Genomic DNA, 72,089 nt, shown 5'->3' with positions numbered 1-72,089 from the left:
AACGTAAGCTGTACTCCCGCAGGAGAACAATACAAAGTCGCATACAAACGTTTAAGCAAATCCAGGCCCAAAAGATTTTCGCCACAACCAGTAGTCAAAATTAACGGAGCCTGAAGCTCACGTGGCCCAATTGTAAGGGGCAATGGGCGCGAAACTGGATTGCTAACGGGGGCGCCAGAGAATCCAACGGAAACATTTGTTAAGCCAGACAAAGGTGCGCCAGGGAGATTCGAATGCTGAATGGAACTTTTCGCTGCACCAGTGTCCAACAGAAAAGGCTCAACGACGCCCGATGTAGCAACTGCGACGTAAGGCCCTCTCTGATCAACCGGAACTGATACCACTCCCTCTCCTTGTCTTTGGCTGTCCTAGTAATTACTGTCGTCAGTTCCCTGATCGACGTAATAATCATCTACATTATACTGCGCAGATCGTCCTTGCGACGATCCACGTTGATCAAAACAATTATCGGAATTTGATGAGTTGTCCGAGCGATCGTTCTGAGCACCACGACCTCTACCACGTGATGCCTGCTGCGAACCACCACTACCACCTCTTGATGAGTTACCACTGTTACGCTCATTTAGGACAGGACAATTGAATTTAATATGACCCTCTTGTCTGCAATAAGCACATTGATTGTACCCTAACGACGATCTTTGGGAAGAGGAATCATTACGTGTTTGAGATCGGTTTGATTGCGATTGTGATCTATTTGGTTGCGAATTAGTCTGATTTGAACGCGGGGGATACGCTTGCTGAAGCAGCACTTTAGTTTTTAACTCTTTCGTCTTTTTATCAGCACGGTCATTCTCTTCTTTCTCTCTGTTCTCATAATATTGTGCTGTAGCCAGTATCTGCGCTGAAGTAGAAACAGCCCATGCACTTTCCGAATTCTTTAATTTGTTGCTCAAATCGGGCAATAAGTTTGAAACAAATTTATCCACGAATAATCTTTGACCACCCTCAGTGCCCATATCCTGACCACTATGGTCAATGAATGCTTCCTTGAACCTCGTAAAGAAGTCAGAAACACTTTCGTCCTTCTTTTGCTTACAAGCTGATAGTTTGTCCCAATTGACCCTCATAGCTGGCATAAGAGTTTTCATTAACGTTATTATTCTTTGAGGAAGAGCAGTAATCATCTGCTCAGGTTTAGCCCCACCAGTTTGTAACCCATCCGCCGCCACAATGGCAGCCCAATCACCACCTAACTCATTCGGATGATTTTCCTGCCGAATCTTAGCCCATACAGGTTGCGGTACAACATTGCCGAACAACATATCAATATCGGCAAGATTCATTATCGTAGCATCTACCAGCTGCGACAATTCCTTGTAATACCCTGTAGGATTTTTGCGAGGGTCAGGCAAAGATTGCTTCACCTGTAACACTTCTGAGCGTTTCCATGGGAGATGTATCCACACTCTCTGGAAATGCGCCAATGTCGCAGGGTTAGCATTAGGATCAGCTGGCATCCATACCGGTGGAACTTCGCGCATAGGAAATTGACCAGATTCATCTGGCAGTCTTTCAATATCCTCGATAAACAATGCATGAGGGATCGGAGCGGGGCGAAAAGATAGCAACCGCTCAACAGCACGTCGAACATTGGTATCCACTATCAGTCCATTTGAGAACTGAAGCTGAAGATCAGACAAAGCGGTCAGCACCTCGTCAGGTGCGTCGGCCGATATCTGATCACGAAGAAACTTACACATTTCATCAAACACGTATCTTTGGGTTGGTATATTGAATTGACAAAATGTTTCGAGTACAACTCGTGGCGGATTTCTAAGAGGGTTTACCATCCAACCCATCGCCATATTATATAGCGCAACACGTTCTCTGTTTCCAGGAAGCTGACTACGTCTCTGAGGACCATCGGAGCTAGCGGACCCATGAACAGGCCCGAGCGAATGAAAGAAACTAGCCGCAAGAGGAGAATTACGAGAACGAGTCAAAGGAGAAGTATAGGACACAGGACTAACAAGTGAAGGGGTAGAAACAGTAGCAACAGCAGGAGTTAACAAAACAGGAGCAGCAGCGGGAGCAGGAGTATGTGGAAGCGGAGGAGCAGTAGGGATAGAAACAGGCAAAGGAGCAGGAACAGTCAGAAGAGCGGGTGCAGGTTGAGGAACAGGCGGGGGAAGAATAGGCAGAAGAATAGGTACGGCGGGAACCACAGGAGCTGCAGCTGCGGTACCCTGTACGTACGGAGGTGGCGACTTCATGAGATAAGACATTAAAGGATCCTCAACTGGCTCTTCCTTCTTTTCCGACTCCGTAGGCAAAGCGGGATAACATTTATCTACGGTCATACACTGTAGTCTGTCAAACACTTCCTTATCCTTATCCTCCTTATCACGCTGAAACTGCTCTGCTTTCTTCACTATGGTAGCAACATTATCTCGCTGATTTCGTTTATTCTGTCTAATTTCCTTCTGTCGGGCTTCTTTGCGCCACAACCGAAAGGCATCAAACATGGCCGGCCTTGACTTTTTCGCGAACAATTTAACCTCCAAGTTATCTAAGATCGGGGCCTCGAAGCTACCATGTGGTGGCCAGCGAAGGTCACCATCCTTCTTTGTATATTTGATCCAGTATTCATTAAAAGTAATCGGGCCTAGCCCATGTTTGCTATATAGTTCATAAGTGGGAGTTCCAACCGGAGGTATCGGACACGAGTCCTCCAGTCGGGAATCCGTACCACAAGGTCTGAAACAACTAAACAAAGTACTGCGACCAGGCATCTTGCACACTAGCCGAGTTTCACAAACTTCAAGGGTTACGGGATTGACCAAGTCCCAGCAAAGAACAAAACCCTCGGTTTTTGGCGGCTGCAGTCGTCAAACAACACAACAAAGTACGCTAGCAAAGTGTCACCGACAAAAACACTCACACAGCGTTAACAACAAAAACACTCGCTAAAGTGTCAACGACCAAGAACTCTGGGAGCGACCCACAAATACTTAACTCAAAGATCAATGGCGTCACCAGGAAGGCCCGTCAATCGTCTCGCTATACCAAGGTCTACGCCAGGCGCCAAAACAGGTCTACAGTCAGGGCAGCAGTCCGTCGCAGCCGTCAGGAGGCGGGAATCTTCGCGGGAAAAAGTCTTCGGGCCACTTATTTCGACAACAGGATCGATGAAGCGGGGTGCACCTTCCCTCGGAGATTTCACACGAAGTTCCTCACGATCGTCGGGCTTGGACCGGTACCACTGATGCAGCCCCACGTTGGGTGCCAACTGAAGGACTGGGTTCTTTAAGACCCAGCGGTGCCAGGGCACAACACCTGAAACCTTCGTGGGTAACCTGCTCCGGCGTACGAATGACAGAGACACGGCACACTTCCTTCGGCGTCAAAGATTCAAGGTTTATTTGCTGCAGGGAACACAGATATCACAGGAAGTACATCGAGTGTAGTTCGGGGAGACTGCTTCAAATTGGTTCTGTAGATCGCTCCTTTTATACAGTTTTTACCCATAAGACAACATGGTACACAAAAGTTTACAACCCGGTTCCCACCATTATCCCCCAGAGGGGTCGCTTTGGTCACTTTGAAACACATGAGGTCCGGAACATAAGTGCGGAAACATTTGGCGGTTCCCAACTGTAAAAACCCATCTTCCCAACATTAGTACATTCCAATCGGCAGTAAAACAGATCGAAATAGGAACAAAGACAGGTGCAAAGGAAGACGGAGACAGTGGGGAGATCGGAAAGGGTGTAAAAGGGGAGGTATCAGGGAAACACGAGATACAGGCATCAAAGAGACGTGCCTAATGAGATGCACGGCTGAGACAATAAGTCCGCGCGGCAAGATGAGCCTTGAACGGCGCCATCTGCTTTACAGTAGCATCCCCCTCATCATAAAGGCACTTACAAAGGACATGTGTCTTCTGCAAATATCTTGGGAGTCCCAGGGTCGCGAAGCGGACATCGTCCGTCCGCTGGCTACTTTGAGGGCAAGAGACAAAATGGATGCCGTATCTAAGATGGAACCCGTGGGTGCAGATAGAAATACCCACGTAACAGACGAACGGTTTAGGTTAGCGCAGCGAAACTGCGCACACTCATTAAACTCGTTGTTTGCGGTTCATAGATACCAGACTCGACCATATTCGTGCGAGTCGAAAACACCACTTACAATTGTCACGGAACCTCACATGGGTGTAGTGTATTTCACTGCTGGATCAATACATTCTAAAGGCGAATTCCTAGCACAAAGGTCTCTGGGCTCCAGGGGTGTAGCCAGAAAATTAAAATATCCCTCCCTTGATCAGTATCACTAATGCTCACGGGTGAGGGAAGCGAGTAATCCTTACTCACTATATATTTGGCCCTGTCATCCCACCTCCGATTCATCTATCATGCTTCCTTCCTTCCTTCCTTTATCATTCCGTCTATCCACCCTTTCATCATTACTCCTCCACCCATCCTTCAATCCTTCCACTCACTTCAACCATTCATTCATTATTTTCCCATCCATTTTGCCCTTCTTTTTCATCCATCCATCATTTCAACCTCCATTTATCAATACACCTGTCTATTAACACCTCCATTCATCCATCAACCCATTTATTCAGCCTTTCATTATTTTAACTGTTCTTTTTTTAACCACCAATGCAATGTGTTTTTCCATTTCATCCCTCAATTCTTTCAACCTTGCATCCATCTTTTCATGTTTTTTGTTCGTTCTTCTCACAGTTTATTTCTTCTTTTCATTCTTCTTTCTAGCCATCTCTGACACACTCTTAGTACTGTAGCCAGTGTATTGTGGTCCACACTGTAAGGAAGTAAATGGGCCCTACAGCAGATTTTTGATTGCTAAAATACAGCAATAAACAGATTTCAGTGCACCGCTTCAGCCTCTGGCCCTGGAGCCACTGCACCTGCCTCACCAATTGAAGCTACATCCCTGCACATCCTCTTTCTCTCATCATTTCTCCTTTTCATGCCTTCTTTACTGTTATTGGCTTCCCAACCCTGACCTTTGTTATAGTATTCGCTTTCTTTTTTATGAGCGTTTTTCTGCAGACATAACAAGGTAATAAATAATTATATGTCTCAACAACACTCCGCTTAAGCTGTGAAAGCGTGGCAATCAGGATGCCACTGCTGGACTCCACTCCAAAGACACTCCTTAAGATCACCCATAGATGAACCCAAGACTTTGCTTACTCCCTTGGAAAACTACATATCAATACTTGCCAGCACTGGGATGAATATATTACTTGGTATATGTTCTTCTGAAATAGAGAATGCACAGGAATCATCCTGGATGTCTAGTAGTACAAACGTTACTAAATTCATTGTGAGAAAAATAACACAAACTTATAACAATAATTACTTCTTCTGGTGATTGGAACAGCTGTGGGAAAGATCACAACACTGATGTTGGCAAACTCTGACACAAAAGACCCCATGCAAACAGCATATGATGAGTGATTGGTAAGTTTCTGTGCAGCATGAATAGTTGTGTAGAAAAACAATGGGACAATGATGTTTGCCAATGGGTTTAGAACCTATTTTCTTCTTTGTATTAGTGACTTTTCCAATACTGATATTTAGGGGCATATTTGCAAGGAAGTGGCGGAGCACTGCGATAGCCTCCTTGGCTTAATGCAGCGCTCCACCACTTCTGAAATGCAGGGATGCACCGTATTTACAAGCATACTGTGCAGCCTTGCATTTCTCCCTGCACTGGCACTAATTTAGCTGCCTAGTGACAATGCAGGTACCCTTGCATCATAGTCTAAGGGTGCCTGCATTGGGGGGGATGATTGTTTATGTGCAGGAAGGTACCCCTTCCTGCACATAAACAATCTGATATGGTGTTTTGAAACTTCTATACGTGCATTGTTTTTTAATAATTTTTTATATGCACGAAGGAACACCGTTCTGCACATAAACAATAAATGGTGTTTTGCTGTTTCTATGTGTGCTGCACAATGCAGCACACATGGAAACAGCAAAACCGAGGAGCCATTAAACATTTCTCCTTGAAGCGCCAGGGTAAGACCAGTTTTTCCCTGGTCTTAATTTTGGTGCTGCCCCACATTTACGCAACCCTTGTAAAATGGGGCAGCATCAAAATCAATGGGTGCTTCAGTGGAATGCCCACCACAACACCCCTCGCATTAAGTATAGCGTGAAACTGTGCCTTATTCATGAGGCAGCACTAAGCCATGTAAAATGTCATAACACCGTCTTGTGAATAAGGCGAAGCTCCTATCGCTTCGACAACGTCAAGAAAAGTGATGCTGTGGTGGCAGTAGGGGCTTGTATATATGCCCCTTAGTTTTTACACCAATATATAGTTTGTGTTAAAACTAAGCACTAAAGCAGAGTGAGCACGAATAGCTCCAATCTAAAAAAAGGGGACAAAAAACGTGAGCCCATTTATACCCTTATGCAGACCTTAGAAGCAGGTCTACATTAAAATAACAAAACATTGCTGCAGACAAGTTTTATTTGTATTTCCACAATAAATGTCCATACCTAAACTGCACAAGCAGACACCTAACCTGGATTTATCTGTGTTCATACATCAATAAGCAAATAAAGAACCTTTCTTATACGAGAATGCCTAATTTCAGGAACCAGAGCAATTTCAGTGCTGGAGAAAAGTAAAAGTTTTGAAGAGATGTGCTTCCTCTCCCTTAATAGGCCATTTCCTTGGACCTTGTTTACAATACCACACCTTTAGGCTACTGCCTCACCTCATCATAAGTCCCAGCTAGGTGCAAATAATGAACTTCTATGGGTAAAAATATGCAATGAGCATGACAAATTAAAATCTTTCCTTCTTTCAAAAATTGTTAGCCAACATTGTGGTTAATTTTAAAGAGCAGAAAGAGAATATAAATGTTCTTGAATACACAGAGGTGATCTAGGAAAGAAAGCTATTTCCCAGGTGCCTCTGGTTTTTATATAATAGACAATATAGGATCCATGGTACTTCATAATCAATGATCTTCAGCTTGACACAGCCCAACTCACCTAGAATAATCTTTAAAGCAGCCATCAATTACAGTCTACAAACTTTTCCATAGTCATTCATACAATTTCATGCCACGAAAAACATGACAAAGTTCACTACAAGCATGGAAAGGTGACACACCCACTGATGACATTCGGTACAATCTCATTCTGAATGGCATCCAATTGGTGTTCTAGTCTTTTTCGTAAAAATAATTCTTAAGCTAATGATTAGAAGGTGATTGCCATTAAAGTGGCCACAACACACAATTGTCCTCAATAAGCAGCTGACACTCAAGGAATGAGTTATATAGTCATAAAGCCTCCGCAATGGCAACTCGTTCCTTGGCTTCCTTAGTTTCATTGAGTGTTTCTTCATGCGACTTCTGAGGCACATCAAAATGTTAGAAAAGGAGGAGCTGTAATGATCAATTGTGTCTACCTTCACCTTTAACGTGACGCGTGGCAGACGTAAAATGCCAGAAGTGTCTGCAAGTAGTAGAAAATGTGTTGGAAGGCTACACAGCAAAGTCCACTAATAGCAATGCACACAAAACAACCCACTGAGACTTCCTCTGCTGAGTTTGAGCCCTTTCTTGTGATATTTTGACTATTTTTCACAAACGCACCTTCCCAAAATGTCCCATCTTTTTGCCAACATGATTGAGATTATAAACATACCCAGAATTTGTTGATTCCTTTGAGGGCCTTAGAGAAAATAGACAAAATATATCAAATTTATTTTTTTGTTTCTTTCGGAAAAATAGGTATCACGTGCTCTGCAAGAAAGGGTATTTTTTCTACAGATAGCATCAACAAAATGTTTGTTGTGCTAAGATCACAATCCTCCCAGTTTTCAGAAACAATCAGAGTTATAAAGAAAACTACAATTTTTAAAACGGCTTTTGTATTTTTCTAACTGGAAATCTATTTTCATTTTTATTGTTTCAAACTAAGAGCAGTTTGAGGTGGGAACATGTGTTAAACCCCTTAGGAGACATTGGAAAACTGTAAAACTATACATTTTGAAAACTAGACAATAGTCTAGTGGGTGCTTGTGTAGATTCACTGCTCATGGTTTCCTCAAAATAACTCATTTATCAAAGTAAAAAATAATGAAAATAGCTACTAAAATATAGCAATTAGTGACAATGTTTTCATCTGTGAATTTTAGTGTAAATGGTCCATTAACAAAATTCTGGCAGTCTGTTTTGGATACAGGAATGTATACTGGTTACAGGTTGTCAAAAACACATGGTATGCCAACTCAGCAACAATGTCCTGCAAACCTCAAACTTTGGTTAAACTCTTGCATTTGCATACAATTTCTGTCAGGTAATCATCCATCTGCTAGGATTCACAAATTCCTACCAACCAGCATACTACACATCTCTCAATTACAAAAATGGTACCCTATTTGACTGATTGACCCAATCACCCTCGGTACAAGATGCCCTAAAGAGGGAGGCGTAGACACAATTCTTGGCATAAAAAGGCAACCCTTTTCTGTTATGAGGGTGGCTACGGAATTTGAGTCCAGGTTCACCTGCCACCCGGGGACACCTACCAAACCCAGACATTTCTGAAAATAAGACACCCAGGAATGTCCAGGGTGGTGTCTTCTGTGTGAACCCCACTACCTTTTCTTACCTTCACATCCTGAAACCCTCAGAACTTTCGCTGAAATCTTATATTTTCCTCCTATGTCTTTTGGGCAATATTCTGTAAACTAGCAGAAGCCTCACAATTCATACCAAATAGCATTAACACAATTCTCCAAATAAAAATATTACCACACATGTGTGGCTGGGTAAAATGCCTGTGACAGGTGCAGATAAAAACTGTGACCATATGAACTCAAGGTGGTCATCACCTTTCCTGCTTTGGTCTGGTCCTACCTTAGTATTCTAGGTTTCCATTGGTGACGACTGAGCCAGGGCTCAAAGTCTTTAGCAACCCACATCAGCAAAAGAGTAATTTTCTTGCCTAAAGTGTAATGACTCCACATTGGCTCAGTCTTAACAAGTGAGAGCAGTTGTATCTGAAAAAATGTAGGAAAGCTGGCTGACAGAAATTTTGTGGCTCTTTGTAAAGTTACCTCTCAGAAATGTAAGGGAAATGGGAATGTTTGAGGGTTGAAGAGTAATAAAATTGAATGGGGTCCACTCAAGTCACACCATTGTAGACATCTCTGGGTCTTTGGTTTTCAAATATGTCGGCTGTTATTGATCTGAGCCTGCAGTCTTGGGTAGGTGTTTTTAGTGTGCTGGTCTGCAGGATTTTCATGCAAATAAGTGTGCCACCAAGCATGACTCAATGAGTCTTGAGCAATGCCAAAATTGGGTAATCGCCAAAATAGATTTTTAGGTTGATACCCAAAGAGGTACGTGTGATTGGAATTAGACATAGCAATATACACATTAAAACTCCAGTCACTATGCAAATTAAGTGACACTGGTCCTGAAGGAAAGCTGCTAGCTCATCTACATGACTACACTGTGTACGAAACATGGCAACCTATAGCTATCTTAGATAATAAATTCTAGTTGATAGCACCACATATCTTAACATAGACAGGAGGAATTGGTCATTAACATTTTCCAGTGGAGTATTCCCAGTCCTATTGTTTTTTTTTTAAAGACCTTTATTTAGCACACATGGGAAGACACAGCACAAGGCCTACAACCACCTGGGCTGGTCGCAGCATACATACGTTGTCATCAGTGGTGTGAAAAAATAAGACACAGCCATGTAACCGGCAACCCTGGGGTCCGGTGGCGTAATACTATGTAGCGTGCATAATGCCAATCAATTCACGTTGCCAGGAAATCTGAGGTCTAGGTTTTTCAAAGTTTTCTTATTTATGTAACTTCAACAAACAATTCGCAAGAAAGTCTCCAGATGGCAATCATCACAGTGGTCCACAATGTCGGATACATGTGACATCACACAACAGCCGGATACTTGCGTAAATGAGCTTGACAAATAGGGACAATGGGAAAGGCAAGGTAGTCAGGGCGACTGGGCGCAATCAACGGCCACTGTCACAAATCAGTAGTGGTGGGTCCTAGGAGTATGTTCAAAAAAGGAGAGAGTTTTCCCTATCAACCCAGAAAGGACTGGGAAATATAGCTACACAAAGGGTGGTTCCTTTCTGTGGTTACTAAATTGAAGCGCAGAACGCTTTTACACATGAGACACCAAAAACATTTCTATTCACAATGATATGTATCTTAACATGTTCCTCAATTATTTCAAAAAAACATAATTTTCATTAAAATCAGATTTATTAAAATTTAGTCAGAAACCAGCATGGTATATATTTCACAGTTTTACATTTAAAAACAGTTACAGTACATTAACATCAAGCACATATACACATTTTACAAAAATTAAAAATAACCAGGTTGTCGACGCGTTTCGGTGTTTGAGATTGATGGTACACCTTCCTCAGGACTATAATTCAACTTCTTCAATCTAAAAATGTACGGAACAGTCAATTATTATACATTCATTGTGAGATCTCATTTACAGAAAGTTTTTTTACACTTCTAACGGTGTCTAGAGTGTGCACAAGTTAATTTCTTACTTAATTTGCAGTATTCAATTTGCGGTGTCAGTCTAAATCCTGGGGATAGATAAATCTTATCCACTCATATGGTTCTGTTTTCTTCCTTTAGAAGACCTGTATGCACACAATATTATTTTCTAAATCATTAATGTGTTCAATTAAATCTACAAATGTATAAATGTAAAACTGTGAAATATATACCATGCTGGTTTCTGACTAAATTTTAATAAATCTGATTTTAATGAAAATTATGTTTTTTTGAAATAATTGAGGAACATGTTAAGATACATATCATTGTGAATAGAAATGTTTTTGGTGTCTCATGTGTAAAAGCGTTCTGCGCTTCAATTTAGTAACCACAGAAAGGAACCACCCTTTGTGTGGGTCCTAGGAGTAGCCATACCTAAGCGCATAACATAGTGCCCAGATATCAAGTGTGAGACGCCCACCATTACATGTCCCCAAAGCAAGTCAATGCAAGTAGAATAACAGTGTATGTACAGTCAGCCCTTTGTTTGAGAGAAGGAGCTGCGAATAACAACTCGTGGAATGCAAAGGTAATACACAAAAATGAAAAGAACAGAAAGAAAACAAGGCTAGGTGATGGCATAGTACATGCGCGTCCGTGCGTGTGGAATCTGCGAGGGAAGGTGGGGATGGCCATGTGTGGTGTCGTAGCAATAGTCTAGGCCGCTCATTGTGACTAGTTGAGCACCCTACAGGGCATAAGGGGCAGGGGGGAAATGGGGGGGGTGGGGGAGAACGGGGGCGGTAACACGAATGGGGACAGGGAGGGGAAAAGGGGGGAGAAGAAAAGGAGAGAGGGGGAATAGGTGGAACTGTACTGCGTGTGGGACAGAGGCCTAAGCAATACCACGCTGGAGGCACACCCTATGGTAAGTGGCCAAGGCTTTGTCCCAGTCCTGCACGATGGGATACAAGCGGAGACCCGCGCCACACTCTCTGCCCTCACCCAACTGTCAAAGGAGGTGCGCCAGTGTGTCGCCTGGCGGGGAGCGCCATTCTTCCACCGCTTGGTAATGAGGCGTTTTGCAGTGATCAGTCCCAAATCCCAGAATCGCGCCTGTACCTTCGTCTGTTTCGATCTCCTAAAGAGACCCAACAAGCAGGCTTCCCATGTGTGAGGCAGGCTACCTCCTGTCGCTGCCGACAGCGTGTCAGTCACCGAGGTCCAATAAGGCTGCAGGGGAGGGCACTCCCATAGCACGTGTAGCAGGTGTGCGTCCACTAGTCCGCATCTATGGCATGCTGACGTGTCGAGACCAAAGTAGCGATTAAACTTGTCAGGAGATAGGTACGCACGGTCCAAAATATAGCACTGTATGATCCTAAACCGGGAGTTACGTGGAATGTTGTTCGCTCCCGCTAGTACTAGTTCCCACTCCTTGTCGGTCCAGTCCCTGTCTCTATCCACTGTCCATTTATCCCATAGGCGCTGTGACGAGAACTGCGTGTGCGTGTGCAATGCATGGGTGAGCCAGTGCACGATGTGAGAGCCATTGCCCATCACATGCAAATACTGGATCAGCAGGTGCGTTGGCAATTCCTCCACCAGGTCACCCCAGGAGCGCGTCAACACATGGTCAAGGGTCGCGTGTGTCAGGAACTGCCCCGCTGGCAGTCCTGTCTGGGCCGCTAGGGTCGCAAAGTCGAGAAGCACACCCTCCGCAAACAGGTCCCCCAAGCTGTCCAGATCAGCCGCCGACCAACTGCGCAGCGCAGGCTCCATGAGCACCCCACCTTCCCAGGGTGTCCCCAACAGGGAAAGATTCGGGGCATAGGGCATAGTAGTGCTCGTGAGCTTTAGGCTTCGCACATAACATTTCCTTGCCACCGCCAGGTGCAATTGGGCAGGGCAGCAGGGCCTAGCCAAGGGGTGAAACAGTGCATGTATCTGGGCGACCGTCATGACCGAGTCTGCCGATGTGGTATCGGTCAAATTCTTCCCGCTTAGCCACTAAGTAACCATTGCAGCTGCGCCACCAGGTAATAGAGTTCCTGGTTTGGAACAGCCAACCCTCCAGACTGTGTTGCAGCGTATAGCATCTTCAACGCAATCCTGGGCCTCCCCGCATTCCATATCAGGCGTCTGGTCAGAGTGTCCAATTCCCTAAAATTCCGTGTCGGGACTTACACCGGGAGATTTGAGTAATAATACAGCAATCTGGGGAGTACAATCATCTTCGCGAGTGTGATGCGACTCGGGATGTTCACCGGGAGAGAATTCCAGGTCACCTGAGCCGCAAGAGATGAAATCGCTCTCGTGAGATTACCCTCCAGTAGATCAGCTGGTTCACGATAGACCTGTATCCCCAGGTCTCGGAAGACTGTCGGGTACCAAAGGAGCCGCTCTCCCATTACGACTATGTCGCACTCCGGGGTGTCCGCAGTGAAAGCATACACGTCAGATTAGGCCCAATTGACTCGGAGTCCCGATACGCTACTGAAGGTGCGGAATATGTCAGTGAGCGCGCAGGGGAAAGAGGTCAGATCACGGATGTAAATCAACAGGTCATCGGCATAGAGCGACACCGAATGTGTCCCATCCCCCAACGGGATACCCCAGTCCACGTCGGAGATACGCAGGCACGCCGCTAAAGGTTCCATCACGAGCGCAAAGATCAGGGGGGATAGGGGGCATCCTTGTCTTGTGCCCCTGCGGACAGCTATTGGCTCCGAATAGTGCCCACCCGTGCATACACTCGCCGTCGGGAAATGATAGATTAGCTCCACCATCTGGAGGTAAGCATCACCTAGGCTAAACTTCTCCAGCACTCGCTTCAGGTAAGGCCGTTCCACTGAATCGAATGCCTTCTCGAGGTCAAGAATCATGCACCCCGAGCGAGGCCACTGAGCCATCGCCAAACTCTGCAACGGAAAAGGCGCCTGATGTTGTAGGACGTACTGCAGGTCGGCACAAAGCCGTTCTGGTCAGCATGTACCAATGTGGGGACCAGGGGTGCCAATCTCTGGGCCAGAGTGGAAGCTAAAATCTTATAGTCCGTATTGAGGAGCACAAGCGGTCTGTATGACCCCAGATTAAGCTCATCCCTGCCTGGCTTCAAGAGGGATATCACTGTCACTTCATTCAGAGAGGGTGGGAGTGCAGCATCTTCAAGTGCCGCTCCATATACACGCAAGAGCTCAAGTATGATGATGGTGGAGTAAGCCTTATAAAATTCCGCCGGTAACCCGTCGGACCCGGGGCTTTACCGTTGGAAAGGGAGAATATAGCCGTACGGAGCTCGTCCTCCGCCAGAGGTGCGTCCTTTGTGTATTGGTAGCTGCCGGCAAGGGCAACTCCGACAGGAATGTTGAGGTTTCGTCTTCAGTGACCCGAAGGTGGGAACTATAGAGGTCTATATAATGAGTCATGAAAGCTGTGTGGATAGCTTTTTGCGTGTAAACAGTGCTGCCCTGAGTGTCTCGAACTGACATTACCGGTGTCGTTTGGGTGTCATGTCGTACCAGCCAGGATAGGAGTTTCCCCGGCTTGTCACCAAGATGATGCGTTCAGGCTGAGTGCGCAGCATAGTTCAGGTTTTTTAACCTTACCAGGAGCTGAGCGTGTTGTTCCCGTGCCACCACTAGTCGCTCGTCGTCTCCCTCGTCCGCCTCCCGCTCACTAGCTAGCAAATTGGATTCCACGAGCCTCAATTCCCTTTCCACCTGGCGTCGCAGCCCTGCTTGTGTTCTCAGGCAGTGACCATGAGTGACTACCTTAAAGGCATCCCACTCAACCTGTAGGGTGGAGGCAGTGTCAGTATTGTTCTCGAAATATTGCAAGATGCTGACCGAGAGCACCTCTCTATAGGTGGCGTCCAGTAGGACATCCGGTTGGAGTCTCCACGTGGGTACCGGCAGATGCGGGTGCTCCCACGCGAAATCCAGTGTGTAGGGTTGTGATCGGAGTGAGTACGACCCAGGTAACAGGTGTCTGTGACATGAGGCAAGAAGTCACCCATTAACATGAATCGGTCCAGTCTGACGTGTAATGCATTGGCACCAGAGTAATAGGAATAAATCTCCGTTGTGGGATTGTGGGTGCACCAAGCATCATGGAGGTCCCATTGCACTGCCCAGTCTCTAAGTGCCCTCGAAGCCCCGCTCGCCGGGGCACTGTCCAGGGGGGGAGTTAACGATCTAATCCTACATCTAGAACACAGTTGTAATCACCTCCTAGCAGGAGTGGCGTTCCCGGCCAAGGTGCCAGCTCCGACGATAGACACGCCAGAAACCTCCCTTGCTCAGTGTCAGGGGCATATACGGAAGCAATGACTACCTGTGGACCATCCAACTTACCCTGAAGTATGACATATCTACCCTCAGTGTCTATAGTGCTGTGTGTGAGGGCGAAGGGGACCCCGGGGCATATCCAAATTAAAGCCCCACGTGCAAATGCGGAAAAACCTGTGGCATACGTTGCCCCCTCCACCTGCGACGGAGACTGAGTGCCTCAGTAGCAGTCAAATGGGTCGTTTGTAACAACGCAACTTGAACCTGGTGCCGTTTAAGATAGGAATACACCTGATAACGGCGTGAGGGCGTATGCATGCCACGCACATTCCAGGTACAAAACGTAACCATGGTCATCGCACTTTTGTTTCACAGCGTCCCCCTCCCGTCCACCCGCCCCCAGCACCCAGCACATCCCACCAACAGCATCGACACCCACTGTGAATGCCACCAACCACACACATTCGCACAACGTGTCTTCCGCACTCTGCAGGGAAACAAGAAAAGGAATAAAGGGCCATCAGTCTTAAATACAAAGAAAAATTAACCAGAATGCCAAAAGGGCGGCAGCGGAAAATGATGTCGCCCAAACGTTCTAATAATATCTAAGAAGACGTAAGTTCAGGGGGGTTCACTGAGTCTGTTCTTGTAGTAACACAACGATGCATTCGGGGCGAGAGTGCCATCCCCCACCACAGGCAGGTGACCACATGCAGCCTAAGGACAGCGAGTGTTCCCAATTCGTGGCACGCCTGATCTCTCCAGGCCAGTGAGCAGATCATTTGGGAGCAACCCGGAGCAAGTCTCAGCCAGATCACTCACCTCCTGGGGGCTCGTTCACCCCTCCAGTAACTCAGCCCTACAGCTCACCAGCAAGAGGTGCACCCACGCCGCAGCGCAGACAGGAAGTTTTGCGCCAGCACCTCCAGTCCGCAGACCCAGAGGCCGCCCCAGGGCCGATGTCTTAGCATCAGGCATGCGCTGCGGGCCAGGCGCCCAGAAGACCAGCAGTCTCCTCTGTCCTCAGTAGGGAGCAGGGGAGTAGATAGGGCCATGTCATGGTCATTGGATTTCATCAGCTCTCTGCGGCATGACATCCGGGAGGTCCACTGAGACCTGTGAGTCCGGCAGGCTGTACAGGTATTCGTCGTCACTCACCAGGGTGCGGGGCTGGCTCCCGGGACTGGGTCATCCACCTGTGATCCGCTGATTTCCGCTACCATACGGAGGGCCTCCTGTTGCTCACTTTGTATAAGTTCGGGTGAGGGCCCCATCTCCGTCTCACCGTGCGTCAAATCCGTCGGCAATGGTCCTTTGCGACGACATCTTCGCGTGCCTCTGGTACCACGTCTCCCCTGCGGGGGCTCCCTAGGTTCTTTATCGATGCCCGAGTCTAGCCAGGTCTCCACCTCCTCAGATGTGTTGAAGAAGTGTGTTTTATCCTGGGCCACTACCCGCAGCCGGGCTGGGAAAAGTAAGGAGTATTTAGGTGCCAGGCGGCGGAGCCGTTGTTTCACTGGCAGATAAGAGTGGCGTTGGCGCTGCACCTGCACTGTGTAGTCCGGGAAAAACATGATCTTTGCATTATCCACTTTGATGTCGGGCAGTTTCCGAGCCTCACTGAGTATGGCATCGCGGTCACGGTAGTTCAAGACACGGAGGAGCATGGGTCTCGGATTTGAGCCTGCAGGAGGAGGTCGGGACGGTACCCGGTGAGCTCGTTCCACCACAAAATGTCATGAGAGGGTGCCCTCTGGCAGCAGTCCTGTCAGCCAGCGTTCCATGTGTTCCGCCACTTCTCTGGGTTCCCATCTCTCTGGCAGACCCATACAAATGTTGTTTCGTCTCGCCCGCCTTTCCGCGTCCTCCGCACGATCCTCCAGGAATTCCACCCTGTTAAGGAGATCCTGTACATGCTTGTCCATTTGCGTGACCTTGGGCGTCAAATCCGTGATCGAGGTTTCCAGCATGGACGTTCGCTCGGATAGCTTTTTGTGGTCCGCGCGCAGGTGCATCAGATCTATGGCCACACTGTCAATCTTCGTCTCCAACGAGGTACGGGTCAGCTGGATCGACTCCTCCAGTCTTTCCATGGCCGCCAGCATTGTGTCTAGCTTGGAGGCAGTGAGATCCAACTCAGCCTGTTTTACCATCTTTCCCTTCATTTGTGTGCCAATGGCACCTGCCCTCGTCTTGGCGCTTCCTGACATGAAGGGTGCAGAAGCGTCCAGGCGGGTGGAAGGCCGGCTGATCGCTCTAGTAGATTAGCCGGGAGTGAGCCGGGAGGACCTGCGAGTCTGTCTCTCTCTCAAGGTCCCCAGCCGGGGCCCCCCTCGGCAGGACCAGCTCCCCATCGAAGGCAGAGAGGAGCAGGTCGGCTTGCACCCCCCTCAGGCACGGCAAGTGGTATGCACCATCGGAGAGCACGGCAGGCCACCTCAGGCGGGGCAGGTCAGGAGACAGTAACACTCACCCACGGGTGCGCAATGGGTGTACCCAGGTAGCTCCGACTTCATATAGGCCACAGCGGGCAAACAGTAGAGCCCATGCTCCGCAACACCATCCACACGGCGACCCCCCCGTGGGAACCGCGGAAACCACTGCGACAGGGCGCCCACAGCGGCAGTCGGCAACGCAGCAGGCGGGGGGTCCCCGCGCTCAACAATGTCCCCCAGAAATCAGTTTGCCACAAGGCAGAAGTCGGACCTTTGCTACATTCCCAGTCCTATTGTTAACCTCACTTTTGCACCAATACACCAATCTACATTTAGACCAACACACCCACACTTCAAAAAATTGCTTATGAAAATATCTCAAGTAATGCGCACCCATTGAGGGTGCCCGTCGGGTATTGCAGTGCCGGCCTGACTTGGAGCAAAAGCCCAATGATAAAGCATGACACCTGTCACTCAGCCATTCAAGGGTCTGTCACATTCATGCACCTACAGTACTGAAACACCAGTCACACAGCCACTCACTTTTCGTGTGGTTGCATAAGCCCTGGGCAAAAACATTTCCATTTGACATATTCACATTTAAAGTTGACATCTTTTTAAACAGTGACCTTTGTAACACATTTTGCATATCAGTGTTCTAAGAAAATAATTGCTTACATGTATATCTCTTCATAGGCTCGTTAGAACACACTATACAAGATCCCTAGTACGCTGTGCAAACTAGGGTATCAATTGTTGTCTGTTAGGCGACAGCCCTGGATGGGTAGAATAAAGGAGATGTGCCTGGTCATCTATGGGTTTAGTTTGATATGTAAACTGCATGCCCCCTTGCTTAGACAGAGGAGCATTTCAACAGGATTGTTGTCAGTACTCTAGGCCAGAATTTTAGCCCAGCTGGATTCATACATATCCTGAAAGGTACAACGGTCTGCTCTACATCACACCTTGCTGACATGTAAAGGCGAAGTTAGGCCACTCTATTAGATCTGGAAGATTAGCACACCTATGCGCATCACAATAGGCAGAGCTAGATAGGAGTACTATTATATGCATCCATATAATCTAATACAATTGTTCAATGGTTGAATCATTTATCCTGTTTGCCATTCTTGTTATGCTATGCTCGTGACATTGGTTTGCTTCATTGTATTAATCATTGCAGCGCATATATTTTACATCCTGATGGTATGTGTGGAGTGAGTCCTCATACATTTGACCCTTACATTGCCCATACTCACAGACTCAGCAAGAACCACAAGCCTTGGAGTCACCAACATTCTAGTTTGGTTACTTATTTAATGGGTCTCCTGAATATTTGGTCCAAAAACCATTCTCACCAATTAACTGGAGACATCCATTGTGTTAGGGATACACCCCCCTCAGCCAAATAGGAAACCTCAATTTTTTCCTGTATGTTTTTCATGCTTGAACTTTTAAAAGAATCACCCCACTATAGCTCTGAATTCTGTGAATCTACATGGCTAGCACACGACCAATAAACATACTACTAAATATTAGACATGTGGGAATACAAAAATCTTCCAACAAAACACTGGGATCATAAGAAAGATAAAATAAAATGTAAACCACAGGGTGGATCTCCTCCTCTGGAGTCCTCTGAAAAGCGCTATAATCTGCACACATGTGAAAAAGTTAAACAGGCTGATAGTTATCAGTATACAGATACATGTCCTTCTTGTTCCTTACAGGAGTCATCCGAAAAACAGTCAAAGAGAGGAGAAAGACATGCCATGAATACTAAGAACTCTGCTTCTGCACATGTAGTGGGCTCTGACTCTGCTAGTCAATGTGGCAAAGGTGTTGATAGTCCATCAGAACCTTCAAAAGGTTCTGGTGGCGAGAGCAACTGATGATTTTGTTCAGGTGGAAACATCAGATCAGAGACAGCTCTCCAAGCAGATTTTATGATTTGCAACTCCAAATTGAGGGTGGTAAAGAATGAACTATTAAGGTTCTTTTTTGGGAGAATGTGACATTTGGCTATGATGTTCTCTTGGCTGAAAAAGTTTGGCTGCCTTAGTTTGTAATAGACGCCCCATGTGGGGAAATAGTGACACATTCAGCTTTTTCCTGATTTGTCCCAGAAATAGTTAAACAAGCATACATCAAGAATTGGGCTCTTGCACAAGCCCTGGCATTATATCACAATCATGTTGTCTGGATGAGGATTTGCCTTATCGAATAATACTTTTTGCCACCTATCTTTCTGACCCTCTTTTTGTTGGCTATGCAACCTCAGAACATGAAAAACCTGTTAGAAATGTAGGTTTATGGGTCCAGATGGTGCACTTTGAGCCAGCCATGAATCAGGTCAACAAATTCTGGTAGTATGTGTGGAGTCAGTCCTCATACGTTTGACACTTATTTTGCTAAATGCACAGTCTTTCTGAGAGTACTTGATGAAATGCTAAAGGGCTAACTTACCAGATGTCCTATTTACATATATGTTCAGCACATTCACTGTAATCCACTTGTAACTTAGCAGATGAAGCATTTACTAAGTTTTGACACATGATAAAAATGGCAAGCAGGCCACAGATATAACATTTGATTTGATTTGAAGAGTTGTATATAGTGTTGGCTAGACCCGGAGGTATCAGAGCACTTTACATAAGGAACAGCGAGTTGCAAGTTACACAAAAATTAAACATTTGTTAAACAGTGTTACACAGCAAAACATGGCAAATATAGTATAGCAAATAAAGATAAATAAGGAAGCAACGTTACACAGTAGTATGAAATTATTAAAGCATAGCGTAACAGAGACAAAACATCCTAAGGGGCAAAGAAGGTAAGGGGAAAAGTAAAAAGGGCTAAGGAAAGCAGATCAGGACAGGAAAGTGAAAGATAAACAGACCGGTATTCGGACCAGAAATCATAACAACCCAGGAAAAGGAGACAGTAATAGGTGAGAGCAGTGTTGGAGACTTGGCGGGGTAGAGGTAAATGTCAGTCAGACGAAAACGTGGAGCAGTCCAGGGGAAAAGAGAAACGTTTAAAGGTCACCCAGGGGAGTCCATCTGGAAAGAGGAATGGAAAAGGGCACTAAGATGGCGGATCCAGGTCATGGGCACCGATAGAAAATAATCCCAAATGGGGGGGTACACATAAATCCAAGTCTAAAACCAAGAGAGCTGATTCCACAGACTGGAGCTGGATGGGGGATGCAGCCAGAGTATCAAGTGAGGTAGGAGGGCTGGAAATTACCAAAACACAAACGGGCAGTCTGTGAGCACAGGTACTGGGCAGCGGGGGCAGAAGTGTTGTCGATCCGTAAGCCGCAGGTCAGCAGAAGTCTGTTCAGGCGCCAAGGCAGCAATCCCAGAGAAAGGGAGGCAGCAGCTTGAACCAGGAGGGCGTGCCTCACCAGGCTCGGACGAAAGAAAATATACGCTCAAAGGCACTGTGCAGAAGAGCCGTAATTCTCACTGCCTTTACAACCCCGAATTTGGAAATAAACAAGACTTATACATATTTTTTACAGTTATAAGTTGTGGGGATGCAATTATTGATAGGTAACTCCACCCTTGACAATATGACTTCTTCCTACAGGACATCCCTATGAAAAAATCCTCGGCGAAACTCTGACTACTGCTTCCTGTCTCTTTCTCACTTATGGTGTGATTCACAAAGGTAAACAACAACTTTTGTGTAAGTATATGATTGTTTGATATTCATAAAGATATTTTACTAGTAGTATCTATACGACTTTGAGCTTCGGCACATAAAGATAGGACTGTCCTATAATAATATGAAGGTGATATGGGATATGGGTAGGAAAAGGAGTTAACCCTGTGAGGATGGAAAGGTGACAGTTTTCTCCACCTGCTACCTCCCACCTTTTACGGCCGTATTACAAGTTTGGTGGTCTGACCACTGTAGAACCACGTACACCCTTGCCAGCAGCCCACGGTGCCGGCGATCCAAAGACCACTGTATTACGAGGTGACAAGGGGGCTAGCAGTGTTAAGACAGGGATCTTGTGTCAATGGTGGGTAACTTTTCCAAATATATCAATGCTTGTGTGTGCATTTCGACTGCATATGTGTTGGATGCACACATATGCATGATATATGGTGAAAAATACCATATACCCATTACCAGGGTTCTGTGGGCAGTCCTGGCAATAGGTATGTGGTACGCAAAAGACTCACCTGTATATTGCCCCACACAGCATTGTAAACCTTGAGGTGAAGATCCTGCTGTGAAGCAGGGCACTGGAGACAGGGGACCCCATTGCTTTCTGCCTGGAGGAAGTGGAAAGGGATGAGTACACCCCCCCAAATCCTTCATCACTGCCTATTTGAAGCACTCATTCGGACTGCTGCGTGGATCAGGCAACTGGGGCAGCTCCCCCATACTGCCCTATGGTAGCTGCCCTTCCCTGATCATGATTTGCCGTCTGCTGGCGGTTCCAACGTTCCAGTGGCAGTCTTCTCAAAGCCAATCGGCCCAACTCTCAACACCCCAGTCAAAGCTTTGAGCTCTCCACGCTCTGGCCGCCATCTCCGATACGGCGGTCTATGGGTACACAAAACCCATAATAAGGCCTTTGGAGTATTGATGGCCATTTAGTGACAATGAATGGCTTCTGGAAAATTCCTTACCTTCTACTCTATCTGGCTTAAATGTTAACCATTCATGTTGCTCCTGGTACTCTGTACATCCCTTAATGTGAATATTCCAAGTGACTAAGTGGATTTTTTCTTGTCAGCCACTGCAATGCCATTGAAAAGCCCAAAGCTAGTAGAGTAACAGAAGGTTATTTGATAGCCTTTGCAGTATGACCCCTCATGACGTGTATTAATACTCAGGTTTGACGTATTTGACCCCTGCAAACATGTGTATTCAATGGTCAGTTGCAAAATGCAAATATCGTTAGATCTGCGGCGAAAAAATTGAAATTTAATTTGGAATGCAATTGCTGACATTTGCTGCTTATAACCGGAAAAAAACATAAATGTAAAAATCCTTATTGATTGTAAACATATTTTTTTCATGTAAAGAACCAATGTGTTAATACCGAAGAAGGACAATGGCGATGCAGAGCACAAAATACCTGGGTTCAAATACTACAGGGATAAAAATAACAGTACGAAATTAAGTTTAAGTGAGGTGTGTGTGTGTGTGTGTGTGTGTGTATATATACATGTAATATATATATGTGTGTGTGTATAAATGTATATGGAAACACATAGGATGTGCAGGATATTTAAAAACAATGGGCCTTCTCATGTGTCACCTTTTATACAAAGGAGTGTATGCTTTCACATTACAGTCGCAATATTTACTTCTCAAGCCTTAATAGAATATATAAGCTACAAATGCTTTGAACACTTTCAGCAGAAATAATCCTACTATTTTCTCTAAAACCACATGATCTTCCACTAATGTGCTGGCACTTCCGTTATATTATGCTATAAAAATAATATGTGTAATAAATATTGTTGCAGCGCACGTAAAATATTGGTGGGATTTGCTGCTGTGGGATGAAATAGGGCAGGAATAGTACAAACCAAAGGGTTTTTACATTAATTGCATATAAATTAAAGGAATCAGAAAAGGTAAGCACTAAAATAAAGGTAACAATGTGTAATATACTTTTATAGTCATGTCTAAAATACCTTTTACTGAGCCATTAACGCACAATATATGCTTAAAAGAAAAAATACACTTACAGCTCACGTTGTTAGTATTCCGGGGCAATAAACACTCTTAATAGAGAAGGGCAGACAGTAAATGTGCTAGAAAAAGAAGCCAAGGCATGTAAAACAAAGTGTGAATACGGGATGGCCAACAAAGAAACCGAGTTTATATAAAAAACGTGTCTTTAATGCAAGCCAAAATCTAATGATGTGTACCTTTGTCATCAGGAAATGCTCGATCCTACTGGTAATTAGGATAGCTGTAAATATGTAAGCCAAGTAGCATTCTTCTTGCTGGTCGGCAGGAGCAAGAAAATTCGGAAATATGTATTACAAATACATACAAAAATAATTATTTAACAAGAATTACTAATTGCAATATATTATGGCATGTGCATGGCGAAAGTGCTAACAGAAAAATAAAATCACATCTAGAAAAACGTAAAGAAGACATTCGTAATGACCTTTTTATTTTCTAGATAATCGGTTATTCTGAGCCTGGCACTCCTCGTCACAGAACTAACATGCGAGGTGAGTCCTTACCCAGAAGGCAAAGCTTGTAAATGACAGGAATGGATGACGGTTAACGAGTAATGATAGACTTGGAGTAATGAAGGTTACTGCTAAAGTAATGAGGACATTACTATTTCATCCACTTTCGTTTCCAGAACAAACACCACACGGGAGTAAATCAAAAAAGGCAATGATACAGTGTACCAGTCAAAAATGCAGTAGATTCAGTCATCTCAAAACGGAGCAAAGGTTAGACCTCAGTGACCAACAAAGCAAGGACAAATGTCTTACAAATCCGAGCCCTGACGTTTTACCCCTGAATCATTAATGGTTCTTTTGGAATGACCCTCCAGTGGACTGATGAGGAGGGAACATAAAAAGACATACTCTAAAGAAAGAAACCGCGCAAATTATCAAATGATCATGCACATTTAAGATAAAACCCCTTCTCAGAGTAGCCAAGCAAGGCATGAGCATCAGAGAGAGGAAGTCTTGACAGCAAGCTGCATAGTGACCACTGTAAAACTAGACAGTGAAACAAGGACATCATATCAGTGCATTTGGTTTGGACGTAGGATTCGCAGAGACACATCCAGACTGACATGGAAACAAAGTAAATCCATGAAAAGCAAGTAGAAGCGTAGCTTCATTTGGACAAAAAAGTGTATAAATGTCTGTAACACAGTGAAGCACTCATCTGCACCACCCGCTAAAAGATGCCAGAAGGAAGCACACATATTGAGGGAAACATTGCTGGATGAACCAAAAAAGGCCGAAAAGGGAAAGCCTATATGTCACCAACCTGATTGAACTCCACTATCTCCCTTTATCAGCATGGAACAGCTTTAAAACCAGCCATATCATGTCCAGCACACTCAGATTTGGCTGACCATGCCAGTTGGCTTTTGGCATGCTCATAACCAGAGTACCATCAGACTGGAAGCAAAGAAGTATAAACAGGAATACACAACCAAACAGGTGTTTTCAATCTATGGACCAAAGATCTGGGACAACATGAGGACCACTCCAATCCAGATCTAATTTTGGAAAGAGTTGTAAAACCACTCATTTAAATGAAAATCACATCAAATCTATGTTTTTTTCAGTGCATTCGAAAGGTTTTTTAAATGCTAATTTCTAACTATAACTTCCCTGGGCCCTATGTTTTTTCAGTGAATTTCTAAGGTTTTTTAAATGCTAATTTCTAACAATGTTTTTATTTATTTTAAATGTTTTGTATAGTGCGAACAAAACCCCAAGAGGTATCAGAGCGCTCCACAGTAATAGGAGAGGAAAACACAGTAAAAGGGAACATTTTAAGGCGGTAATAGAGGATAACATAATAAGGTAATAAACATGTACAATAATGCGCACAATAATTAGTTGGTACAATAAGGTAGACAATCCAGGAAAATACAGTGCTAGAAGAAAACAGACGACCAATGGTTATTTATGGCAGGAAAGTTTCCATTAGGAGTGTTTTTACTTCATGTTTGAAAGCAGCTGTGTAAAGAATTCTGCGGATTTCCGGAGGGAGCGAGTTCCAGATCTTCGATGCAGAACCTGGGAAGACTCGAAGTCTTGTTCTCTTTTTGCGAAAAGACTGGGGTTTCAGTAATAGAGTGTTTGCACTTCTTGATGGTCTCCCTCCCCTGATAGTTCTACTTTTTGAGCCCGGTAGCCAGGGGATTTGAAGCGTAGGACTTTGTACGCCAGACAGGCAATCCTTAGTTGAATTGCTTGAATTGCTTCCTAGGGTACCCACTTTAGAGATCTTGGAGCTGGGGAGATGTGATCAGTTCTTTTTGTGTCAGTGATCAGTCTAGCAGCTGCATTCAATGAAGCACTGAGCAGGGCCAAAGTATGTTTGGGGAGGCCACATAATGTTGCGCTACCATGGTCTAGTCTTGCCAGGACAAGTGCTTGAACCACCAGCTTGAGGTCCTCTTGAGGGAGGAATGGTTTTAGATTTCTAAGAAGCCTCATATGGTAGTTTGCGCCCTTACAGATCATACTAATGTTTTTGTTCATGTTCAGGTGTGAGTCTAGGGTGATTCAGAGGGATTTCGCTTAATCGATGATAATAGGGGAGCAGTTGAAGGTAGTGAGGTGCTTCATCCAGAGGTCAATCTTGGGGGTGTGTTTAGGAAAGGAAATGAGAAGGAATTCAGTTTTGGTAGTGTTGAGTAGGAGATGGTTCTAAGTTAGCCAGTTTTGGAGATCCTCAGGGAGGAGTTGAGTGATATGAGGTCTTCCGAAGAGTTGATTTTCAGGTAAAGCTGCGTATCATCCACGTACAAATGAAAACAAATGTTCATAGATTCAATAGCGCTCGCTAGTTGTTCCAGAAAAATATTGAATAGTATTTGAGAGTGTCGCGTTCTAATCTAGGGCTCTGATCAATACTGTGACCTTATGCCCCTATACGGCTATAGTCCATTTATTCCCCTATAATGGCATAAACGATCAAGAGTAATATTTCAGAAACTCGTCTCTGGCCTAACACGATCAGAGCCACATTTCAGAATCTCTTCCTCTGCAGCTTCCTCTGCAGCTCATTAGAGCAAATGACACAGCAGAAGCCACTATCTAAGATTCCTAGATTACACTCCGAGTTCTTCAACAAGATAAAACTCAGCAACCTGGGAAAACCCCGCTTGCTATGTTTTGATTAGTAATAGAACTCTAATGAGCACTGAGAGACGATCACTTCCTAGTGACATCTTTATTGACGCTTATGTCCAAAAACTTACGTCAAACAAGGCACCTTTCAGGTATAAATATTACCAACGTTGCCTTAAGCAAACGCTGCTGCCTCAACGACATCGATGATAGCGATGGTGTGGTGAACATAGGAGCAGAACAGCTGTCCCTTACAGAGCCCAGCAGATACAAGCTGCCCACGGACGCTGCCCCTCCTCCTCCTCGATGCACTGGGAGAGACGCTGTCTTTTCTCCTGCCGAGAAAATCCAGCTCCGGCGTTTCCAGCCTACTCTTGCGAGTGACTGTGAAATCGAGTCCTGGAAGGAGATACAAGACCTCCAACATTCTATTCCAGAGGTATGGTGTTGACTAAACCCTTAGAGAGAATTCTTGAAGCAAACCTTGGCAAAACCAACTTAACTGAAACTGCTACTTCCCTTCCACGTATTAGGCTTAGGTCAGGTACACTGGGGTAGGCGTAGTAAGAAGCACCAGTTGAGTACGTTAGCCTAATGTATATATAAATATATATATATGTTTTATTCATTTTAACCATTGTATGGCTAAGAAACCATATCAATGCTTTTACAGTATTATTTCGCAATACTCATTTTACTGTACGCACTTTTTATAATAACTAGTCTTGCAATTGTGGCAATTCATTTCTCTTGCATGAGAAGAAAGACTGTTCAATAAATAATACCTTTTTATTGAAAACGCCTGTCTCTCTATTCTCTGCATATTGGTGAAAGTTTTCTGCACAAAACTGACTGAGTAAAATAACTGTCTATTGTTTCACATGACTCTAGAGATTGACTCTTATTCTAAGGAGCAAAGTTGTCATGTTTATGCGGTTGTTGGAAAACTGAATCCCTTCTTGTCTGTACCAGGGAAGCTAATCACTTCCTATTCAGTCAAGAAAGTTTCCAGTGTCCTCTGAGCTAGTTGGTAACAAACCCAATTAAGTTTAGCATAGTCAGTGGAGACCTGGAAGATCCGCACTTCTACGTCTATACTACTGTTTATGTTATTCCAATGCGCAGGGCCCATTGGGAAAATAGGAACTACACTACATGGCGCCCAACGTTTGGTAAGGCGATAAAACTAACGCAAGACGTTAGAGTAACTCAGTCGTGCATTTTTCACACAGACCCCTTTCTCCCGTAAATACTCCAATAGACGTCTGGAGTGGGTGAAAGGTTAGTAGGAAGAGATTCCTATGTAAAGCTCTGGTTTATTCAACATTGAAGGATACAGTGTTCCAAAATATTGTGCACCTAATCCTTGTCTCCTTGGAGACCTGCTCTGCAAACCTTGCATTTATACAATGCCAGGAGTAAATGGAACCGCTGCACCCGCAGTACATGCGACTCAGCAGGGTCCCGATGAAACTACTGAACCGGGTGCAATAATCATCCCGGCACATTTAAGAAAATCTATAACGTCAAAACTTATAGAAAATGGACTGACCACACAAGGTGGCACAGTCGTCTTCGTGATAGAGGCACACGAATATCGGCAGACAGAGGTATTCTATTCATGGATAAAATTTCCAGCGGCAAACACCGCAACACACAAGTTCCACTATTACAAAATAGGGGAACCACCGGAAGAGTACGCTCCTTTCGAGGAGATTGAAATCCCATTAAAATACCAAGAGCACCTGCTCTGGTTTAAAGGCGCCCTAAAACACAATGATCATATTACCAGGCTCGGTCCACTAGGTAGACCAGGAGCAACGTGGCCGGTTCTAGCCAGCTACACACCACATCCGGACATTGCAAAAATGTCTAGAGAAGAACTTTTAGCACAGCTAAAAACATTAATCAAAATACATAGGCAATTAGTCCAATATGTAATGCGGACTGCTACAGTCCAAACAGCTGTTAATATACCACAGCTGACCCCTCATCAGGGGAACACAAATAAAATTACACCACAGAACATACAATCATGTCTTGGTAAAACACCCATAAAACGGGAACAAATTCCTTTCTGGTTAGCGCAGAAAATTACTCAAATAGAGGCAGTATTTCCGAATACTACCCCTGTTGAGAAACACAGGATTCTGACCATCTGCCTTCCAATGGGGGTCGCACCACACATGGAGGACTGTGACACTTGGGGTACAGTCTTTGCTTCCATTTACACAAAAACACATGGTGTTCCGTCAATGGCGGTAATACCGGAAGTGCTAAAACAGATTCAGAATGAATACGATCCAGAACCTGCTTTAACTCTTGGTACGAAATTACTGAAAGACTTCAAACAGGTCTCGGCTATATTACTAGCCAATATAAAAGGAGAAGAAGCATCTGTGGCGATCCGCCAGAAGTTGAAGGAAAAAGATATAACAGATCAACCAATTGAGCTTGCCAGAATCATAGAAAAATGCTATGAAGAATTAGGTAGAGACAGCTTGGGTGGGAAACCCGTGAAGCCCCAACTGCTCGAAAATCCTGAAAAATTATTTATTAAAAATAATTCAAACACTCCTAAAAAGAGCTGGGATGGAAATAAACAATCCACTCCCAAGGAAAAAGTTTTCCAGTCCAGAGGAAGGTCTCCTCGACGGAGGGAAAGAACTCCGACTCGAGAACACCAGTCTCCCCAGAGGGAGCCCTCTGAGAAGAGATATAACCTTAGAAATAGGGATAATTTGAAGAAGCCTGATAGATATCAAAGTATTGATATACATCCCTCTCTATCTTTTTCGTAGAAATCGGAAAGAAGAGGACGGTCAGACCCAGGGGAGCACACCAAGTCCAAAGACAAGGAACCTGCTCAAAGTAAAAAATCACAATTTCCAAGAAAGAAGGTAGCCAGTATTAGAGTAATCGAACATGCAGAGAATACTGAGGACACAGTTGAGAAACGGGGAGTGGGCACAGACAGTGCTAGACAGTGTAGCAGAAATCACCATAGCTCGCAAGATCCTGATGAGTCATATGGAGACAGTGGACATGAATGAATACATTCAAGTAGAAACTGCCGACACCAGAGTTAGCGAACCCCATAAGATATACGAAATAACATTGCGCATAGAGGGTGATGAGACTAGGAAAATAAGGGGCCTATTTTGGGATAAACTCTCAAAAGGCTATGATATTCTGTTAGCTGAAAAAGATTGGCCCCCAGAGTTTGTCAGGGAGTGCCCTCGTGGCGAAGAAATGATTATGCCTGCCTTCTCGAATCACATTCCGATTCACAAAAAATATACTTATGCAAGGAAATGGGCAGTGGCCCAGGCACCGGCATTATATTAAAATCACGTAGGATAGGATGAGGACTCTCCTCCTCACAAAATCCAGTTAAAAAGTCAACCAACTGCACAAAGGCAGTATCCTGTCTCCAAACCAGACAATTCATATTGCCTAGTTTTGGATTACAGACACCTTAACGCATGTTGCAAAACATTTGCAGTACAAAACTCGCATAGTGCTGCACTAATGAATAACATAGTTAGGAAAAATTATAAAACGACATTAGACATATCAAATAATTTCTTTTGTCAAAACATTGCACCAGAAAGCAGATACTTGACCGCTTTCTCAGTAATGGGGTCTCAGAAAAATTTCTGTAGGCTCCCACAGGGATTCAAGAACAGCCCAGGACTATTCTCAGCCAGAGTAACAGAGTTACTACAAATGTATGATGATGAGGCATTATCTTACGTAGATGATATCTATATCACAGACGACGACTTGGAGACTCACTTGAAAAGAGTGAACACCATTATACTTGGGTTCGCAGCAGAGGGTTACAAATTAAACTTTAAAAAGTCTCGAATTGCCCATCTGACAGTATTATTTTTAGGATACGAATTATCAAGTGTAGGGAAAAGCCTAGCAGACAACTTCTTAGAGAAGTGCGCTGTACTCCAAGCTCTAAAAATGCTGAAGAACTTACAATTGATTCTAGGCTCCTGTATTTCGGAAGAATTTACATTCTAAATTATGCGGAGAGGGTTAAACCTCTCTACGAACTAATTAAACCTGATTTTAAACCAATCATTTAGACTCAAAAACACACAGAATTTTTGAGATCACTGCAAACAGACATGTTAGCAAAAACAAAATTAGATACAAGTGACAATACACGTGATCTTGTAATCCGAGTCATCCCAGGAAGATGCGGATTCACATACCTAACCTCTAATGAGGGAGAAAAGGTACCAATTTCAATTAAATCTCACTTGTATACACAAGCGGAAAAAACATTCAGTCCAACAGAAAATACTGTGAAAGCAGTAGAAACAGCATTAGCGAATGAACGAGAACTAGCACATGGTAGAAGGATCAATATCCTCACAGCGGAATCCGCCTTCGAGGTGCTATTCAGCCCAGTAAACCTGCCCAAAGAGTCACTGGATCCAAAATGAATACAGTGTATAGATTCTCTTGGAGCGGAAGATGTGAAATACTATTTCGCCCCGCAATTCAAAAAACTGAATGATTTGACTTATGAAGAAGAATATCCTCTGCCAATCGAACTTCTGCCTCTCCCACAGTACGCCTGTATAATCTATACAGATTTGTACAGCATGTCAACGTAGAGAGCAAATCCTATGATGCAGCCTGCGCGATTGTTAAAGTTCGCTGGCTGTGCGGTAAATTCAGACCGAAAATAACAAAAACTGAATCAGTTAGAAACTGTTCGGCTCAGAGAGCTGAAATCAGATCTTTAAAGATGGCGCTTGAAAATGCAGAACGTGAATTCCCGACACTAATCGTGTGCGATTCGCATTTTTGCGTCAACTCTTACAATAACAAGTTACCAAGCTGGATTGAAAATGATTACAAAGATGACACAGGTGCCACAATAAAGCATAAAATGCTTTGGAAACAGGTAGCTCTTTTACAGAAAGAACTACAAAAGACTCACGTGATACACACTCTGAGTCATCAATGTGATGGCGTTCACGTTGCAGGAAATTCATTGGCTAATACAGCCACAGCGGAAGCAACTAAACCGGCTTCCGTAGCCACAAAAAAGCGTTCAGAAAAACACATAGACGGGGAAACCATGCTGGCAGTAAAAACGTCCGTAAAAGGCGACTGTGCAGCACTACCCGTGAACTATCCACTCAATTATGCATACGTAGTTGATGCAAACTCCGTTTTTTTTGCTCGAATCCCTGGAGTGGGGGATAGGGTAATTCCAAACATGAACAGAAGAAGATTCCTATTACAGGAGGCACACATGGGGTTGGGTCTGAGACACCGAACAATCAAGGACTCTCTGAGAGAATTGCAATCAGAGTACTGGTGGCCGGAAATGAGTGTAGGTATTCATGAATTTGCAAAAAACTGTGAAGAATGCAACAGAGATCACAGTGGACAACTGGCCAGTGTAGTGTCAGAAACCCTAATAGAAAGCATAAGGCAATCTATCCACGCAATCAAACAAGAGAAACGCGTCCCATTGTATATCATTAAGGCTAAACACACTTAAAAAATGTGGCCCCAGCGCTCGGCTGACGCCAGAACGGTTATAAAAGATCTGCGAGTCTTTATCGGCACATACGCAATTTCCATGTTCCATTCTGACCAGGGTCCTGCTTTTAGCTCTCGAGCTTATAAGGAGGCCATGGCCAGCATGGGGGTTGTCTTGCGGTATTCTTGTCCGTCACACCCCGAAGGGAACAGTGTGGTAGAAAGAAAAAACCGGTACATAAAGCAATCTATAACAGCGAAGGTATTAGGTTTGGGTGATGGGTGGGTCAAACATTTAATAAGTGTCCAGTTAAGCCTAAACAACTTGCCAAGAAATTCTCTAAAAGGTTTCAGCCCATATGAACTATTGTTCGGAACTAGAATGCGAATTCAGGACTTAGATAGTCAGGTATCAGTGGTAAAATATAAGAAAACAGACTTTGACATCAAAGACCGTTTGGCTGTTTTACAGGACTTGAATGAAACAAGAAAATCCTTAAACAACATAACGTTAAAGCACCAGCCAGCTACCACTGACGAGGCACCACCAGCCCCAGCAAGGCCTGTCTGGATTCCAAAGATTGGGGATCTAGTCAGAGAAAAAAATAGCGGTGAAGAAGGAATTTGGGCCTTCTTACAGAAAAGCAGTACCTGTCTTAGCAATCAAAGGAACAAGATCAGTAGTACTACCGCCCCTTGCTAGTAAAAAGGAGAACAGAGTTGTATCAATCGACCTGGTAAAACTACAAGCATGTGGCCTATTATCAACTGTAGGCCCAGTGGACTCCCGAGAAACAACAGAATAACCAAACTTGCAACAATCCAAGAGGTTCATACTGAAAGACTAATCACATTCGATAAGCCTGCAGTGCACAGAGAGGGAATACGCAATAATGCAATGGAACTCGTGCCTCTTGAGACACAGATTGAAACAGTTTGTCATGAAACACCAGTCTACAATGACGTGGCATCAGAATGTGCTACCGAAAGACAAATTGAAAGGACAATCCCAACAATTAACAGAACTGCCTCTGGCTACTTCATCAACTTCGATAACTTTTCTGAGGATCAAAGCAACCCTGAAGTGATGCCAGAAACAAAAAAGACTTTTAAAGAAAAAGCAACAGAACTCTTTCAACAAATCAAAGAAGTATATCTGGATGCACCATTGATTGAGCAATGGATTATTTCAGGGGTATTCATACTCCTACTATGCCTAATTTTAGTTTTAATTTTAGGAAGGTTTATTACAATACAATGGACACAGCAAGTCAGAACATCAACTTAGTCCTCAAACCACACAGATCATCCCACGTGAAGAAAAGAGAACTGTCAACAGTAAATGTCACAGCCATTCCAATACCCAGCGGGGTAGTATGGGACAAAACTGACTATGAAATATATGGTCCGGTCGAAATCCTGAAGTATCCTCATCATTTCAAGGTTTCCTTAAGTGACTTTGTAAAACCTAGTACATTCTCTGATGATTGGGACTTTTTGAAAGTATTAATAATATGATGTCTGATTTAGTAATGTCAGCAAGATTCACAGAACATGATTATTTACAAGGTTCGTCTAGTTATGAACAGATGTTCTGCTACACACACTATGGTGATCATTACTTGCATAAATCTGCACAGCCTAGAAATGTTTTCAAGTATAACCAATGGGAACATTGTGCTACTCCACCTAAAAGCAGTTCTAAAACATTCTATGAGAAATTTCAGTACTTCTCAGGGTTTAACACCAGTGATGCAGAAACGTTTTATTATAAAATGTTAGATACAACAGGATTGAAAACAATGCTTACAAATACTAAATTGATATATTCAGAAGCATTTTATGAAAAAATGATGACATTTGGTTTTGATTATTGGAAAAATAACATTGAAACAAAAACAATCTGGGGTACAAAAGATTGGTAGGTACAAGGCCTAGAAGCATTATTTCGAGCCTGCATGATCCCAGAGCAAATAATGTTTTTAAATGAAACAATTCAGCAAACAACCTGTCTTGGCTTAGCTAAGATCAAAGACCTTAACAAACCGTCTATTCCAAAGCCAATACCTCATAATGCAGCAACAGATATTGAAATAGACATATCAAAAATTTTACATCTAAACAGAACACATCCTGATTGGAAAAAGTGGTTAATCTGGCCTACTGACACAAACAACTGTCAAGATAGATTCCTGAATAAAACACAGGGGTTAGCAATGTCCAGACCAGAGCCTAGATACTCCCAGAGACAACATCCAGGGATAGTAACAACATACAGTGTAAGGAAGCTGTGCGTTGAATGGCTAGAATCATCCACACTGGCTGAAATTAAGCAACACTTATCTTTACTTAAAGATGGTGCTGATTTGCGCGATTTTATTATGCGACCACGCAAACAGCGTCAAAACGTTTCATAGCGACCAGTATATATGCGGGTTACAACGAGGCTTGGAAAGTCACACAAATTGAAACAGCTGAAAAAATACGAGAAATTGATCGTATTAATTTGGAAAAATCACTTTCTGTTGTGGACAATGGGTTAATGACTCTGTCTTCCAGAATATATTTGTTGAACAGTATTGTATCATCTGCCATACATATAATAGACAAAGACTTGCTAATGTTACAGCATGGCCAGTCAGAATTGCGTTCTATTGTACAGTTAGGCTGTACGCTGCAAAATCTTCCTTCAGGCTATGTGTCTTGGCGTTTAATCAACACAACGTCATTGTTTTCCATCTTTAACCTTACTGATAAACAAATCAGCTTGGCACAGAAAGGAGCAGACTATACAATCCCGAGCATCGAAAAACTTGAGAGATTACCTTTGACAATGTCAGAAAGTCCTGTCATTGAATGGATAATACACGGGATTATCACAATTCCGATAACAACTTTCCGATTTAAAAAATGCCTTGAATACATACCTACTGGCCAGTATAAACGATTGGGTAAAGGACATGTTAAGTCAGCATGGAAATTACCATACACACACACATGCCATAGTGACAGCAACAAAAATGTATTTCTTAGTGGTGAAAACTGTAAGCATTCACTAAGGGGTATACTTTTGTGCCAGGCTATTAATTTACACGGAGCCTGTGAAGGAAATTCTAACACACTTTCATGCCACCAACATGTCACACCTGCAACGCAGATAGAGCCTTTCTTTATGCAGCTCTCGAATGGGAGTTACATTCTGATAACGGATCACAGCTGTTGTGGCCTTTTGCCAGGGAAAGCATATCTCGTAAGCGTAACTTCCATGGTCAAATGCTGTATGCAAGAATTGTTTCCAAACTGCCCTGGAGACACTGAGACTCCCATGTGGCCTCATTTGAATTTCTCTTCTATACGAATTGATACTTTAAGCAGAATGAAGTCTGTGCTTTTGCAGACAACATTGCCCATCACGTCATCAAAAGAGACGTATGAACTCCAAGTTGCAAGGACAACATCTGAGATTCATGACCTTTTATCAACAAATTGTCCTGTGCATTTCACAGAAATGCTTAGCCAACTCCTTAACATGTCTAGTGCCACAGGCATTCCAGGCATATTTAAGATGATTTTTACGGGACTGTTAACACCATTCAAAGCAATTCTAGGAATCATTCCTAATTTTGTCCATTCAGTCTTTGGCGGCATACCCCTACTTTTGGGACTTATAGCAGGCATTTTAATTTTGTCTCTCCTGCTCCGATATGGCAAGCCAAAACTCAGACATGACTCCTACAAGGATGGAAGAAACGATCCTAGCAATACGCTACCGGGACAGAATAACTAGAGTCCTTGGATTGGCCAGGCTGAGAGATCTGAACATGACCTGGTTTCTTTCATTCAGACCGATATGGCAGACCTACATCTTGCCTGTGCTTCGATGTATGCTATGCGGAGATGAGTGCGTGTTGGACACCTGTCTTGCACTTCCGTCAGCAGTACCAATGGATATCGACACTTTGCTAAGTCCTATAACGGCTCACGCATTGTGTTGTGCCCACCGGCTACCAATCCTGATGACGGCATTCATTGAGACTCCTGTGCTACGACTAGGTGGTGACAGTGGAGCGAAAAATAAAACATCACCCAGGTACGACCATCTGTGAGCATTGCTGATCCAGACTTTGATGATAGCAATCATTCTCACACCTGCCAAATTACAGCACTATCGAACTTGGTCGAACTGCCACCTGATTTTGTAGACCAATTCTTTGAGAGCCTGTCTGATATGATGTTCTCCCGTGAACGGAAATAATAATTTTTGAAAAGCATTGCGACACACAGCGTTCCCATGAACTCTGAATTCGGCCTTCAGTTTTGATCAACAAAAACTGCTGAAAAGCGTTGGAACTCTATTCCCCCGTTCAACAAGAATTTTTTTGAATTGAACACTTTTTAAAAAATATTTACCTTTTTCTGGCACAAAGATTCTTTGCTTAAAGTAGACCTATTCATAAAGAACAGAAGCTTCTATTTTTAGGTAAATCTAGAGACATAATAACTTTACATCAGCCTCTAGCACATGTTAGAGCAATTGCATTTATATGTGATGAAATTATCTCGCCTTTCTTTTCTGTATTAAGAGATATTTCATATGCAATTTTTTCGCAAAATCGTTCACTGATTACATATGCTATAATTTTGAATGATTTCTATGCTTATAGACGTACAGTACCAAAATTACCACGTATTTAAAATATGCCATTTCAAATGCAAATATGTATTTTGGGGTGGGTAATGTTACACATGCATCTTTTGCTATAGTTGTTAGTAAATTGTTGGACATAAATCCGTGGAGTGGGTGTCGCGTTCTAATCTAGCACTCTGATCAATACTGTGACCTTATGCCCCTATACGGCTATAATCCATTTATTCCCCTATAATGGCATAAATGATCAAGAGTAATATTTCAGAAACTCGTCTCTGGCCTAACACGATCAGAGCCACATTTCAGAATCTCTTCCTCTGCAGCTTCCTCTGCAGCTCATTAGAGCAAATGACACAGCAGAAGCCACTATCTAATATTCCTCGATTACACTCCGAGTTCTTCAACAAGATAAAACTCAGCAACCTGGAAAAACCCCGCTTGCTATGTTTTGATTAGTAATAAAACTCTAATGAGCACTGAGAGACGATCACTTCCTAGTGACATCTTTATTGACGTCTTATGTGCAAAAACTTATGTCAAACAAGGCACCTTTCAGGTATAAATATTACCAACGTTGCCATAAGCAAACGCTGCTGCCTCAACGACATCGATGATAGCGATGGTGTGGTGAACATAGGAGCAGAACAGCTGTCCCTTACAGAGCCCAGCAGATACAAGCTTCCCATTGACGCTGCCCCTCCTCCTCCTCGACGCGCTGAGAGAGACGCTGTCTTTTCTCCTGTCGAGAAAATCCAGTTCCGGCGTTTCCAGCCTACTCTTGCGAGTGACTGGGATATCGAGTCCTGGAAGGAGATACAAGACCTCCAACATTCTATTCCAGAGGTATGGTGTTGACTAAACCCTTAGAGAGAATTCTTGAAGCAAACCTTGGCAAAACCAACTTAACTAAAACTGCTACTTCCTTACTCCCTTCCACGTATTAGGCTTAGGTCAGGTACACTGGGGTAGGTGTAGTTAGAAGCACCAGTTGAGTACGTTAGCCTAATGTATATATGAATATATATATATGTTTTATTAATTTTAACCATTGTATGGCTAAGAAACCATATCAATGCTTTTACAGTATTATTTCGCAATACTCACTTTACTGTACGCACTTTTTATAATAACTAGTCTTGCAATTGTGGTAATTCATTTCTCTTGCATAAGAAGAAAGATTGTTCAATAAATAATACCTTTTTATTGAAAACGCCCGTCTCTCTATTCTCTGCATATTGGTGAAATTAATCTGCACAAAACTGACTGAGTAAAATAACTGTCTATTGTTTCACACGACTCTAGAGATTGACTCTTGTTCTAAGGAGCAAAGTTGTCATGTTTATGCGGTTGTTGGAAAACTGAATCCCTTCTTGTCTGTACCAGGGAATCTGATCACTTCCTATTCAGTCAAGAAAATTTCCAGTGACCTCTGAGCTAGTTGGTAACAAACCCAATTAAGTTTAGCATAGTCAGTGGAGACCTGGAAGATCCGCACTTCTACGTCTATACTACTGTTTATGTTATTCCAATGCGCAGGGCCTATTGGGAAAATAGGAACTACACTACAAGAGAGTGCTGCCCCTTATGGGACCCCCATGGAGACTGTGGATGTTTTGGGATATATTAAAGTTCATTATAACTCCTGGGGATCTATTGTCAAGGAAGAAAGCGAACCATTGCAGTATCTGACCTGAAAGGCCCATCCTGCGTTCCAGAATAGCTAAGAGGATATCATGATTAAACGTATCAAATGCAGATGAAAGATCAAGAAGGATTAGTAGGCAGGATTTGTTATGGCCTAACAGTTTTAGGATGTTGTCTATGATGTGAAGGAGCGCAGATTCAGTACTATGATTGCTCCCAAACCCAGATTGATGTTGATCCAAGAGATTGAAAGTCTCAATGTGCGAGCAGAGTTGCTATTGGATGCATTTTTCAAGGAGCTTGGCCAGAGTAGGGATTTTGGAGATGGGACAAAAGTTGTTGAGGTCATATCTATCCACATCAAGTTTTTTGAGAATGGGTGAGACCTGAGCTGCTTTTAAGTATTCTGGGATCTTGCCAAGCCTGCCCTCAAAGCCCTTCACTGGCTTCCTGTCCGCCAGCGAGTAGAATTTAAAGCCCTGTGCACCACCCATAAGCTTATCAATGGAGCTGGCCCAGCCGCACTAAAACACATGGTTATACCATATAAAGCTTCCAGATCCCTTCGCTCCGACGCCGAACATCTGGCCACTGTACCAAAATTCAGGAAGGCCAGAACCGGCGGCCGTCGCTTTGCGGTCAAAGCTTCCAAAGGCTGGAATGCACTCCCTCACAGCCTTCGTCTGGAACCCTCGCACACCCTGTTTCGTAAGAAACTCAAGACCCTTCTGTTTCCCAAATAATCCTTTCCCTCTTTCCTCCCCCTTTCTGGTCTGAACAGATTTACAGCGCGGGGATGCCTACGGGTCACCAGGCGCTCTAGAAATCATAAAATAAATAAAAATAAATAAATTGCCTTGTGATAGGGAGGCGTTGACAATCTTTGTCCAAAGGGGGATAGGAGCACCCTTGATTTCTTTGAAGACAGACAAGGGTAAAGGGTCGCTGGAATGATTAGAGGGGTTAATGTTCAACAGAGTTTTGTAGATGTCATTTACACTGAGGAGGGAATAGGAGCTCCAGATGACCATGTTCTTGGTGCTAATACTAAGTGGCTTTAGACGCTCAGAGAGGGCAGGAAGAGTTGCAATATTGGATGGTGTAAGTAGGACCATCTTAGATTCGAGGTCACAACTGATGAGCTTAGTTTTTCCGTAAAGAAGATAGCCAGACCGTTGCAGGAGGGTGAGGTGAGTGTTGATTCAAAATGCTTGGGTGCTATACCTGATTGCTGTTTGACAATTTCAAAAAGTTTTTGAGCACGATTTGAGGCTTGAGTGAGTTGCACTGTGAAGTAATCGGCCTTAGTCATCTTGATATTTTTTTGTAAGAACTCCTAACCAATCTAAAGTTGTTTTTGGGGACAAGGATGGTGCACCAAAGACAAGTCCAAAAAGCTTCATGTATTTTCACAAATAGTCCTTTTTATTTTTCAAAATTCATAAAAAGCCTCAGCCAATGCGTTTCGTTCCCTGCGGAACTTCTTTGTCCCCAAAAAATCCTTTGTATCTGGTCCGACAGTAAAGCATCAGTGTGGAAAGCTCTGGATGTGTTGTGCACAAACCAAAATTTAACGGATTGACTGTGAAATTGAGGTGCTGGACCTTGGTCAGCCACACAGTTCTTTTTTTTAAATCCTAACCGATCTAAGGCATTTAAGATGATAGATGGAGGGTTTGGCTTTCCATAGACGTTCAGCGACCCCTAAGTTGCAGCGTTCAGAGTTTAGATTGCCGTTGAACCATAGGTTGGAGATTTTGGTGGAGGCATTTTTTTGCTGTATAGGAGCTATTGAGTCCATGATACCAGAGATAGTAGAGTTATAGAAAACAGTGAGATCATATACATCAGTCACGTTAGTTTGGGAGGACAAGGCATTTTTACAGTTGATAGCTAAATAGTCCATGTTAATATTCCTGAGGTCTCTTTTCAACTGTTTAAATTTCATTGGTTGGGCCATTTTCCGTATCACCTCCCTGCTGATAAAGAAGATGCTGTACTGATCAGACCAAGCACATGGGGTAATGTCCTTCAATGTGATGACATTGACTTTTGAGATAATAAGGTCCAAAATCTCACCTTTGTTATGAGTTGGTCAATCACAGAATTGGATAAGGTCCAAATCAGATAAGAAGGCATTAAGGCAGATAACTGTTTGGCCATTGGGTTTGGACCAGTGAAGGTTGAAATCACCAAGGTATATTTGGGATACTGACGGGTCATCAGTGTAAGATATAATTTCCATTAGGGGTTCAGTGAAGAGGAAGTTATCACAAGGAGGGTGGTAGAAAGTGTGAAGTTTGTAGACCGAGATGTGGTTGCTAGATATGTTGAGACAAAGGTATTCAACTAAAGCTGAGGAGGGGTCTCCAAGTGAGAGACCGATAGTGTGTTCCGGTATATGTAAGCTAGTCTACCGCCCAGTACATTGTTCTATCTAGCCGGCTTATGTTGTTACTAGGGGGCACTAGGAGATCTAGAATGGGGGTGGAGGAAGGATTTAGCCATATTTCCGTGATGATGATAATATCTAGCTCATTGATTTGTATGAGATTGAAGATATCAAAGGCATGTTTGTTAGCTGATCTACAATTGAATAATGCACATTTCAGTGTTATGGGCGTGTGTGATGTAGGAGTCTGGGCAATATTCACTTGCTTGAGGTTGTCGCTATTTACGAATCAGTGTTTTTGTAGGGTTCCCTGTGTGGGTTGGCAAGAATGGCTTGAATTTGGGCCATAGGGACCTTGTCCATTTCTAGAGTGGCTGAGTAAGAGAGGAGTAGTTCCTCAATCTCACAGGACACAAGTTCGACCATAGTTCTTTTTGGGCGGGAGGGGTAAGGTTATGGAAATTAGGTGAGAGGAATGCTGGTCCAGGCTTGTGGGTGCTCTGGTGGGGACTGTGGATATTTTTCCTGATGAGCTCAGAGAATTGAGCAGGGGAAGCTGGTTAAGAGAGAGAGAGCTAACAGTTAATGGACTTCTTGGGTGAGAAGGTTCACTTGGAGAGATAGCTTATCCAGACATGCCATCAAATTTGAGTGTTGCCTACAGATGTAGGACATGTGTAGGAAGAGGAAGGAAGGTGCAGAAAGAAACAAGAGATATGCAGAAAGAGTCAACAGAAGTCCAGAAATAGGAAGAAAGGTGCAGAAAGACGATAGAGATATGCAGAAAGAACCAACGGAGGTATACAAATAGGCCATGTTGCAAAGTCATCCTGTGCCCTGGGCACCCCCTAAATGTTGCTGAATGCTACTGGTGGTAACTGACTCTGACTGACCATGGGCTCTGCCTAACCATGCCCGGAGACAGTGCTATGCTGAAAGACAATATATTGAAAACACCTATATATACTAGGGTATACTACAGGTTTGGTTATCCCTGTGATTGGCATGAGCTCCCCTGTGAGATCCTAGTACAGGGGGATTAAATCTACCTCTAAGTCGTTAGTATATAATAGGGCATGACAGTGTAGAGACAGCAGCCCTTTTCTGCACTTGCATGTGAGACAGAGGTTAGTTTAAAAGTAGCTCTGTGTGCGCAGAAAGAGGCAAGCGAGGTACGGAAATAGGGAAGAAGGGTGCAGAAATAAACATGAGAGGTGCAGAAAGAAGCAAGAGAATTGCAAAAAGAAGTAACAGGTGCAGAAAGAGGCAAGGAGATACAGAAAGAGGAAAGATAAATACAGGAAGAAGCAACAGAGGTGCAGAGTTCAGATAGAGGCTGCAGAGGTGCAGAAAAAGGCAGACGGGGTGCAGAAAGAGGGAACAGGGTTACAAAAGAGAAAAGAGGGGTGCTGAAAGAGGCAAGAGGGGTATCGAAATTTGCAAGATGGGTGCACAAAGAAGAAAGAGCAGTGCAGTGAGAAATGACAGAGGTGCAGAAGGAGGTAAGAGAAATACAGAGAGAGGCAAAGGAAGAGCAGAAACAAGAAAAAGAGATGCAGAAAGAGAGAGGCAGTAAGAAGCAAGAGATGTACAGAAAGAAGCAAGAGAGGTGCAGAAAGAGGGAAGAAGGGTGCAAAAAGAGGCAAGAAAAGTGCAGGAAGAAACAACTGAGGTACAGAAAGAAGCAAGAGCAGTGCAGAGAGGACCAACAGAGGTGCAGAAAGGCAAGAGGGGTGCAGGAAGAGACAGGAGGGGTGCAGAAACAAGCAACAGAGATACAGGTAGAGGAAAGAGATGTGCAGAAACAGGCAGGAAAGGTGCAGAAAGAGAGAACAGGGGTGCTGAAAGAGACCTAAATGGCGCAGGAAGAGGCAACAGAAGTAGAGGAAGAAGCAACAGAGGTAGAGATAGAGGCAAGAGACATGTCGAAACAGGCAGGAATGGTGCAGAAAGAGGGAACAGGATGCAGAAAGAGGCTTGAGAGGTGCCGAAAGAGGAAAGAGGGATGCAGAAAGAGGCAAGAGCAGTGCAGAAATTGGAAAGAGAATTGCTTACAGAAGCAACAGAGGTGCAGAAAGAGGGAAGGGGTGAAGAAAGAGGCAAGTGAAGAGCAGAAAGAAGCAAAAGATATGCAGAAAGGGGCAAGAGAAGTACAGAAAGAGGCAACAGAGGTGCATAAACTGGAATGGGGAGGAGGGGAAAGAGGAAACAGGGGTACAGAAAGAGACAAGAGAGGTATGAAAAGGGGTGCAGTAAGAAGCAAGTGAGGTACAGAAAGAGGCAACAGAGGTGCCAAAAGCGGCAAGACAGGTACAAAAACAGGCAAGAGAAGTGCAGAAAGAGTCAGTAGAAGTGCTGAAAGAAGCAACATAGGTGTAGAAAGAAGCAAGATAAGTGATGAAAGAGGCACAGAGTTGCAGAAAGAAACAAGAGAAGTGCAGAATAAGGCAAGTGAGGTGCAGAAAGAGGCAAGACAACTGCACAAAGAAGCAAATAAAGTGCTGAATGAAGGAAAGGGAAGTGCAGAATGAAGAAGTAAGGTGCAGAGAGAAGCAACAAAGGTGCTGAAAGAGGCCAGAGGGTTGCAGAAAGAGGCAAGAGAAGTACAGAAAGAAACAACAGAGGTACAGAAAGAGGCAAGATGTAAATAATGGGCAGGAAGGTACAGAAAGAGGGAACAGGGGTGCAGAAGGAGGCATGAGGGATACAGAAATTTGCAAGAGAGGTGAATAAAGGAGCAAAAGCAGTGCAGGAGGAACAAACAGCTGTACAGAAAGATGCAAGAGGGGTTGAGAACGACGTAGAAGAGGCAAGAGGGGTATACAAATAGGCAAGAAGTTTGCAGAAAAAAAGCAAGAGAAGTACAGAAATAAGCAACAGAGATGCTGACAGAGGCAATATGGGTGAAGAAAGAGGCAAACAAAGTGCTGAAAGAAGCAACAAAGGTGCAGAAACAGGAAAGAAAGGGGCCGAAACAGGCAGGAAAGGTATAGAAAGAGAAAACAACGGTACAGAAAGAGGCAAAAGCATTGCAGAAGGAACCAACAGAGGTGCAGAAAGAGGTAAGAGGGGTGCCGAAAGAGGTAGGGGAGGTGCACAAAGAGGCAAGAGGGGTACAGAAAGAGGCAAGATGGTTGCATAAAAAAGCAAGAGAAGTGCAGAAATAAGCAACAGAGGTGCTGAAAGAGGCAATAGTGGGGCAGAAAGAGGCAAGATAAGTGCAGAAAGAAGCAACAGAGGTGCAGGAACAGGCAAGAGAGGTACATAAGCAGGCAGGAAAGGTACACAAAGAGGGAATAAGGGTGCAGAAAGAGTCAAGAGCAGTGCTGAAGGAACCAACAGACGTGTAGAAAGGGGCAATAGGGGCTCAGAAAGAGGTAGGAGAGGTGCACAAAGAGGCAAGAGGGGTACAGAAAGAGGGAAGCAAGTGAGGTACAGAAAGAGTCAAGAGCGGTACTGAAAGAAGAGAGTGAGGTTCAGAAAGAGGCACGAGAAGAGCAGAAAGTTGCAAGTGAGGTATAGAGAGAGGCAAGAGAGTTACAGAAAGAGGTACAAGAAGTGCAGAAAGAGGGAAGAGAAGTGTAGAAAGAAGCAAGAGATGTGTAGAAGGAAGAGAGCGAGGTGCAGAAAGAGGATGAGAAGTACAGAAAGAGGAAAGAGAGGTACAGAAAGCGGCAAGGGAAGTGCAGAAACAGGCAAGAGAAACGCATAAAAAGGCAAAAGAGGAGCAGAAAGAGACAAGAGAGGTGCAAAAGAAGCAAGAGAAGGGCAGAAAGAGGCCAGATAAGTGCAGAAAGAAGAGAGTGAGATGCAGAAAGAGGGAAAAAGGTGCAGAAAGAAGCAAGAGCAATGCAGAAAGAGGCACGAGAGGCACAGAAAGAAGTAAGAGAGGGTTGTGCACCATTATTAGCACCAATTTAACACCCACATTAGCAATAAGTAACACATGACCATTGCAGCTTTTCATTGGACTTTCCACCACGCTGTAACATGTGACACTAATGATTGGGAACATTTGAGACGTTTGAGCTAGAAAGAATGTTTTTTTGTTCAAATCGCAGATTATGCAGCTGATGATTGAATATTTGGCAAATGCAGAAAATATTTAATATATGAAAATCGGTGCAGCGGAACAGTCACATCATTTCAATGGCCCTGCTCATACCTCAGACTAGATCCAGAAGTGCTCCCTAGTTGTTCTTTCTTTTTTTTGTGTCTCACTGAGTTTATAGTTTAGCTTCTATGGAAACGAAGAAGACTAAACCTGAGTTTACCCCTCCACAACACAGACTAAAATACCACATAATTACTCACCATAACACGTAATCCCACACCACATAATTCCTATGCACTAAATACTACATACTTTCTATCCACATCATTTCACTACTTAACATACCACATAATTCTACTACACACAAAGTACATCCACTCTACTCAAAAAAGTTAGTAAACACATTTTCCATTTACAATGCCAACAGCCCTACATCTCACAAATGTGAGACCTATTGCATTTCAAATCCTTGTTTAATTAGTAGTTGCGTTTGCAGGGTGGTTGAGAAAGAGGGCTGAGCCTCTGACCATTGCTCAGGAATTCCACTGTGTAGGACTTACAGGAGGTTCCAGGAGAGCTTCTTGGTCCCAAATTCCTTCAGGAGTAAAGTGGACTTCAACCCCCAACCAGTAGTGATCCAGGAGGTGCGTTTGCAGAGAGGTGGATCAAGGGGGCATGGCCTAGGAAAACCTGTTAGCAATCCCACTGTATGCGATGTACTGGTGGTAACAGGAGGGGTAGTTGGCCTCAGGGACATACTTGGGGGCCAACTACCCCTCCTATTATCTACAGTAAGTCCCACACAGCAGGATTGCTAAGTTCTTATAACAGACCACGCCTCCTTTGCCCACAACTCTGCAAATGTTATCCCTGGATGGAGATTGAAGTCCCCTTCACAGCTGGGGGTCATTAGGAGCCAACTAGCCTACCTGTTACCTTCAGTAAGCCCCACACAGTTGGATTGCTGAGAGTGGTCAGAGGCCACACCGCCTTTTTACACCACTCTGCAAATGCAAATCCTGGCGCACTGCTGCTTGGGGGATGGAGCCCACTTTAGTCCTCAGGTACTCTGGACTTAAAGGGACCTTATCGTCCCATCAGCAATCCCACTATGTGGGGCTTACTGGAGGTACCAGGTGCGCTAGTTGGCCCCTAAGGACCCTTAGGATAGAAGGGAACTTAATCCCCAAACCAGAACAGGCCAGGATGCACGTTTGCAGAGTGATGCAGGGAGGGGGCTGGGCCCCCGCGAGTTGCTGGTTTCTTTCTTTTTTAATATTAGGAAGGGGGCTTTGTGGCCCCTTCCCTAAACCCTTTTAAGCCCCAGTAACCCCAGCCAGAGCCATTTCTTTTTTTTATGAAAAGGAAGGGGGCTGTGAACCCATCTCCTGGGGTCAATTAGAGCCTCGGGGACCCCATCCTTGGTCTAGGCCTTTCTTTTTTTGTATATTAAGGTGAGGGGGCTGTGCGGCATCCCTCCCTAGGCCAATTTCATCCCAGGGACCTCATCTCAAGGGCCTGGCCATTCATTTTTTCATAAAGGGAGGGGGCTGTGTGGACCCCATTCCGGGGCCACTTTGGGCTCTGGGGACACCATCCCCTTCCCCGAGGCCTGGCCTTAGGTTGGGGGCTTCAGGTGGAGCCCAAATGCCCAGTGGAGCCAGCCGGCTTCCCACCTCCTGCAGGAGCTGGCACTGCTTTCGTGCAAGTGGAGATGCTAACATGCTGCTCCCCTTCTCTAAAAGCAAATCTGCTTTGCTTCATGGAAGCGAGAGCTGTTTTCCTGCTCTCGCTTCCAAGAAGGCAAGCAGTGTAGCAGGGCAGGAGACGTACTCCCGCCCTGCCAGAGCAAACTGCAATATCCTGGGGGTGGGCACCCTGGGACATTGCTGGAGCCGGCCCTAGGAGAGGTGACGTTCCCCAGGGCCATTGATGGCTTCAGGAGGGGGCCGTGTGGCCCTCCCAGCAAGTTTGAAGACCCGGGGAGGGTGTGGTCCCCAGGGCCAGGGGTCTACTACCACCCGTGTATTTACATATTCAATGCCCCTGGAAAGTGGTGGTACCCTGGGCTATGGGGAAGCTACATGCCCCCTGCACTTTATGATCAATGCTCCAAGGAGGTGGTGTTCCCCGGGGCAGGGTGGGGAGGGACAGGAGCCCCCCACACATTTTATAATTTAAATTTAAGACCCAGGGAGGTGGCCGTCCCTGGGGCTGCAGGGGGCCGTGAGCCCCCACACTTCTGTGCATAATAAATAAAGCCCTGCGGAGATGGTGGTCCCAGGGCCCACAGGCACCCGCATATCATTTTCTCATTGCCCCCGGGCCTGGCCCGCCCGGGAGCTCAAAGAAACAAAGCATGGGAGGCCGCTCTTGGTTCTTTTATTCTTTCAGCTGAATTTGGGCTATTTTCTTTTTTTTTAAATGCTTTTTTTGTCCCTGTGGGTGCTTATGGGACCCCCTGAGTAGGCCTAGCGGGTCAGGGTGTTTCTACCTGCCTCCTTTTCTTGTTTTTTCCCCCTTTTTTAACTGTTTTCTTGTGACTCGTTTTTACAGAGTCACAAGATGGCTTCCAACACTTCCTGGTTTGGAGTGTTGACAGCCAATCAGAATCAAGCTAGTGTCCGGAAGGTTCGCAAATCCTCCTTGGCCGTCAGATATCGATACTCTCAGGTACATCATTTAAAAAAAAGGGCGGGTTTTGTTTTTTGGGACCCACCTTTTTTCTCGGTCCCCGCTTGACGAAATCACCCCGAAACTTTTAAGACAAAAGCTGACCTGAGTGAGACATTTGTTTTGAACATTTTGTGAAGATTCATCAAATGGCACCAAAGATATTGGCCAAAGAAAAAAACACTTTTTAAATTGAAAGAAGGTGCTAACAATACCTACTGACGACTGGCGGTAGGTAATTTGCCTATATATATATCTATAGATATATATACTGTCCAGCCAATAATTTCAGTTACACTCAAACCAGAATTGAGCTTTTCAAGTCCATCAGGAAACTCAAGTTGAAAAAACATTTCTTAAAACACACACACACACAGCTACTACTCGCTCTGCCTCTCAAAATCCTCCCACCACTGGTGCAACTGTGAATGATGTTGGACTTCTTCAGGATTTGACTGCATTACGTGTGGAAAGTGCAATTTCCACATCACAGGATGTAGTCGAGATCTACAATGCTCCGGGCTCAACAAAATTTAAACCCAAATCTACTTTCTCACCCCTGACTCTTCATGATAACTTGGACATTTTCCATGACCTTTTTGTGGCTGACATTAAAAAAGTGCATGTTTCAACCCTCAAATTCAAACATCAAGGAGGGGCCCACAAATCTAAATATTACAATTTGGTCAAAAAAATCCAGGCAGATAATTCTATCATTGTTCGCCACGCCGATAAAGGTGGCGATGGTGTACTCTGGCCGCGAACACTCTACCTAGGAGAAGCATATTCACAACTCAATGATGCTTCTTGTTACAAGCGATGTGACCTTTCAGAGATCAAATTGGCACAAAACAACTTGTGTGGTTTATTGTTGGGATGGAAAAGTGCCGGCCTCCTGAGCCTGGATGAATTCAAGTTCTTAAAAAAGACTTTCCTGTGATGCCGGTACTATACCTAATCCCCAAGGTGCATAAAGATATCAACAGGCCGCCGGGGAGACCTATCATCTCCGCTCGAGATGGTTTATTGGAAAATATCACAAGACACAATGACTTTTTTCTCCAAGATTTTGTCACGGCATTACCATGATATGTGCAAGACTCAAGTGACTTTTTGAGAAAATTAGAGACATTGGTTTGGTAGCCACATTATTGGTTAATCACGCTTGATGTCTGGTCTAAGAGCTGTTCAATTTTTCTTGGGTAACAGATCAGTGCAATTTCTAGAGCACAATAGAATGCTTATTGCCATGATTGCCTTCTGCTTGAATAACAATTATTTCCAGTTCAACAGCCAATATTTCCAACAAATCAGGGGTGTGGCCATGGGGGTCTGTTTCTTTCCAAGTCATACCTGTTTGCATATGGGCTATTGGGAGAAGCAGGTCCTCATGGGTACACACGGTCTGATTATGGCAAAGTCAGTAGCCCAGTGGTATCGTTATATCGACGATATTTTTCTCATATGGCGAGGCACTGAACAGGAGGCAGTTGATTTCATTGTACAATTGAACAGTAACTCATACAATCTGGAATTTACCCACAACATGAGTCAAACATCTATTGATTTCTTGGATGTCAGGGTTTTGATCACCAATAATAGATTAAATACTGCATTGTTCCGCAAGCCGACCTCTGGAAATACGGTGCTTCATGCTAAGAGTGACCATCCAGCACATCTGAAACGGAGCATCCCTTACGGGGAAATGCTTCGTATCAGACACATTTGTAGCACTGAAGAACAATGTAAAATGGCTCAACTGGACAGTAGAGCTTGTTTCCTTGCTAGGGGTTACCCTGCGAACACAATTGAGACAGCCATCCTCAAGGTGAATGCCATGCCTAGGGAGACAGCCCTAGAACCCAGGAGATCTAAAATTAATGAGACGACTAATTATGATCAACCTGTTAGATTAGTGCTAACATTTAACACCTTGGCTGCTAATGGTTTTCCCGCTGTATGCTGAAAAATTGAAAATGCCTGAGTTCATGACGAGCTCAGCTCGTCATAAGCACAGCTCCAGTGTGCCTCTCGTCATGAGCATGGAAGGAGTTAATCGTCAATTTCAGGCATTAAGGAAAATCCTTTCAAGGAACTGGAATCTCATTAAATCTGATCCAGTGATTGGGCACACATTGCCAGTCAGACCTGATATCTCCTACAGGAAAGCTTTCTCCCTCAATGACGCATTGGTCAAATCCAGTCCCGAGGTGGTAACAGTAACTCCCTGGTTCAAGGCCATTACAGGTTTTAAGAAATGCTTGTCCTGCAAGGCATGCAGGCAGGGTATGAACATGACTGGGTATTTAACCCCTTTTTCTGATGTTCCTCGGCTCATCACCAAGCAGTTAACGTGCAAAACAGAGTTCACAGTGTATGTGCTGGAGTGTCCGTGTGCCCTGCGCTACGTGGGTAGCACCAAGTTGCAGGTGCACAAAAGGATACTCCAGCACATTAGGGCCATGAACACTGAGGACCCCACTTATCCAGTGGCACGTCACTTCAAGGAACACCATGGTAAACAGAGCCACTTATTGAAATACTTCGCCATTGATTCGGTTCCTCCACTTCGCCGAGGTGGCAATCGCGAAGCTATTTAAGGGCCCTGGAGACCAAGTATATCTTGGATCTCGATACCAAGATACCACATGGTTTAAACACCAGCGTGGACTTCTATACCCATCTATATATCTAAGACCGGGTTCACAATGGGCATCCATACAAATTATCTCTGTAAAATTGTTGTTCATATTTTTGTATGGTCAGTATGTCCGAATTGCTGTTATTGCTGCCACAGACCCCTGCACTGATATATGATTCAAGACAAGTACTTGATCATACTCCCATTTTACATCGAGGGAGGTGTTATTAACATTTAAAAAAACAAATCTTTCATTTTTTCCAATCACTTTCACGACACCTTCTATTTCGCATATTTTTCTTTTGGGATTAGATATTTCTTGGTTGGCATGGTGACTAGGTATATCTGTTCATCAACAGAATATATTACGTGGTTAAATCAGCTATTGATATGATATGTTGAGACCATCACCCACTTGGGTTATATTGTGAACATTGTTGCAAGGTTGAAATGATGTACTAAATAGGCGAATACATTATTTGAATTTAAAAATACTTATAGAGCACACGTACACTGAGTCAGTTTCATGGCGCTGGTAAGGTCCCTGAGTGAGAGCAAATAGGAGAGCTAGGTACCAAAGGCCTGCTGGAATAATAACGTTTTTAGTGACCTCCGAAACTCCATGTAGGAGGAAGAGAGTCTTAAAGGTAGGGGGAGGTCATTCCAAAAGGTGGGTGCAAGTACGTCAAACTTCTGCCCCCCTGCCCGCTTCTTTTTGAACCGGGCGTAGTTAGTAAGGCTAGGCTAGAGGAGCGGAGTTCCCTAGAGGGAACATAGGGAGAGATTGCCGAGTTGATAAAGGCAGGGGCTGTGCCCGCTCTTGCTTGAAAAGTCAAGCACCCTAACTTGAACCTGGCTCGTTGTTTTATGGGGAGCCAATGTAAGCTCCTAAGCAAAGGGGTCGAATGATGGGACCTAGACAGGCCAAAGACCAGGCGGGCAGCCTGGTTTTGTACTAACTGTAGGCGCTGTAAAGCATAAGCAGGAGCTCCGTTATAGATGATGTTGCCATAGTCAATCTTTGACAGGACCATGGCCATCAGGATCAGCTTTAGTGCAGAGATGGAAAAGAATCTGGCAACTTTCCGAATAACTCGTAGTGTAAAGAAACAAGAAGAGACCACCGAGTTGATGTGTGAGTGGAGAGTTAATTGGTTATTAAGCATAATCCCGAGGGTTTTAACTGAACAAGAGGGGAAAGGAGGGGGTCCAAGTGAAGGGGGCCAAAAAGAAGGGGACCAGGGGTTGGCAGCACAGCCCGTCGCCACAAGTTCTGTTTTATCCGGATTAAGTTTTAACTGATTGATGTTCATCCAGTCTCAGATAAATAGCATGACGGACTGGAAACTGCCAACCCCTGAAGGGGAAGAAAGATCAAAAATGAGTTGAAGATCATCTGCATAGTTATGTACAGTGACCTCCATATTCTGTAAAGCAAATACCAGTGGGAAAATATAAAGATTGAAAAGTAAAGGGGAAAGAGCAGAACCCTGGGGGACACCACAGCTGACATTACGTAGAGGGGCTGAGAAGGTGCCTAGATGGACTGTCTGAGTGCGGTCCTTCAGGAAAGACTCGACCCAGGCTAATGCTAACCCCCCTATCCCCGCCGCCCTGACCCGTGATAACAAGATGTCATGGTCCACGGTGTCAAAGGCGGCGGATAAGTCCAATAGGACCAAAATCTTGGGGGTGTTGGCGTCGAGTCCTTCCCTAAGTTGGTCCATGACCGAAATCACCACCTTCTCGGTTGAATGTCGAGGTCGGAAACCAGCTTGACATGGGGCCAGATAGTTGCTGTCCTCAATAAAGGTCCTCAGGATTTGAGACACATGTGTCTCCGCCACCTTGCCCAAGTAGGGGAGCAGGGATATGGGGCGGTAGTTGGCTAGGGAAGAAGGGTCAGCCCCAGGCTTCTTTAAAATGGGGATGATGGTGGCAGATTTAAATGCAGTGGGAACTAGACCTTTAGTGAAAGTATTATTTAAGACGGTGAGAGCGGGGGCAGAACAGGCCAAGAACACCTGGGACAGAATGCGGGCTGGACACGTGTCAGAGGGAGACCCAGATTTCACACGCTTAAGGAGCGGAGGGAGAGACTCACTGGTTAGCGCCGGAACACAAGTGAGACACTGGGTGTTCTGTGGCGGGGACAATCTGATGAAGAGTTTGATGGAGGAGGAATGCGGGCTTTTATTTGTGCAACTTTCTCAATGAAAAACTTGTTCAGTGAGTTGCACAATGACTGGGAGGGTATAATCATAGGTGAAGGCCTGTCTGATAGGGCTAACTCATGGACTGTAGCAAAAATTTCACGTGGCTGGCATTCTGCTGCCAGAATGCGTTGAGAAAAGTAATCTTTCTTGGCCGCTTGGATGGCTTTTTTATACTCTGATAGTAGGGTGGTATAATGAATTTTACTAGCAGAGCAGTATTTCAACCTCCAAGCCCGTTCAGCTTGACGGACCGTTAACTTGAGTGCTTTCAGAGAAGGAGTGAACCACTTATTGGCATGGTGATGGTGATTTATGGTAACCTTTTTTAAAGGGGCCTTTTCATCACGAAGGTGGATTAGCCAGCTGTCCAAAGTAGCCAGCTGCTGTTGAGGAGGTGTGTCAGTGAGATCAGGGCAGGGTCCATATTTGGTCTAGAGTATGGCCCCGAACATGTGTTGGGGCACGGACGTGTTGAACAAAATTTAAGCTCAATAGCAGAGAAGTAAAATCCTTAGATGTGGGGTCTTCTGAGGGATCACTGGGCCAAAAATTAAAATCGCCAAGCACAAGTACAGAAGCATTATTGACCACTAAAGGGGCCAATAACTCTTGAAGAGCAGGAATGAACTGGGAAGGGGTATGAGGAGGGCGGTATACCAGCACGCAGGTCACAGGGGACTTGGGTAAGGTAGAGCGTGCGACCAGGCAGTCCGCTGCAGGTAAAGAAGGGGATGCTAGTGTTTGAAACCGGAGGTTGTCACGGAAAATTAAGGCAACCCCACCACCAGTTTTGCCATCAGGTCGGTCAGCTCGTATGATGGAATAAGAAGGAGGAAGGGCCGCCAGGACACTAGGTTGGGAATCAGGACGATACCATGTCTCAGTTAAACATAGTATGTCGGGGCTGTCGCTGTCGAGGAGGTTGAAAATCTCCTGCTGGTGCGCAACTGCCGATCTAGTATTTAGTAGGGTGATGGAGGTGCCCGGGTGCGGGGGACTGCTGGGGGGTGGGGGCAGGGGTTTGGTTGTCTCTAGTGAGGAAGGGGAGCGAGCAATACCTAGGGCCAGGATGTGAGAGGCAGTTTTAGGGTCTATGGGGTGGGTCTTACACAGGGATAACAGGTACCTGGATGAGTATCCAATGGAGGATCGGGCATGGTGGCAGGCCCCGGGCCCCGTGCGGTCACGGACGGGCACAGACGGGATTTCCTTTGGCGCGCCTTCGGCGCGCCGCCGGCGTGCCCGCTGCGCTCCCGGAAGCACATTGCCTTATGTATCCTGTCCCACCCGAGACTGGACCGCTAACTCCGGCCAGGCTCGTGGAACTCCCCTCCCAAGATGGCAGCCACCCTCTACTCTCTCGGCACCGAGGCCGGTGAGTATCTGCAAGGGGAAGACCATAAAGAGTGTGGAAGCGCCGGGGTCCTGGACAACAAAAGGGGTTAGTGCATCAGGCAAGCAATAATGCAATTTAGAAGGTTTTAAAAAGTTTGTTTAAAAATATCGCCGAGCGGCACAATTTACATCAGTTACTCAGCACAGCTCTCAGGGAAGTATCTTTCCCTGCAGGAGACCTCAAGCGTGCCCCAAGCTCTGCCACCGCCTGAAGATCGCAGCGACCCCCTGCCTAGCTGGCCCTTATGTATCCTGTCCCACCAAGCACTGGACCGCTAACTCCGGCCAGGCTCGTGGAACTCCCCTCCCATTATGTATGGGGGAAGCGCATATTATTGCGTTCTTACTAGCCGCTATTTCTCCATTGGGGATGTACTTTACCAACATCTGTTCCTTGCAGTTTTACAGCTGGCATTATTGTATATACAATGAAATTTGTTTTATTAATTACAGCTAGGCCATTGTATAAATGTAGATCAATTTATTAACAAAATGTTTTTTTTACTATTGTACATTTTCTGGCTTTTAACATGTTGTCACTGTAAATATGTTTTCCATGTTCATTACAACGTAATAGTGCACAGAACCACCTCCTTCTCAAGAATGAATACGCACTCGCAGGATCTGTTCTTTCCAATTATTTATTCTTTCGCAATTTCCAGCATGATAAATACCGACGCGTTTCGCCGCCAACCGACGGCTTGCTCACGGTCAATCAATCAATCAATCATAGCATTTATATAGCGCACTACTCACCCGGAGGGTCTCAAGGTGCTTGGGGAGGGGGGGTCCGCTACTGCTCGAACAGCCAGGTCTTGAGCTGCTTCCTGAAGGCGAGGTGGTCTTGGGTCAGGCGGAGGTGGGTCGGGAGGGAGTTCCAAGTCTTGGCGGCAAGGTGGGAGAAATGTTGATATTTACATTTGCACATAACTTCCTTTAAGAAGTGATTTCAAAACACACGTGATTTACTAGTCACTTCCTGTTGATACTCGCTAAGCATGGTGGGTTTTGTAGTTTGCTGGATACTTAATGTGCACAATTTTACGTTCCAAACATAAATACATTTTCATAAATAACCCTTGTTGTTCACATTACATTTTGGTGCCTGTCAGTATTGAATTGCTCCATTGTTTAAATCACAAGGTTTGCAACCGCTTTTGTCCCACCCTGATTCAGTCGTTTGAGATGGTAAATAACCTGAGTGTAACCCGATTTCTCCAATCCCATGTCCTCATAATTTATAGATCAAGGGTATCCCTCTAGAATTTAATTAGGTTACCCGCTACTTAGGAAATAATTACATTTCTCAATATTGTGGTCATTTGGTCTGAGGAATTTTATGGTCGCCCTCCAGTGGGCAGTCGCTGTAAGGTGATTATTGTGAAATTAAAGCCCTCCAGTGGGCTCTTGGGTTGTGTTAAGTCTGATAGCATCCTAAAACTCATTCGAGCTTGACAAACTTAGTATTTGTGTGTATCCTCTCTTTTCTACCATATCCTATTATCAAAACCCCACTCTTTCTCAGTGTTTATTATAAGCTAGCTTATGAAAAACTAAGGAAGGATAAAAAGTTGAGCTCCCCATTCAACTATTCACAACATAATGCATTATTTCTTTTTTAAAGATGTACATAAATTTCCTCGCTCTGGTTCAGACCATTCAGGTGTAAAGTTCGAAAGTTCAAAATTTGTCGTGATTCCCTGCATCTTAATTTTCGCTCCCTGTCCCCTCCTCTCTCATGAGGGACAATTGTCTCTAGAGCGTAGAACTTTAAAAGTTTCCAATCTCCATTATGTGCAGCTTCCATATGTATCGCAACAGCGTTGCATCTATCTTTGTTTACCGTCGCCCTTACATGTTCAAGGATTCTTTTTTCCAATTCATTTTTTGTGCTGCCAATATATTTTAAAGCACACGGACATTCTATCACGTATACTACAACCCACCAACGGGAGGGGTGGTGTCATCACAAGTATTCCATCACCATGGCAAACAAGGGACAAACCTGCCTTCCCCTGAGCATACCCAACATATCGGCCACACAGAGCACAACCTCCTCTACCCTGTGAGAGAACGCACCCAGCAGGTCTAACGGAGAAGCCCAAACAGAGCCAACGACCACAACGAGGGCCTACACAGGAACACAAAGTTCAGCCCGCAAACCAAAGAAGAGGGGGAATATTTTTACTCCACCAGACGAAGAGAGATCTAACAGACATGGTGGGGAGCAAAGGAAAAATCCAACAGCAGCTAAAGAAGTACAGTGGGGACACACTAACAGATTCTCCTATCAAACAAAAACCTGATATCAACAGCACACTGGAGATGATCCTAAAAAAGGTAGCTGAGGTTCACGACCTAGCCAAAACCACAAAACAGAATACTGATGCAATCCAACTGGAACTAGCAGCAGTAAGGGCGGACATACAAGCGGCAAACAACAGATTGTCAGTGGCTTATCAGAGAATAAGTGACGTGGCGGACACGGACCAACAAATAAACAAATATCTAAAGGCCCTAACTAAGACCACAGCAGCACTCCAGAAGCACATGGTGGAGTTAGAAGACCAAAACAGAAGCGGAAACATAAGAATCTTAGGCGTGCTGGAGGGCGGAGAGGATAAATCAGCCTCCTGCCTGGCATTCATTGAGGAAATGATACCAAAAATCACAAAGTTCAAATTTTACCACCCCTTTGAGCTGGATAGAACCTATAGAGTCCCAGCCTTCAAAGCAGCGACAAGGATGGGGGCTCGCCCAATAATATGCAAGCCGCTAAGAACACAATACACAGAAGCCATCTTCAGTGTTGCGAAGAAAAAAAAATATTGTGTGGAATGGGCAGAGGATAATCCTCACATAGGACTACTCCAAGCCCACAGTAGACATCAGAAAGGGCTTTCTGCCCCTGCGAGACAAGATGAGGAAGAAAAACATCCTGTTCTCATTCACTGGCCCTACAAGATTCCGGATAAGTGACAAAGGAAGAACACATATCTTTGAGGACCTGAGAGACCTAATCAGATACCTTGAGGGCCCAACACAACAAGAGATGGAAACATCCTAAGCAGGAAGTAACCTGAGAAGAGCTTCACCGGAGCTAAGAGTGGAGTGAACATGAAGCAGACCCCCGATTAGTAAGATGGAACGCACTGTAAAACCAACCTTATCTACCTCATACACTGGATAAAACCAACCTTACAGAATCAACGCAAGCTAGTAATGCTAGGGGAATCAACCGTCTCTACCTCAAGAACTAATTTACTATGGTCTAAAATATCTTCTACCTCAAGGCGCAGCAGACCAAGAATGAATTAATTAATCATGGACAAAAAATAACCTCTACCTCAAGGCCCTATAGGCCACAGCAGACATATGCCAAAACAAGCCACCACACAACTCCGGTCATTGCCCCTGGATGCACAGATGTAGACTTTTAAGGCCAACCAGCAGAAATTGTCTCACAATGTATACCAGAGAGTAGACAGAGTGCAGTTGGGCCTAGACTGAGCCCTGCGCAGATATACCGAGCACACCCAACGGAAAACACTTCGGCCTTTCCACAAATACCAGACGGGAAGACATCAGGAACAAAAGTCAGGCAAAATACCATGCCGCAATAACAAAAGACGGACTATATATCCTTTTATGTCTAAACTGTTGGTGGTCATGATGGAGGGCGGGAACGGAAAGGGACTAACACAGACTCTTGCCTTATACATACAAATGGTCAACAAAAATGTGCATAGACTACTCCAAGACTGTAGCAGGACACTCATGAGATGAGTAAAACAGAAGTACAGTAACTAACAACTCCCAGGGAGACGGAATGGCGATCCTGTCATCGCACATTCAACATACAAGATTTTGTAGTAAGGGGGCCGGGGAGGGCCTGGTGGGATGGTTCGTCTGTCTTGTCTTTCTTTCCTTAATCTTTCCACTGTCTTCTATACTATCTACACCCTTCTATCTATACATTTCTAAACAAGAAGTAACATTAGGACCAGAACAAGAATGAGGAACAGCAGAACCATCCTAATTACAGGAATTGTACCCAAGCTGGAAGGGGATGCCCATACTGAACGAGAGTCGGGGAAGCAGAATGGTGCTACCAGCACTCACATACCATAGCCAATGACATAAACCAGCAAACTTAACCTGCCGTCTAATCTAAAGGTAGTCTCCCTCAATGTCAAGGTCCTCAACCACCCAGTCAAGAGGAAAAAGATACTCGATTACCTGGCTAAGAGCAAGGGAGATGTGGTCCTGTTACAGAAGACCAAACTATCTCTGGATGATTCCAAACTAGTGAAAGCCAACTGGATATCACAGGTAGTTTGCTCACCGGCAGGAGGGAAGAAGTGCTGGGTTATTACCCTGAGGAACTCCAAGTTAACAATAGAAGCACACCACCACGGCGAAGCAGGGAGAGTCCTGATAACACACCTGAAAAGGGGGGAGGAGAACATTCATGTTGCCAAAATATACGGCCCTAACACAGATAACCCCGCATTTTGGAAGGGGGTCTCACACAAGCTAGAGGGCATCCCCCAGAATGACCTTACAGTGGTTGCCGGGGATTTTAATATTGCCCTTGACCACATACTAGACAGTCAATCAGTGTGCCTCAAGTGCCCACAACACACTAAAGAACATGTGCACCAGATTCAACCTCAAAGACCCATGGCAGCTCCAACACCCCGACACTAGATACTACACCTTCTACTGTAATCCCCACAACTCATACAGCAGGATAGACTACATACTGATCACAGGCCCACACACACACCTAATAGAAAATACTGACATTGCACCTAAGTTACTCTCAGACCACTCCTGCATCAGCCTACAACTGAGCGGGTGCCGCAACGAAGAAATCCCCCAAAGATGGCGATTTAATAGTGTTGTCTTGGCTGATCAGGTAAACAAAACTAAACTAGAGTAGGCCATAAAGGATTACCTTAAGCACAACGACACAAAAGACACTGACCCTAAGATTGTTTGGGATGCACTTAAGGCAACAGTCAGGGGCACAATAATAGGAATGAGAGCCAAAATCAACATAAACGCTAACCAACAACTGGCCCAACTCGAGCAGGACATCAAAAGACTGGAGATTGCCCACACCAGAGCCACAGAGAACACTAGCACCCTAACAGAGCTCACAAGGAGAAAATATGAGTACAATAAAATAATGAGCGAGAGGGCCGGGCTGTGGGTGAACAAATATAAGGCCATCAATCTCTGCAAGGCCAATAGGGTGGGAAAGCTCCTAGCTTCCTACCTAAAGCACAAACAAAGACAACTCACCATCTCATCAATTACTGACTCAGACAACAACACACACACAAGACATAAAGAAATCCTACAAACCTTCCAAGAGTTCTATCAAGAACCCTATAAAAATGATCAGGTCTTAGACCGGGAAGGTTGTTCTAAATACCTGGACAGACTAGATGTCCCAAAACTAGCGAATAAAGAAGCTCAGAATCTAGGAGAGGAAATAAAGGACAACAAGGCACCATGAAAAAGGTGTTCAACTACTGTGCGGAGAATGGATTAGTATCCCATTCCATGGTGGAAGCTAACATAATTGAAAACCCAAAGGAAGGCAAAGACGCACTATTGCCCCAAAACTATAGGTCCATATCTCCAATTAATGTGGACTGCAAAATATACGCAAAAATCCTGACTACAAGACTAAACCCCATACTGCCGTGACTAATAAGCAACTCACTGGTAGGATTCCTAAAGATCTGCATAACACAACATCACCAGACTCCTATGCCACAAACCAGAACGCACTTCCAAAATAGATGAGCCAGCGGTGGTTATCACATTAGATGCAGAGAAAGCTTTCAACCGGGTATCTTGAACCTTCCTGGAACAATGTATGCGGTCATTTTACCTTAGGGAAACATACACACAGAAGGTAATGTCACTGTACGGGGACCCCAGAGCACGCATTGTAGTTAATGAATCACTTTCCGATCCCTTCGCTTTACAGCGCGGAACAAGACAGGGTTGCCCCTTATCCCCCTTGTAATTCCTGCTGGCCTTGGAGCCCCTGATCAGAGATATCAAGGCTAACGAGGAACTACAGGGGATCAGCATCAATGAAGTGGAAGTCAAATTATCCGCTTATGCCGACGACATCCTCATTGTGATAGAGCAACTTACGACCTCCATCGCGGCCCTGATAGAAACCATAGAAACATACTCAAATTAGTCAGGTTATAAACTCAACAGGGACAAGTCAGGATGCAAACCCCTCACAATCCATACCACTAGAGACACATTGGGGGGTAGGTCCTAGCCTGGCAGACGGGATTCATCAAATACCTACGGATACACTTCGGCAACGACCTTAAGTACACACTTGACCAAAATGAGAAGCTACTGTTAGGGATGTTGGAGTCCTGGTCCTCCAAATTTATAAAATGGTGGGGCAGAATAGAAACATTCAAGATGATGATCTTCCGATGATTAATTACCTGCTGGGCATGCTTCCACTTCTACTCACTGACGACTTCCACCAGAAGCTAGACAAGACGATCAATAAATTCCTATAGCGAGGCAAAAAAGCCAGAATAAGCATAACAAAACTAAGACTAGACAAACAATTGGGTGTATTAAACCTAGAAGACAACAGAACTTTCCAAACCGCATTCCTAGCAAAACGAGGAGCCTACTGGATCTCACTAGGAATGCGCATGCGCAGGCTCCCGCGCATGCGCAGTTTCAAAGAAGAAGGCGCGATAGACAAGAAGAGATGTCCCCACGATAAGGTAAGTGTTTTAAGTCTTATTTCAGATTTAATCTTTTTATTATTGCGGGCGGGAGGCGGGCGGGCGGGAGGCAGGCGGGCAGCAGGAAGGAGGCGGGCGGTGGGCAGACATTTCCGTTCTGCCCCCCAGTGTGCAGAAATTTGCCCCTTCCGCCTTCTTTGCGGAAGGCGGAAGGGGCACATTTCTGCACATTCCGTGGGTGGAACGGAAATGTCCACCCACCCCTACTTTTGGGGCATAAGATGCACCTTTGTTTGTTTGTATATGGACCTGTTGAATTCAAAAGTGTTTTCCTGAAGTACCAGGGTGAGGCACTCAATTATAAATGCTCTGCCTTTTAATTATGGTATTGGATGAGGATGACACTCTGATCATTGTCATAGTATCTCGCCCAGAGGAGACTGATATCCCCCCTCATATTCAATCTGCTTCCAGGGATGTGGCACTGATGCAGGAAGCACTGCTTGTGCCAGGTCCCATATTTACAAGGCCCCCACTGAGACCTGCATCCATCACTCTCTCAGTACAAATACACACGGCAGACAAGCAATCAATGACATACCCATCTACCTCCAGTTCTTCAGCGACTGGTAGTGGCACCAGTGACTCACTGAAAAAGTTCACCTCCCCAGTTTGGGACTTATTTACGATTAGCAGGCAGGAAGATAAGATTGCAATATGCTCCATTTGCAGCGCAAGTTTTTGTCGGTGCAAATGGAGAATATTATGTATGGTACTGGAGGTCAAATGACCATAGGAAAAACATCTTGCAATCTGCTGGGAGGTAGGTGTGGGCGGAAAATCCGTTCCGCTCGCGGATTTTGCGGATTTTCGGGAAATCCGCAATCCGCGAGATTTGCGAATTTCCCGCAAAATCCGCAAATCCGCGAGCAGCGGATTTTGCTCGCGCTGCTCGCACTGTTAGCGTGAGTTCGCGCCCCGCGAATAAGTGCGAAATTGCAGAAATAGGATCTTGGCAAAACTGAAAGTAACTACTTACCAGGTTCAAAAGTTCAGGCACATCATTAGTAGCCATTTCCTGTAGGGCTTCCTGAGGGGCCCCTCCAGAGTTCAGTTGCCAGTTGAAACTATTATGTGACCCTGCTCTGAACCTCAGAATAGTTACACATATGCCACAAAGGTCCTGAATTACAGCTAAGGGAGACAAGCAGGAGCCAGGCTGGAAGTTAAAATCCATTAATCAGCCCCTAATTCATTATTGTCAGTTGGGGCAGGGCAGGTGTTGTAACTAATTTTGCAACAATGAAAGCACTTAGCAAGTGCAAAAGATCACTAATCAGGGCGCACTAAGGAAGCAGGTGCCAGCTAAAAAAATATTCTGTGACACATTAATCAGCCCCAAATTAATTCAGGTCACTTGAGGCAGGGAAGGTGTGCTTTGCTTTGCCGAAAATAATGTACACTGGACAACCAGAGGGTGTAGTGATGAAACAGAGGGTGGCATGGGTGGGCCAGAGGGTGGCATGAGTAGTCAGAGAGTGGCAGTGGTGACAGAGAGTGGCAGTGATGAAGAAGAGTGTCCCAAACAGGCTGGACACGTAGAAACAACAAGTTCGCAAAACTTGCGACCCGACAGGTAAGTTCGCAAATTGCGAAATTGTAAAAACCCTCGCGAACTGGCAGAAACACGGGCGAACACAAAAAAAAAAAAATCCGCAAATTCGCGGGAATTCGCGGATTTTGCGGATTGCGAATCCGCAAATCCGCAAAATTCGCGGATTGCCAATCCGCAAAATCCGCTCATGCTTACTGGGAGGCACACCTTAAAAAAATGACTGCCGGGATTAGTGGTGAAGGAGATGAGAACAGGAAATAAGCTCTGATCACAGTGGATGGTGGAGGTGATAGGAAAGAAGAGAGTGACATCTTTATGCAAAGCAGCCCTTTCCCCAGAAGTGCACCCATGCCACCTCCATCAGCAACCTCAAAATGGCACCAGAGCCAATTTGAGACACCACAGCAACTGCATACAGTGTCTGCCCCAAGATACACATTGAGTGTGCCTTCTGGTTCTTCTCTTCACAAGTCATCTGTGTCAGTGGCACCAGAGGAGAAAACAATCCATGCTACTATTACTGGCATGTTTAGGCAGGAGGGGCTGTAGGAACGCAACCACCCAACTGCATGTTTGTACAACAGCAAGTAAGCTAAAATATTAGTGCTGGAGCTCCTCCCTTTTTCTTTTGTGGAAGGTGTGTGTTTTCTAAAATTTGTATCAGCCATCTGCCCGAAATGCAAGCTTTCCAGCCGGACCCGCCCGACACCAGCACCCGCCAAACCGAACACCAGCAGCAACCACCTCAAGTACATCCTGCTCAACAACCGCTCTGTCCACAGACACGCCATCGAACTCTGGAACCTCCTCGACACCGCAGCCCCTGACGTTGCCTTCATCACGGAGACCTGGATGAACGCCTCCTCAGCGCCCGACATCGCCATCGCCATCCCAGAAGGATACAAGATCACCCGGAAGGACCGCAACGCCAACCAGGTGGGAGGAGGCATCGCCATCATCCACAAGAACACCATCCGCATCATGACCAGCACCGACAACACCCCACCCTCCGCCGAACACCTGCACTTCCAGATCCACACCGACCCGAAGACCACCTTCAGAGGCACCCTGATCTACCGACCTCCGGGACCACGCACTCAATTCAGCGAGGACATCGCCGACTTCGTCAGCCCGCACGTCCTCCCCTCCGCTGACTACATCCTCCTGGGGGACTTCAACTTCCACCTGGAGAACAACAACGACTGCAACACCAGCACCCTGCTCGACAACCTCGCCAACCTTGGACTCAAGCAGCTGGTGTCCACCCCCACCCACCTCGCCGGACACACACTCGACGCCATCTTCTCTTCCAGCAAAGACATCGCCTTCAGCCACGCCACAGAACTCCACTGGACAGATCACAGATGCATCCACTTCACCTTCAGAAGAACGATGACCCACCACCACCAGCAACAGGTTGCCCGAAGAAGCTGGAACAAGATCACAGCCGACCAGCTCGCCGCCTCCCTGAGCCAGCACCCTCCGGCCAGCTCAGCGAACCCCAGCCAGGCCGCCGACAACCTCACGAAGTGGATCAGCAACTGCGCGGACGAACTCGCCCCACTGAGGACCCCGCCCAGCAGACCCGGCAGTAAGAGAGCCCCATGGTTCACCGACGAACTCAAGAGCTCCAAGAAGAACTGCCGAGCCCTCGAGAAAGCCTGGAGAAGGGAACCCACGCCGGACAACAGGACCACCCTCAAGCTCGCCACCCGGAAACACCACCAACTGATCCCCATCGCCAAGAAAACGGCTTTCAAAAACCGACTGGACAACAACGCACACAACTGCAAGGAACTCTTCAACATCGTGAAAGAGCTCTCCAACCCCAACGCCGGAAACAACAACATCACCCCATCGCAAGACCTATGCAACTCCCTCGCTTCCTACTTCCACAACAAGATCGCGGACATACACAACAGCTTCAGCACTCAACCGACGCACGCCACGACCGCAGGACCTCCACCCACCACCACCCTCCGCGCCTGGACCCCGGTCAACACCGAAGACACCGTCCACACGATGAACTCCGTCCACTCCGGATCTCCAACCGACCCCTGCCCTCACCACGTCTTCAACAAAGCCGACACTGTCATCGCACCCCACTTGCGGGACATCATCAACACCTCATTCGACACCGCCACCTTCCCCGAGAGCTGGAAGCACGCCGAACTCAGCGCTCTACTGAAGAAACCTACAGCAGACCCCACCGAACTCAAGAATTACCGCCCCATCTCGCTACTCCCGTTTCCAGCCAAAGTCATCGAGAAGACCGTCAACAAACAGCTGGCCACCTTCCTCGAGACGAATGGATCCCTCGACCCATCGCAGTCCGGATTCCGTGCCAACCACAGCACCGAGACCGCCCTCATCGCCGCCACCGACGACATCCGAGCCCTGATGGACAACGGGGAAACAGCGGCCCTCATCCTCCTAGACCTCTCTGCGCCTTTCGACACGGTCTGCCACCGCACCCTAGTGCAGCGTCTCAGCAACGTCGGAATCCAGGAGAAGGCGCTGGAATGGATCGTCTCCTTTCTCCACGGAAGAACACAAAGAGTCCGCCTACCACCGTACAAGTCAGAGGCCACCAAAGTCATCTGCGGCGTCCCTCAAGGATCCTCACTGAGCCCGACTCTCTTCAACGTCTACATGAGCCCCCTCGCGGCCATCGCACGCCAACACAACCTCAACATAATCTCCTACGCCGACGACACCCAGCTGATCCTCTCCCTGACCAACGACCCCGCCGCCGCCAGAGCCAACCTGCACGAAGGGATGAGAGAGGTAGCCGAGTGGATGACGACGAGCCGCCTGAAGCTGAACACAGATAAGACGGAGGTCCTCATCCTGGGCCCCTCGCCCTCCGCCTGGGACGACTCCTGGTGGCCCCCCGCCCTGGGCACCGCACCCAAACCGACGGACCACGCACACAACCTGGGTTTCCTCTTGGACTCCTCCCTCTCCATGACCAAGCAAGTCAACGCCGTCTCCTCGTCGTGCTTCAACATCCTGCGCATGCTTCGGAAGATCTTCTGGTGGATCCCCACAGAGACCAGGAAGACCGTCACCCAGGCCCTCGTCACCAGCTGACTGGACTACGGCAACGCACTCTACGCCGGAACCACCGCCAAGATCCAGAAGAGACTCCAGCGCATCCAGAACGCCTCAGCCAGACTCATCCTCGACATCCCACGACACAGCCACATCTCCGGACACCTAAGAGACCTGCACTGGCTCCCGGTCAACAAGAGAATCACCTTCCGCCTCCTTACCCACGCACACAAAGCTCTCCACGACCAAGGCCCGAGCTACCTCAATAACCGAATCAACTTCTACGCTCCCAAACGCCACCTCCGATCCGCCAGCCACGCCCTCGCCGCCATCCCACGCATCCGCAGAGCCACCACAGGAGGAAGGTCCTTCTCCTACCTGGCCGCCAAGACCTGGAACTCCCTCCCGGCCGACCTGCGCCTGACCCAAGACCACCTCTCCTTCAGGAAGAAGCTCAAACCCCCCCCCCCCACCCCCCCCCAAAGCGCCTCGAGACCCTACGGGTAGGTAGTGCGCTCTATAAATGTCTTTGATTGATTGATTGATTGATTGATTGAGACCATTTTTGCCAGAGTAGCCGTTCCTGCGCTCCATCACTATGTACTGGAATTAGTTAGACAAGCTTTGCAGCAGACAGCTGTTTACACTAGCCACCTGATGACAGTCTTGTTTTCAAGCCACTGATTACATCTATGTTACTGCACACTAGGTCTCTTTTGTGGGGGTTAGGCTACAGTTATTTACAGGTCTTAGTCTTCAGCGGCATGCACCAGAGGCATGTTCGCCATGGAGAATTCCCATGTAGCTGCAAACATCTTGGAAGACTTTAAAAGCAAGGTGTTTCAATGGCTGTGACCCAGAGGTCTCAGAATTGGATTTGTTTCCTTTTTAAAAAAATATATATTTATTGGTTTTTAAAAAAAAAAATATACGCACAGCACAATACAAATAAAATAAGAAAAATTAGTAAACCAGCATCAGCACAAAATCAAATCAACCATAACACAACAATACAGTACCTAACACAAATACAGATACCGCAGTATGTTTATATAAAATCATATTCATAAGCATATGATCAACCATTGTCCATACCCTCTTTCCAGACCAATATTGGCTCCCATATTTTCTTTCCTAAATTCCTCCCTCTCCTTCCCTTCCTAGCATATATTCCTTTTTCTAGGTTATAGACCACCAGGAGTGTTGACAGCCACTGCTGCATTACTGGAGCTGTTTTATCCAGCCATGCTCTAGCTTCACAAGCCTATATACCACCATAGAGACAAACAAAAATACTTCATATAAACTGTCAGACTCCGCACTAACCCCAAGTAATATCAGAGGAGGCGTAAGAGTAGTATCAAGCCCAAGCGAACCAGTCAGAAAGTCCTCAATACCCTTAATGAATGTATGAAGCAGAGGGCATGTAGCAAAAATATGTATACTATCTGCCTCTGGAGTATCTCAGCGCGGGCATGTAGTCCCGGAGGTCCCTCCCCACTGCGCTATTCGGGCTGGAGTGAAATCTAAAGAAAATAATGTTTTATATTGTTGAGATTGGATCGAAGCGGAGCATAATACTGAGCGCCCCATGTCCAGGGAGTTAAGAAATAGGCCTGCCTCAATCTCCAGCTTATTTGCCCATTTGTCACCATGTTTTCCCAAATCGTCAGCCTTAGTTACTACCAAGGCTGCTTACAAACTATGGATTGAGCACTCCCCCCTCTTTCAATAAACTCAAGGATATTATTTTCATCGAATCCTGCAGCCCCACCTTTCCTTTTACTTACGAAATAGCGTACCTGGAGATATTTAAAAAAGCTACTCCTATTTATATGAAATCTAGCCTCCAGGCTTGCGAATTTCTGCAACGCCCCATCTGGACCCAACAGGTCCCCTATTTTCACAATGCCTTTAGAAATCAGTGAAGGTAAGGTTCTATTTTTATACAGCCTAGAATATCTATTAAACCTACCTAGGCCAAATTTTCTTGCAAAGGCAGACCAAACATTATAAGCGGCTCTGATGGTCTTGAACCTTCTCCTTTTAAAATATGAGTAATCGGTACAATTAAGAAATCAGATCTCTGTATCTCGGCCAAGGATAGTTTTGTACACTTCGGTAGAAGTTGATGTTATTCTGGCATCCACCCCCCTTCCCTCCAACCCCTGCATAAACTGTAACGCTGCTGCCCAGTAGTAGAGTCTAAAATCCGGAGCCCCCCACCCTCCTCTAGCCCTAGGTAAAGACATTCACCTGTACGCTCTCCTGGTTTTCCTGTGCACCCATATAAACCTATTGAGGAGAGCCTCCAATTTATTAAACCAAATACCCTCAAAAAACAGAAGTATAAAAACTTCGGGAGAATCAACATTTTAATTAAGTTTGTGCAACCTACCAGGGAAAGGTGAAGGTTATTCATCTTTACCAGATCTGTACTAACCTTAGACAAGAGAGGTGTCATATTCCTTTCCACTACCCTATTTAAATCTGCAGAGATCTCCACCCCCAGATGGACTGCAGGGCTCACTACTCAAGGATCATCACACACAACATATGATTTTCTGACTATTAGAGTCTTACTGCTGTTAAGCCTATAGCCTGAGATTTACCCAAACAAACGTGCCTCTACTTCTATCTCATTCATGGCTATGGTGGGGTTAGGAGTAACTATTGCCACATCGTCCGCATATGCGAGTATTTTAAGCTGCCTGCTGTTAATGCTTACCGCTGGAATATTCGAATTCCTTTCTAGTTTACGCAAAAAAGGGTCCATATACAATGCAAACAGGAGTGGAGACGACGGATACCTCTGCCTGGCTCCCCTCCTAATAAATACCGAGGTGGGGAGACCCTTGTTAATCCTGATCCGGGCTGTTGGTTCCCTATATAACGCGTGTATTGCTCCAATATAGCCAGCCCCTAGGCCATACCACCTCAACACTTCCCATAGATAATCCCAGGAGGCCCTATCAAATGCCTTTTCTGCGTCTAAAAACAAGGCAGCAGTAGGGTCCCCTGGGACCTCAGCAGCGTCAAATAATGTTATAACCTGCCTGACGTGTTGGGCGGTACCCTTACCTGGGATAAACTCTTGTTGTGTGTTACTAACCATGCCCTCTATTACCCTAGCCAGTCTTCTTGCTAAGATTTTAGAATAAACCTTGGAGTCTGAATTCATTAATGTAATAGGCCTATAGACCCCAGGAGCTGTAGCAGGCTTCCCTTTTTTTAAAATAACTCTAACTTCCGCCCCTCCCCATGAATTTGGGATGGAGTGTCCTTTCTAAGCTTGCACTACCGTATTTAGCAAGTCCAGAATCAGCTTCTTCTGAAAAACTTTATAGAATTCCACAGGTATCTGGTCTGGGCCTACTGCTTTGGCTAAAGGAAGATCAGCTAAGGCTACCATCACTTCCTCCATAGGGGATTCTAAAGTTGCTTTATCTTCCTCTGACTGCTCAGGAGCTAAATTATAATTGAGATATTCCTTAATCCCTAAAGCACCACCGCCCTCAGCTATACCATAAAGTTCAGCATAAAATTTCCCGAAAACCTCGCAGACACCTTCTGAATCAGATATCACTGCTCCTGATCATCAACAATACCCTTAATTTCACCCGCCGATGCCTGCTGCCTAGTACGAACTGACAAGATATGACCAACCCTCTCGCTTAGTTCAAAGGACTGTTCTTTCTTAGCTAGGAATTTGGCTGCAGCCTTGGTAGCAATATCCTCTATTACATCAGTTTTTAGCATAATTAATTTTGATAGATGCTGTTCGACCGACAAACCCCATTGAATTAATAGGTTGAGGTCTTCCTCTGCCTTAGTTAGAGCCCTTACTAATTCCTCCACCGTACGCCTCTCAGAGTTCTGCTTGTGCATTGAGTAGCTAATCGTCTCTCCCTAACTCCAGCCTTAAACGCATAGCAGGAATTTCCCGAGGCTGTACTCGCCCTATTATTCAACCAGAAGTCATTGATCCCCTTACTCATATGGTTGATGTACCCACTGTCTTTCAGGAGGGCTCTCTCAAATGTCCAATTATTTTGTTTAACGGCTGTGCCCATTAAATTATTAGAAAGAATCAAGGGGTTATGATCCAAGATAATTCAGGGCCATTTTTCTATTTCAGATCTGGATAATAGGGAGTTTGAAACAAAAAAAGAGTCTAATCTCACAAGAATTCTGTGAGGGGCTGAAAAAAAGGTGGAACCATTCATCTGTGGATTGAGCTTGGCCCATACATCAATCAATGCATTATGTTCTGCCATAGCTGTTAGTGCCTGCAGTGTTTTCCTCTTCCTGTCAGTATAACCCCTCCCCGATTGAACCTCAGAGTCTGAGGGGCTATTGAAATTAAAATCACCGCAGAATACAATGGGTTCAGGCCATCTAGCTAATTCGATTTAGAAAAGGGGGTGGTGATGAACAGAGTGTCTGAGTTAAACAGACCACTCTTACCCAGTCCAAAGATCAGGGCTTGATCCATCACCGTTATTTATCTCACTGCCCCATCCCAGCTCAGAACCTGGCTATATGCAAATCAGTCTGTCCCTGGCCCAGTGCATCATGGGAACAGGGCAGACTAAACTACCAAGCCAATTCTTCACCAGAAAGGAGACAAGCTACCGGGGACCGGTTTCTGGCATTTCAGCCTTCTTCGGCCCGGCTTGCTTGAATCCTGATGGGTGAGAGCTTTCTGCTTAATTCAGAGACTCTGTCCCTCACCACCCCTTGTTGTAAATATTTTTGTCCACCCTAAGCGTGGAAGGGTATTCTCAGATGTGAGACCCTTGCTCATTGCACCATCAGGATTCAAGCAAACCGGGCCGAAGACGGCTGTAATGCCAGAAACCGGTCCCCGGGAGCTTGTTTCCTTCTCAGTGTAAGAATTGGCTTTTGTAGTTTGGTTTGCCCTGTTCCCATCATGCACTGGGACAGGAACAGACTAATTTGCATACAGCCAGGTTCTGAAACTGGGATGGTGCAGTGAGCTAAAAAACGGTGTTGGATCTAGCCCTGATCTTTTGACTGGGTGAGAGCTTTCTGCTTAATTCAGAGACTCTGTCCCTCACCACCCCTTGTTGTAAATATTTTTGTCCACCCTAAGCGTGGAAGGGTATTCTCAGATGTGAGACCCTTGCTCATTGCACCATCAGGATTCAAGCAAACCGGGCCGAAGACGGCTGTAATGCCAGAAACCGGTCCCCGGGAGCTTGTTTCCTTCTCAGTGTAAGAATTGGCTTTTGTAGTTTGGTTTGCCCTGTTCCCATCATGCACTGGGACAGGAACAGACTCATTTGCATACAGCCAGGTTCTGAAACTGGGATGGTGCAGTGAGCTAAAAAACGGTGTTGGATCTAGCCCTGATCTTTTGACTGGGTGAGAGCTTTCTGCTTAATTCAGAGACTCTGTCCCTCACCACCCCTTGTTGTAAATATTTTTGTCCACCCTAAGCGTGGAAGGGTATTCTCAGATGTGAGACCCTTGCTCATTGCACCATCAGGATTCAAGCAAACCGGGCCGAAGACGGCTGTAATGCCAGAAACCGGTCCCCGGGAGCTTGTTTCCTTCTCAGTGTAAGAATTGGCTTTTGTAGTTTGGTTTGCCCTGTTCCCATCATGCACTGGGACAGGAACAGACTAATTTGCATACAGCCAGGTTCTGAAACTGGGATGGTGCAGTGAGCTAAAAAACGGTGTTGGATCTAGCCCTGATCTTTTGACTGGGTGAGAGCTTTCTGCTTAATTCAGAGACTCTGTCCCTCACCACCCCTTGTTGTAAATATTTTTGTCCACCCTAAGCGTGGAAGGGTATTCTCAGATGTGAGACCCTTGCTCATTGCACCATCAGGATTCAAGCAAACAGGGTCGAAGACGGCTGTAATGCCAGAAACCGGTCCCCGGGAGCTTGTTTCCTTCTCAGTGTAAGAATTGGCTTTTGTAGTTTGGTTTGCCCTGTTCCCATCATGCACTGGGACAGGAACAGACTAATTTGCATACAGCCAGGTTCTGAAACTGGGATGGTGCAGTGAGCTAAAAAACGGTGTTGGATCTAGCCCTGATCTTTTGACTGGGTGAGAGCTTACTGCTTAATTCAGAGACTCTGTCCCTCACCACCCCTTGTTGTAAACGTCTAGCTAATTCAGTATCTAAATGCTACCAGATGTCGGGGTCATACTCTGTAGAGCCATATATCAAATCCAATGTGAATCTCTCCCCCCTAAATAGTACCTCAACTATAACCCACCTACCCCACAAATCTTCTGCTTTTCTTATCACTGAGCAATCCCTCCCTTTACAGAGTATAGCTTCCCCTCTTGTTTTGGAACCTTGTTTGGTACTAGCTAATAAATTAAATCACAGCTGTTCAAACAAAAATCCCTTCCCCCCCTCCACATGCGTTTCTTGTAAACAAACAAAATCCAACTTCATTGTTTTCAACATTGCGGATACCTGAAGTCTTTTCTGTGCATCATTTAGTCCACAAACATTAATTGAAGTGATCTGGCACGCCATTTAGAAGACGCCAAATGGTTGTTCTACTGCTTTGGCCAAATCCTCATTTAGAAAAAGAAAATACGTGCTGTGCTGCAAGTGCTTCCTGTGCTGTGTGTGCCCTACCTCCTCCCTTCCCCCTGACCCTCCCACCCCCTTCCCACTGACCCTCCCACCCCCTTCCCCCTGCTCCCCACACCCCTCTCCCACCTCCCCCCCTACAGGCAAATAGGTCAAACATGACATATGTGTGGTCGCCTTAGAAGAGTAGCAGTCGCCTCCTCCTCCCCGCCAACAAAACTAAACACTAATATCCAAAAGTGAACCTCCTACTACAGCATACTACTTACTAACCAAATACTACCCCAGGACCCCCTATATCAGCCGGAGCCATAGGATTTTTACCTCCTTCGCCTCATTCTCTTTCTCCACCTTTCTTGTACCCCAGTACTTCTAGCATGTACTCCTGGGCTTTTATTTCCGAAAAAAACAATGTCACCTGCCCTTTGGTGATCACCTTTAATTTGGCTGGATACAACAAATAGGCCTCTGAGCCCAGGGTCCGCAGTGGGTCGATAAGCTGTCTCAGTCGCCACCTGCGCTCAACAGTGACATGGCAGAAATCCGGCCTAGCCAAAAACATGACATTATTAAAGGAACGCTTGGTCTCCGGCTTTGGTTTGTCTAGAATTAGTTGTGTCAGCAGAAAATTGCCTACAAAGATAAGAATGGCTCTAGGTCTTCCCTCTTGGGCACCAGCCTGACCTCTCTAGATTGTAAAAAGGAACCGATGCGCCCTCTGAATTTCTACATCCCAATGCCATGAGGATAACTCCGGAAAAGCCCCTTTTAACAAATTCACAACGAATAACCTGGCATCCTGCCCTTCCAACCCCTCAGCCACCCCCAAAAGTATG

The sequence above is a fragment of the Lissotriton vulgaris genome, chromosome 1_1 (assembly GCF_964263255.1).
Source record: "Lissotriton vulgaris chromosome 1_1, aLisVul1.2, whole genome shotgun sequence".
Lineage (NCBI taxonomy): Eukaryota > Metazoa > Chordata > Amphibia > Caudata > Salamandridae > Lissotriton > Lissotriton vulgaris.
This window is presented reverse-complemented; position numbering follows the sequence as displayed.